The sequence below is a fragment of the Rhinichthys klamathensis genome, unplaced genomic scaffold, assembly GCF_029890125.1.
Source record: "Rhinichthys klamathensis goyatoka isolate OS25496 unplaced genomic scaffold, OSU_Roscu_1.1 h1tg000019l_1, whole genome shotgun sequence".
Taxonomy (NCBI): domain Eukaryota; kingdom Metazoa; phylum Chordata; class Actinopteri; order Cypriniformes; family Leuciscidae; genus Rhinichthys; species Rhinichthys klamathensis.
Window position 1 is genome coordinate 5,637,762 of NW_026606570.1, and position 60,948 is coordinate 5,698,709.

Sequence of the window (60,948 nt, forward strand, 5' to 3'; positions counted from 1 at the left end):
GGCCTGATGTAAGAAGCGCCTGGGGAGTCGGGGAAGAGAGGAAAGGGCAAAGATATAATCACGCCCTCAGGGAAGATGATCCAAGACCAACGCAACGTGCGTTTGTGCCGGATCACCTCCCTCAGATCCCTCTTCTTGCGGGAGTCGCGCCTCCTCTGCGACCTACTACTCCACGGAGGAGGCGCACGAGAGGTGACACTGGCTCTCTGGCCTCATCTAAGGTCCTCGGACCATGATAGGCCAGGCCCTCCCATCTGTCTGGGCATGGACACGGATCTCAGTGGTATGTATGTCCTGGATACAGCTGAGCGCGCCTTCGCCTCTCCGAACTTTCCAACCACCGCCAACACGGAGGTGCCGAAAAGCTCAGAGGGCGAAACCAGCGAATCGAGGAGAAAGCCTTTCTCTTTCTTCCCGAAATCACCAGGTTCAACCACAAACGTCTCTCCGTGGCCAGTATCATCGCCATCCCGGAGAGCTATATATATATATACATAAATTTTTTCATTTGCGGCGCAGCTCAGTAACCGCCTCAGGGGCCCCACCCCCTGGTCGAGATCCCCCAGCAGATCGGCCTGGTGTACCTGCAACACCGCCATGATGTGCAGGCTAGCACCGGCCTGACCCGCTGACGTGTATTCTCTGCCATTCAACTGGCAGGGTTTTGAGCTCTCAGTGTCGATTGTTTTCCCATCGACGCATACCCACGCTCTCCTATCCTCTCAACATCAGCGAGACTAGCCCGCTGATGTTGGTGGATACAGGCAGAGTATGGGTTCTTCCATGTCCTCTCGATCTCAGTATGAGATCGGGAAGAAATGAAAGGCTCACCTGAGCTGGTGGTTCTATGACCGGGGAAAAACCGCTCTCATCGCGAGCGATTTCTCCCCCAACGAGCAGCCACGGCAGCTGCAGCCTGCCCGCGGCGCGTTCTATAATACCAACCAGCTCAGCATACACGGGGCAGGGTGGCTGAGAAGATACAGGAAAATATTTTATTATTACCACCCTCATCAGCCATCTCCTGTTTGTCCGGGAGAGCGCTTGCTGCCGGACTAAGTTTTCCCTTTTTTTTTTTTTTGAAAAACTTCATCCAATTGCAGCTTCTCGTCAGCCGCCGCATCGTCTGAGAGGATTACACCCCTCTCAAGGCGATCGGCGAGCTTCATCTGTGACATCCGGACGCTGAACCCTCTTCTCTCGAGAAGAGGGACAGGCGCGATCACAATTTGTACAGGCAGTTCCCTCGAGAACTGCCTGTGCGCGTCTTCCTTCCCAGACGAAAAATGCACAGTTCACGTGTGTCACCCGGCTTCAAATATCTTGAGCACGGGTCTGCACACTTCTGAAAGCATTTCATAATTACCTGATTTTCAAAGCAGTTACAGACAAAACAGTCCCTGAAGACGAAAAGATGATTTGTCATGTTTGCAAGGCGCCCTTATATACTTCCAGGTCGCACGTTAATCATTCACGTTAATGATTCACGGGCTGTCGCCGGTCAATGTGATTGACGTGATTTGATAGTGATTTCAGACACCTGTCACGCCTGAGGCGTTCCCCCATAGCGTCGATGACGTATTGTTGAGTTCCCTTCGAAAGGGAACTAGAACCAGAATTTCAAACTTGATCCTATTGGACACTGGCAACCAATGCAGTTCTTTTAAAATAGGGGATATATGAGTCCTCCTATTTGTACGGGTCAGAATTCTGGCTGCAGAGTTTTGCACTAATTGCAGTCGAGAGAGCTCCTTCTTGTTTAGACATGAGAATAAACTGTTACAGTAGTCTAAACGCGAAGACAGAAAAGCATGAATGATGAGCTCCAAATCATTTCGTGAGACCATACTTGGTAAAATGGTAAACGGACTGCATTTATATAGCGCTTTCACAGACCCAATGGCCACCAAAGCGCTTTACAATTTGCCTCACATTCACCCATTCACTCACTCATTCATACACCGACGGGCGACGGCAGCCATGCAAGGCGCCATCCAGCTCGTCGGGAGCAGCTGGGGTTAGGTGTCTTGCTCATGGACACCTCGATACTTGGTCAGGTGGAACCGAGGATTGAACCACCAACCTTCTGGTTTGTAGACAACCCACATGAACCACTGAGCCACTGCCGCCCCGCTACTTCTAAGTTTAGATATTTTCCTTCATTGAAAAAAGCAGTTCCTCGTCAGCTGCTTACTGCATTAAGTGCATCAGCTGCTTACTGCATTAATGACATGTCTTTGTCAAAGTTAACTCCCAAGTTTCTAAGACTTGGCTTAGCAGACTGGCCTAAGTCACCCAAGTACTGTTTAATCCCTAGAACTGAAACATCAGGGGCAATAACGAGTGTTTCTGTTTTGTCTGCATTAACCCTCTGGGGACCAAGGTGTTTTTGGGGTCCTTGAGATGTTTTGACATGCCCTGACATTTGCGCTTTTTTCAGTTGCTTATAAACATATTATTGGCACAGGTGAAATTACACTCTATTTAGCACAAACAGGGCTACCATAATATGTGAGCAACATGTATGTACATGTTTATATTTTTGAGAGAATATTGTTTATGCATGTTTATTGATAAAACTAAAAATTAAAGTTTCTGAAATAAGGCCACAAAACACATACTAAATATGTGTCCACAAGACTTTTGACTAATGGAACTTGTGGCCTAGAGTATTTGCTTCAAAATGATCTGAAAATCGTCCTTTCTAATCATTCACATAACACCATAGATTGCTTTAAATTGAGAAAAAAACATTTTTTTGTTTGAAAGGCAATATGCGAATGGGCGTGAACGGCCCAACCCCCTCATGTAAAATTAGGTGATTCTCACCTGAGAAGACAAAGATGCGTGGAATATATATATATATATATATATATATATATATATATATATATATATATATATATATATATAAATAATCAAAATATAAATGAAAGTTAAAAGCACATTTTTAGTCATGCCTGGAAACAAATCCTGTTCAAATAGGTTATATGGGCCATTCAATAGAATTGGTTCAAAGTTAGAGTGGGAAACATCTTGAAAAGAAAATTGTCTTTTTCCATAATCTCTTATGAAGTATTATTTTTTAAAGTATGCCAATACATTTATTATACATATTTCAAAGTTAAGGATTCATTATTTTGATATAGCCTAGCTGGAACAAACACTATAACAGTTGATAAGTTTATTTTTGACAAAACATACTATATATTTAACATATGAGCAGAAACTGCTAACAAAAGCTTATTTGATGTCTATTTTAGAGTTAAAACTTTATAATCTATCCTAAACTAGTCACACACACACACACACACACACACACACACACACACACACACACACACACACACACACACACACACACAGAAACATGATTCAAATTTAAACAGTACGTTATTATATATCGCGATTAGAACAAAGCACAAGAATAAAAACACTTACAGCGCAGCTCGCTCCTCGAAGTGAAAATAAACCAGCACTTGTTCTGAGGTAGGTAAATGTCCCAGGATTATTCCTCACAGCCGCGCAAGACGACAGTACAATAATCTGACTAAAAATAGTGTGTTTACAGAGTTTATATGCGCGTTTACCCGTCTCAATGTGTTGCTTCAGATCATAAGCGTTTGAATAGCGCGCGCTCTCCGTGGGCGTGTCACATTGGCAAAATAATGAGATGCGAGAACGATAATGAGAACGGCTGACACATCTCTCTTTTTATATAGATTACATAAACAGGGAATCTTTATTTTAGTTTTAAATTAGATAATTTAAAAGTACAAACTTAAATGATCATAAACATATATTGCTCATGTCTGGGTGAATAGTATTAGCTGAGTTTTTTTTAAGTTTAGAGACGTGCTCCAGAAAAAAAGTTCACGGACATGGAGAGGCAGAACGCACACCCTGTTTACTTTCTTTATTTTACAAAAGCACAATATTTTATTTCGATTGCAGGGCACATTAAAAAGTAGACATATAACAGTTTTTTTTTTTATATGTTTCATAACTCTGTATGACCAGAAATGATGCAGTAGGTTAAGTCTATTTTTCTGCTATGTGAAAAAAATCTGCCAAAACGCACGGGTGCGTTCTTGGTCCCCAGAGGGTTAAGCTGCAGAGAGTTATCACTTAGCCATTTTTTTAGTTCGACGAGACACAGTAGCAAGGAGTTTAGCTTCCAGATCTCAGACGGCTTAAAGTAGCAGTAAAGTTGAATATCATCAGGAAATAGGTGGAAAGAAACATCACTGAACCTTTGTATGATCTTTCCCAAAGGGATCAAATACAACAAAAATAAAACAGGACCCAAAACGGAACCTTGAAGCACTCCACACACCAAATCCGCAGACTCAGACCTTATTTGGTTAGCTGTAACACTGAAGTTACGCCCAGATAAATATGAGGAGAACCACTGTAGAACTGACCCTGACAGACCAACTTGGTCCCTCAGTCTTCTCAGCAAGACCTGATGGTCAATGGCGTCAAAGGCTGAGGACAGATCCAAAAGGACTAGAACAGTATGTTTTCCAGAATCAGCAGACATCATAATGTCATTTGACACTTTCAGTAAGCCCGTTTCAGTCGAGTGATGTTTACGGAAACTGGACTGAAATGACTCATGGATGTTACTTTTGTCCAGAAAAGATGTCAACTGTTCACAGACCACCTTCTCAAGGATCTTGGACAGGAACGGGAGCTTAGAAATTAGCCTAAAACTATTGAAGTAAGGGCTCCACTATGGCATGCTTGAAAGCATTGGGAAACACACCAGTAGACAAAGAAAGGTTAACCATTTTGGTAACACAAGGGCCAATTACCTCAAACACTTTTTGGAAGAGCCTGTAAAGGAAGGACATCAGATGAACAGGAAGATGGCTTCATCTTGGTCACCAGTTCCGAAATATCAGCAAATGTCACAGTCCTAAATGAGGACCACATGCTGGAGACAGGCTCAAAAACAGCAGGGGTACCACACGGAAGGGGCAGAATTTTATCCCTAATCATCTTAATTTTATTGGTGAAAAATCCCAAGAAGGCGTTGCTGTCAACTGGAGCAGCAGGACAGACAATAGCATTGATCGTGTCAAACAACACTTTAGGATTTTTTTTTTTATTCAATGTTACCAGTTGACGGATATAGTCAGATCTGGCATTTTCAAACATCACATTGTATGACGACACAAGATCCCTGAGATAGAGCCTCTGCACCTCAAGACTAGTGGATTTCAACAGACGCTCAGTCTTTCGACACAGTCTCTTAAGACTTAGGATATCTTCATTTATCCAAGGGCATACTTTTTTCTGAGTAGACAAGTTAGATTTAACAGGAGCAACCTGATCCAATATTGTTACACAGTGAATATTAAAACAGTTAATAAAATCATCCACGTCGAGACAATCCATGACTAAAACAGGATCAAACATATCAAAATATTTATCTGCAGTATTAGCAGTAATAACACGCGTCTGAGACCTAACTGCTGGAGGCTTTGGCTCAGGACTGAATTGCAGATCAAACAGAACAATGCTATGATCACTCATATGGACATAATTTACAGATAAATTTAAAATGTCAAGGCCAAGCGTAAAAACTAAGTCTAAAATATGGCCTTTTTGGTGAGTGGGCTCAGAAACATTCTGCTCAAAATTAAAAGCTTCAGTCAATGTTAACAATTCCGTTGCGGGGCAAGAGCCGTCATCAACATGAAGGTTAAAATCCCCAAGTGTTTAAACAGATTACAACTTTATTATAGAGGACAGGAAGTCACTAAAATCCTTTAGAAAGACAGCAGCAGGGCCAGGAGGACGATAGACCAACATGCAGTAGAAAGGGGATGAGAAACCCACCTTGACAATCTGCAATTCAAAAGAAGAGAATTCTTGGGACTGGATCACATTACATTTGAAGACATCCCTATGCACAATAGCCAGACCACCACCAGAGCGATAAGCGCGGGGCTTCCCAACAACAGAGCAGCCAGCTGGGCAGAGCTCATTTAAATGAATAAAATCTCCCTCTCTTTGCCATGTCTCCGAAAAACACATGATATCCAGGCTTTCTCTTGAGAAAAGATCGTTCAATGAATGAGATTTATTTGCAATTGAACAAGCATTCAACAGGCCAACGTGGAGTTTAGATGATGTCACAAGGGCAGTGTCCATATTACGCAACGGGATTGGTCGAAGGCGGTCCATGACGGAAAAGCCGACACGAACACGGAAGTAGATGGTGGCGACGAAAACCCCGGACCACAACTCCAGCACTGTGAAGGGTCCAGGACACCCGTTGTAGTCCAAGCAGGCGGCGTCGCGGACACGCTGTCGCACACATCGAGGAGAGGAGTCCGGCACAGGCACCGAGCGCGGTCCCGGCGGCCGAAGACAACGGAGCCCCCACACGCTGCGGCACGCCTTCGCCTGACCTGGACACCGGACCGTAAGCCTCTTTTCCTGGATCTCCTACGGACCCTGCCCAGTGCCCGACACAGCAGCAAGTAGTCAGGTGAGTCGGGATCGATTGCAAAAGGAGAAGGAAACACCTGTTTGTACCTGTCGTGTTTATCAAGGCCCTCCATCGATTCTTTGATGCGCAACATCCCGTTTATAAATCCATAAAGCCAAGACGCATCCATTTCACGAGTTCACACTTACGAATGATCAGAGAGTAAATGGTTATGCGTATTTGGCGTGCTGTCCGGGGGGAGGGCTCGGAGCTCGGAAATTGGGCCCGAACCCAGAGTACTCCCCCCGTATCTCTGTTTAGGAAGATAGCCAGGCAAGTGTGAGGAGATGGGGTGGTGGAGGGATGCTGAAAACTGTCGAGAACTATGGGTGATTCGACTGCGTATATTTATGAGCTTTACTCATGCTGATTGAGTGGACCTGTTGATTACTGATTGCTGACAGCTGGTTGGAATGACTTGATTGTTGATCATTAGAATGTGTTCCTCCCAAACCTTGTTAAAGTCCCCATGAATTCAAAATTGACCATACTTACTTTGTTTGCCTAAATTGATCGTTTTGTGGTGAACAATTCATCCATGCAAGTCAATCCACACAAAAAAATTTTTTGGCTTCGTAATCTTTCATCAAAATCTGAAATTTCCCCTACCCTCTGCGTTGGAGGACCTTGCCTGATGACGTAGGTTTCACGGTTTGGGCGTCTTCTTAACATCCGTAACCACGCCCCTCCAACTGACAGTAGACAGACTGATTGAAAACACCTACTTTTCTAGATCCAATCAGGTGCTAGTTGGGGAAAAAGCCACGCCCACCATTTTGCCTCATTTAGTATTCCGTTTCTCTCGGAAATACGTCACAACACTGGAGAAAAGTCGTTTGCAACTTCCGGTTCACGGGGACTTTAATAAAACATCAATTGTTATCTGGGCTGAAATTATCACATAATTTATGTTGAAAAAATTACCATTAATGTATGAGTGTTTCCTAAGCCTGACTCTTGTGTTGTAATGTTTTAAATGTGACATTGTTGAAGTTGTTTTCTTTGTTTTGAAAACTTGTTTTAAGAGTTAATTTGACATGTTTTCTTTGTTTTGTAAACTTGTTTTAAGAGTTCATTTGACATTGTAGTAGATTAATTGTTTTACTGTACTGAACCACAAAGATAAATACTGCCTCTTATTTACCTGTTGAAACACCAAATGGGTTTTAAGAAGTTAACACTGAGTGAGATCATTTTTCACTATTAAAAATTTAAATAAACTCTACATTAGTGAAATATTAAGATAGTTAATTTCCCCCTAGTGTTAAACTGTGGTAAACCAATTCCGTGTTGAGCAGTGTTACATTTTTCCTCAAAATAGAGTTAATTTTACTCTGAAAATTTAACACCATGACAAGAGTCGATCTATCACCAATTCTAAATGTTGGACCAAATACACCTGGACCAAGTGTTAAATTGAACTCTTATAGAGCTCATTTAACACTGTAAAATGTACTGTGTACTGCCAAGAACTGCTGGGCGAAGTCCTCGACAGTGTCACCAAAGAGGCCGGCCTGGGAGATGGGGGCATCGAGAAAGCGAACTTTGTCCGTGTCCTTCATCTCAGCCAGGTACAACCAGAGATGGCATTCCTGGACAAACAAGGTGGACCTCATCACCCAGAGGGCAAGGTCAGTTGCCTTGCACAGTTCTTGCATCAACCCCAGCTCAGAAATACCCTTGTGCATCTTTGAAAGCTTTTGCCTGATGGACCTGCAGGATGGCCATGGGATTCAGGGTGGAGGCTGCCTGTCCAGCGGCACTTTAAAGGTGCTATATGTAAGAATGCAGATTCTTACATAAAGCAGAAAATAGGTACTATATCAGGGACCGCTGTTTCCCCCGCCCCCTCCTCCTCAGACTCGACGCTCACGCGGGTTGCCAGTTTGAGGACACACAACAGGAGCGAGCGCAATTGATGAACGAAAACTTAGGAGACTTACATACTGTAAGTTAATGAGTTGATTTATCCACGTTTTAATATGCTCTCGTTCATAGAGATTTTTAGTTGGATACCGGGGCTTTTTAGGTTGTGTGGAATCTGCAATCTCTGATCAGTTTGTTTGCTCGTTTCCAAGGCTGCGATACGCTATGTTTCCTGCCAATTGGCATCCCGGGGTGTCGAAATACTATTGGGTGAACAGGCAGTGGGCGAGATCACACAGACCAAAACAAAACCAGACTGACAAAACGGAACGTGTAAAATAATAAGTAAAATAACTGGCTGTAGAAGTGTTTTTCAGAGTATGTGAACTTGGTATGTTTCCTAAATATCTGCAAACATATTATGGTATTTTTATGCTTTAGTAGAGTAAAAAAGTTACATACAGCACCTTTAACCCTCTGGGGTCTAAGGTGTTTTTGGGGTCCTTGAGGTGTTCTGACATGCCCTGACATTTGTGATTTTTTTAGTTGCTTATAAACATATTAATGGCAAAGGGGTCATTACACTCTATTTAGCACAAACAGGGCTACCATAATATGTGAGCAACATGTATGTACAAGTTTCTATTTTTGAGAGAATAATGTTTATGCATGGTTATTGAAAAAAACGAAAAATGCAAGTTTCTGAAATAAGGCCACAAAACACATACTAAATCTGTGTCCACAAGACTTTTGACTAATGGATGTTGTCGCCTAGAGTTTTTGCTCCAAAATGATCTGAAAATCATCCTGCCTAATCATTCACATAAAACAATACATTGATTTAAATTTTGTAAGACACCTTTTTGTTTGGAAAGGCAATATGCGTGGGGGCGTGAATGATCCTGAATAATGATGTGATTCACACCTGAGAAGACAATGACCCGCATAATGAGCCGCATAATGAGCCTTTCAGTCAGGTATGTCACTGAGAGGGTACCACAAGAAATAATGCGAGGACAAACGAAAAAAAAATATATATATATATATATAAATATATATGACCATGAATGACGGAGTATTTTAAGTCTATTTTGCTGCTATGTGAAAAAAATCAAGCAAAACGCGCCGACCCCAGAGGGTCAAGCCTTAGCAGCCAGGGCGGCTGTTGTCTTACAGGCCTTGGACGGGAGGCGTAAATGCACCGCAACTGCACGTTGTACGGTGGAATGTCCACGTAACCCTTGGCGGCTGAGTGTGTAGTGAGAGTGGAGGAGAGAACAGAGCGGCTTCGGGCAGTAAAAGGTGCCTTCCACAGCTTCTGAAACTTCTCATGCACTTACGGGAAGATATGCACTGGGATGGATCGCGGCTGTGAACCGCGCACCACACCCAGGAACCAATCATCCAACCGCGAGTGCTCAGGCCAAGGAGGAGGGTTCCACTCGAGCCTGATGCCGCCGGCAGCCCGGGCAAGCATGGCTGTCATCTCTGAATCCAATTCAGCTTGAGCGACCATCCCGGAGAGGGGAAGCTCAGCTTCATCATCCTCTCCAGGGGACAATAGCCCTCTCTCCGATGCAATGATTGACATCTGGTCCTCATCCAGAGCACCGAGCCCCATGAGAGGGTCCCGCACCATCACTCGGCAACCCGATGGTACATGGCATGATAGAGGAGTGGGAGGTCAGTGGGAGCTGGCTCGGCGGAAGAGCTCCCCCTTTAACACTCAGGTCTTCCAAAGTGTTTACCAGACCCACAGCTCTGCTATGAGATCAGCGGTGGCCTGGGTAACAGCAGAGGGGACGGCAATGCCAACATGGCTCTCACAGTGAGAGCATGCTGAGAGAGCTTTTGTGGATGGTGCATGCTCTCACTGTGAGACCGTCCACGTTGGCATTGCCGTCCCAAATCCCGGCCCAGGCATGTGAGAGCGATCGTGGCCGTCAGATGAAGCCAGGAAATGACCGCATCCAGAAACAAACGGATGGAAAGACATCTTTAAAAAGATGCAAACAAACTGAATTATTAATGCAGGACTGAATGTAGGCTAATTGTTAAATTATAATGTGTCATTACTGCTTAGCTAAAAATGGAAAGTTCGGTATTAAACAAAAAAAATCTTTATTTTTGGGCTAAATGACGATGTATGGTATCTCAGTGTTTAAATTTATTTTTCTATTTGAATTTAAAAAAATCTGTATATACTTACAATTTTTTTATTTAAAATCCTGATCAATATTGTCCTACAAACAATGTTCATATTGAAGGCAATGAAAACAAACATATATGCAATATGCAACAGGACAATATTGATCTATATTCAGAGGCAGAACAACAGTGACGGCTAGCGTAACTCTGTGGTTGAATGCAAATGTGATTGAAAAAGTCCCTTTCGCACTTTGGTGGCACATCGCCCTTATAAAGAAACTGCCCCTGCTTATAACCAACCTTAATCTAATATTTGGGAAATCATGTAAAAAGGTAGAAGAATATTATTGATGTAAAATTGTAAATGTCTTTGTAATTTCTTGTAGAAAACTAATTTCCTTTTTCACTAATGTGAGAATAACATGTTTCAGACAGACAGGTCTAGCATTGAGTAAACTCAGAGGAAGCAAACAGAGACTCTGCTGTCTGACCCACAATTTAGCAAACATAAACACTTGCCAGCCGAAACTGCACAAACACACCCTCCACACCAAGTCTCTGCTGTCTGTTACTGTCAAAGAAGTGCATTTATACTTGCCTTTCAGACAACTGTCCATTGAAAAGGGATTGATCCACTTCCATGTACACCATGGAGAGGAAAGATTCAAACAAACAGTTTGTTTTAAAATAACAACATATTTTCTCTATCCTATACAGTACTCATAAGGCGTTTACTATATATATTGATCCATGAGGAAAAAACAATATCTCAGTGCTGCTCTTCACCTTTTTGGTTTCTAGGATTTTGTTTAACAAATGCACATTTTGTTTCTCATTTTGTTTTTGAGTCTCATGCCAGTAAACTAGCAAAAACTAGTAGCAAAACCTTTTCGTAAGCTGCATACCCATGAAGGCCATGGATGAGCAGAGTGTACTGTCTCTTGGCACAGAAGTAGAAAAGGATTTTCTCTTCAAAGCAGATTAATTGTTTAAGGCATTAGGATCAGAATCCAGGAATGCCTCAGAAGTTGGGATCTTTTGAAGTTGAGTGTTTTTTTTAAAAACAATTTCTGTAGTTGGTGAATACAATCTTTTTGACTTGACATGATTAGTTGACCTATCGGTAAGCCCTTCCCCTCGAACGCAGATGAGCCAATGGCAGTTGAGTATCAGTTGCACAGGGACCGGAACTCGGACAACTTTAGGTTTCCGCGCCATAGAGAAACATGGGAAGATTGGATGCTCTCATCGTTTTGATGATGTTTATACAAACACGGTAAAACAATATACTGTACCTGGGGTACTTGTAACATTAATTCCAGGTATCCTGAGAGGATGGGCATGGGTATTCATGTTTTGAATCACCGTACTGTGCGTCGCGTTCACCAGCTCGTTTCAAAAGTGTGATAAGATTTGCGCCAACGGACCAATTATCTGCGCAATACGACTGAAGCCTGGTTAATTTATCATTGATGTGGGCGCAGTAACCTGGTTCCCTAAGGATTCAACCAAAATCCCAATGAAGATGAAAACGTTCATTTTCTGGTTGTCATACTCTCATTAAGTTACAGTTTAAGTTAGTGAGTCCATGCTAACGTAACAAACTTAAATAGCTAACTATTCTCATGTCATGCACAGTGTAGGTCAAAACACAAAAACGAATGTCTACATTCCAGTGCCTCTCCATATTTAACTGGTTAAATGTAAATTACTTTAATTTTACCCTGCGGTACATGAACAGTGTTGATCCTCGATGTTGTCACCTGCGATCGTAACGACCGTAACATGAGGCTTCTCCCACTTGCATTGTGATTGCATTGCATTGTAAACCCTCAGTTCCAAATTAATCTTGTTACCCACCATATTTATTTTAAAATCTTTTATATATCCCTCGATGGCATTTAAGTCCTTCTTGAATGCTCCTTGACAAGAGGTGGTCGTCCTGTGTCCAAAATTTATCAAAAACATCTTGGGACAAGGTTTTCACTTTGACAGCTGTCATTGTAAGACAGTTAGCAATTCTGTTTGTTTTTCTGATATACAGTAGCAACATTAACTAAGGGGGGTGGGGCTTACCGATGGGTCAATTGGATTATTTATACTTTAGCAGTACATTGGATTTTATTTCCATATCACATCTATAAGTTCCTTTTGCAAATCATTAGCAGTCACTTGATATGAATGAACATTCATACCTTGACCACAATTTCTATTAATCCTTTATTTGCACAAATCAGGGCTGCAATGACACAAACCATGTGTCACGGTGTGGGTTTGTCTTGTCATGTTTAGTGGTTCCCTGTCTGTCTATTAGTCTTCCCAGGTGTTTCCCGTTAACCACGCCCCCTTGTTATCCTGTTTAGATCGTTTGCCCTTGTATTTTAGCCCTGTGTTTCAGTCCAGTCCTTGTGAGTTCTTGTTGTTGTAACGTTGATGCTGGTTGTTCTGTTCCTGAGTCCTGTTCCCTGTCTGAGTCCTTGTCCAGTTTGGAGTTTGTTTAATAAATTGTGCTGCAAGTGGATCCTGCTTCTTTCTTGTCTCAACCACATCGTAACAGAAGAACTCACCAAACAATGGATCCAGCAGCAGTCAGCAACCAGGCGCTAAGAAGATTTCTTGCCTCAATGTTTCAAGATGGCCAGCCGATCGAGAGGTACGTGAGGGACTTTTTGAATTGCTGCCATCTGGGATCTTTTGAAGACGCTGAGCTCATGGACCTGTTCTGGAGCGGGCTGGATGTGGATATCGCCAGGCTGATGCCAGATGACTATACCAGCTGGACCCTAGAGGGCTATATTGACCTGGCCCTTTACTTGAGCGGTTCAGCTTTTACTGTGGGCTTGGCCGATGAAACACCCCGCAAGCTCACAGTACCCCCTGAGTCAGTTCACGTCAGCCCCGTCCAGCCTGAGTTCCTTCACGTCCAGCCAGAGCTTCACGTCAGCCACGTCCAGCCAGAGCTTCACGTCAGCCACGTCCAGCCAGAGCTTCACGTCAGCCACGTCCAGCCAGAGCTTCACGTCAGCCACGTCCAGCCAGAGCTTCACGTCAGCCACGTCCAGCCAGAGCTTCACGTCAGCCACGTCCAGCCCTGAACTTCCTTCGCCGCTGGTCCCGTCCAGCCCTGAGCTTCCTTCGCCGCTGGTCCCGTCCAGCCCTGAGCTTCCTTCGCCGCTGGTCCCGTCCAGCCCTGAGCTTCCTTCGCCGCTGGTCCCGTCCAGCCCAGAGACCCCTTCGCCGCTGGTCCCGTCCAGCCCTGAGCTTCCTTCGCCGCTGATCCCGTCCAGCCCTGAGCTTCCTTCGCCGCTGGTCCTGTCCAGCCCAGAGACCCCTTCGCCGCTGGTCCCGTCCAGCCCAGAGACCCCTTCGCCGCTGGTCCCGTCCAGCCCAGAGACCCCTTCGCCGCTGGTCCTGTCCAGCCCAGAGACTGGTAATGACTCTGTCACTCTCCCCATTAACTTTTTGGAACATAGAACATAGTGAGTTCTTGTTATTGTAACGTTGATGCTGGTTGTTCTGTTCCTGAGTCCTGTTCCCTGTCTGAGTCCTTGTCCAGTTTGGAGTTTGTTTAATAAATTGTGCTGCAAGTGGATCCTGCTTCTTTCTGGTCTCAACCACATCGTAACACCATGAGTCTTATTATGGGAATGTTCAGACATACACTACCGTTCAAAAGTTTGGGGTCAGTGAGAATTTTATTTTTTGGAGGAAAGAAATCAATACATTTATTTATCAAGGACAGTAAAGACATTTATAATGTTACAAAAGATTCTATTTCAAACAAATGCTGTTCTTTTGAACTTCCTATTCATCAAAGAATCCAAAAAAAAAAAAACAATGTTTCAACATTGATAATAATAATAATAAATGTTTCTTGAGCATCAAATCCTCATATTATACTGATTTGTGAAGGATCATTTGACACTGAAGACACTGACACTGGTGATGCTGAAAATTCAGCTTTGATCACAGGAATAAATTACACTTTACTATATATTCACACAGAAAACAGCTGATTTACACTGGAATAATATTTAACACTATAACTGATTTTTGTTGTATTTTTTATCAAATAAGCGCAGCCATGGTTAGCAGAAGAGAATTCTTTTAAAAGTATTTAAAATCGTACCGACCCCAAACTTTTGAACGGTAGTGTATATGGATGCTTTTTCTTTTTCTATCATGCTTTTAGAGGGAAATGCCTTTTATCAATTATTCGAGCTTCTCCATCTCTCAGCTGAAGCTTTGAAGGAGACCTGACATGATACTTATCAGCAGATAAAAAGAAAATGAACTACCAGACAGAACACAAAGGGTACACTAATATTTCTTGCTGGCACAGCTACAACCTCCAGAAGATATTTCTATTGTGAAAAGCTTTGATCTAGGTTTATCCAAACGTCCTTGTTGATGGAACAATGTCATTCCACTGTAACGTGAATGTCTGAGACTCATTTAGTTGTCTATGAATCAAGGCATTGTACTCTAGGTTTCACCAAAAGGCCTTGCTCATAAATTATATACTCATGAACAATTTTCATTCCCATGAATTTTGTTTCAGTTAACAGTGAAATTTCACAGAATAGTGATAATCGGAAAAAAGGTACCAAATTGTTCCGCCATGAATTCTCAGTACTTACATTGTGAATATTTGTCCCAAATAATAACACTTTTATACTGTTTTACCGTTACTATCAGTTTTAGTGGATGTGGGTCAGGGGGTGAAACGTTCATAGATTTTAAAAAAATAATATCTCTTTTAAGTATTACAAGCAAGTAAAAAAATGTTTACATCCAAAAGAGGTAATCAATTTTAATTGTTCGGTTTTCTTTGTTCATAATATCATCAGGCATTAATACAGTACAACATTTACAATCAGGTCTATATGATGACAAACGTTTTTGAGATTGTGGTCAGGCACTAAATTCCCAAAATTGACTTTTATTCTTTCCTTTGGTAGGATAGAAGCACAAAATGTGTGAAAATAACATTTTGATATAGAAGTCTGTTCTTATCTTTTGAACCAGAGACAACAGAAAAGTCAGCTTTTTATGATGTTAATCTAATAGATATAAGAGACTTGAAGTCCACTGCAACACTTTTCAATAATGCCTGGATTATTAAGGCAGATTCTTATCAAGAACTATATTTCTCCTCTCCAGGTACAGATCATTTTACTTGTCATCCAATAAATTGTGTCTCTTATATTACCCAGAACCAAATTGAACATATCATCTTCCATTAGATGCACGGACAATTCACAAACTTCAAAGACGTGAGTGGGAGAATCTGTTGGCTTGTGGCGTAAAGACCGGGTCAAGAGCCCAAGCAAATATTTCTCTGAAGTTGTGCCTCCACTGTTTAAACTCCCAAGTAGATGGATCACTGAATAAAGCAATTTTTAAAATTATTGGAAGCCACCCACATACTGGCCACAAAGTTGCTCCCCTCTGTCCTGTGCTAAAAATGTCAGTCTTATTTACATCCCACCTGCGGTTTGAGTTGTAAAGCAGAAATTAATTGATGATGCATCTCCATTTACAGAGCAGCTGGTCTGTTAGATTTGAGCTCCTGCTGTATGTTGGCCAGAAGTGCGGTGCTAATGTAGTTCCCCTCCAGGCTGAGGTGCTCGAGGGAACATTTTCCCCCAAAGCGCAGAGCCTCCAGGAGATAATGTCCTCCAACCTCACCAAAACCATTGTTATCTAAGTCCACCTTCCTTAGGGTCTCATTTGATCTCAGCGCCTCAGAAAACAGTTTGATACCATTTTCCCCAAGGCTGCTTTCATCTAAGATGATGTGTGTCAGTGAAGTGTTCACTTTTAGGCTTTCAAACAAGACTGTCCAAGCCTCCATGTCTGAACATGATGTTTGTGCCAGGCCCAGATACTGAAGGTGGGAATGATACCTCATGAATGTGGCCAGCACCCTCAGGCCATCACTGCCAAAGCCATTTCCACCTATGTCTAACTCTTTGATCACAATGCTAACTGTAGAGAAGTAGATCTGGTCAGAGTTTCCATGCAGCGCTGCAGTTTTATTTTGAAGTTCAGCCAATCCACTGAGCAGGGTCTGCACTCCAAGATCGCCAAGTTGGTTTCCAAACAATCTAAAGAAGAAAGAAAAAGACATTCATCATTCATAATGATTTATAACAACCTTCAAGAGTTTCTTTATCAGAGCAGTCCTGTAAAGATAGCTTTTTTTAGACCAATTTAGAATGTCTGCATGAAACGTACAGTAGTTCTTTGATCTGTGGTTTGGCTTGAAGAAGGTCTAGTAAAACAGTGATTCCAGGGGGTCCGATTTGGTTCAGATTAAGGTTAATCACCGTGACTTCGGATGGGCTTCTCTTGAGCGCTGTTGCCAAACTCTTGAGCAGTTCATCAGTCAGACCTGTGTTTCTCAGTATTAGCTGCTCCACTTCATCAGAATTGTTCAGCACCTCTGTCATGGCATCCATCTAAAGCAAAGAGCAGATTTTTCTAATAATATATCCTCAGTTTACAGAATATCTAAATTGTTCTCTTGCTTATAAAAGTAATGCCAGTCTTGTATTATTTCATGAAGTGTGTCAAGAATTAAATGTAAAAAAATTATTCAATATTGTGGTTTTCTGCTCAATAAATTTCGCATCTAGATTTCTAAGATATAATTATTTGAATATTAAAGGTCCCATGACATGAAATTTTCACTTTCTGGGTTTTTTTAACATTAATATGAGTTCCCCTAGCCTGTATATGGTCCCCCAGTGGCTACAAATTTCAATCGGTGTAAACCGAGCTTTGGCTATCTTTCTCTGCCTATGAGAAAATTAAAGCTGAATCTCCTCCGTATGACGTCATACGGAGGAAAGGTAACCTCCCCTTTCTCTGCTTTGCCTGCCCAGAGAATTTGGCTCGCTCATGAGAAAGTGAGCTAGGAAGTACGAATGCGCGAGCGCGATTTGAGTTTGTCCTCGAGAGATATCATGGCTTGCAAACGAGCGAAGCATGGCAGTTGATCAGTGTTCGGATGTAAATGAACACAAAAGTATTTTTTAGTTCCTTCATCCGAGCCTCTGAAGAAACAATGGGTTAATTTTATTTTCTCTGGAAATGCGCCGACACAACTTCCCAAAGTTTTGAATGGTCCAAACATTTCACCGACGACTGTTTCCTCAACTTGGGCCAATACAGAGCTGGCCTCGATAAACGTCTGAAAATAAATCGATCAAGCTACCAAGCAACAATTTCTGATGTGTAGCCTAATTGTTCAAGTTCAGACAGGTAATCTTTCTCTCAAAATATCAACTTCAAAATATCAACTTCACATCGTTTCTTTTAGTAGGATGAATTTAATCTTATTTAAAGACCCACTCCGATGAAAATAATGTTTTTCTAGGTGTTAACATGTTCTTGTGGCATTTTTCTGATGTTAGAGGACATATCTTGAGAAAAATAAGCTCAAAGTTGTATTTCTGAGTATTTCTACATTCAAATGGCTGTGAATCAGTAGCAGACGCTAAAATGCTGGCTAAAATCGACTGGAGTTGTGACGTAGTAACTCCACTGGGCGTCTCCACACGCGACGTCTTGGAGTGAAATAATGATCGGTGATCGGTGATAACTTTGATTAACTTCGGATAATAATAATTTACGTGTATATAATACTGTTGCCCCACCGGTATTGGGGATGTAAGCTAGCGGGAGAGACAGAGCTCTCAGCAACGGGCAGGGGGAGGGTCGTCTCCGTGCCAACGGCTCCGCCCACAACGCAGAGGCGAATTGCTAATGAGCTACTGCCGCTCTGCTGAAGCGAAGTCCCAGAAAACGGCACAGGTTTTGTGATTTTGGCTAAAAATGGCATAATCATAATTTAAAGACCACTGGGAATGTTTAAAAATAGCTCAAAATATGATCGGAGTGACTTTAAATTGTGAACAAATTATATACAGAAAGCGATCAAAGAACAATCCACACAGCGCGAGTTTATCTGGACAACTCGTTATGAAATCAATGACGCACGTTACACTGCACAACGAAGCTCTTACTGTATACATCATCGTGTTTGCATTGGTGAAAGCATTAGAGAGATTGCAGAAACTGCGTTGCAATCTTCATTCTCGCGATCAACAGACTGTCATTTGCTTGCTAATGCTCATCACGGTAACATTTTATGTGATGGGAATAGATCTAAAAACTTCTCACGATTTGTAAATCTTGATAGCTGTAATAGTAAAACCGTATAATAAAATTATTCGAGAGAGTTTCACATGTAATACGTAGCTATTTCATATGTAAGCATGTTAGCCAATCACAGCAGTGGCTGGTTACACTGAATCCCACAGCAGACACGCCCCTTCAAACAGAGCGTTCAAATCAGGCTAGGAAAAATGCCTTTTATTTCTAAATTATGAGTATTTTTTATCTAAAAAACATACTAACATTATAAGGGCAACCCAGGAGACATTATAAAATAATAAAATAACCCCATGTCATGGGATCTTTAACATTGTAACAAAATTTATTACATTATCTAGGAATTTACTGATTGTGAAGATGGTATGTTTTATAGGAAGGCTATAAGATAATGTTCAGATACACTGTAGGAATGTTTGAGTGAAGCCAGATTGGTGTAGTGTAGACATTTTTTCTCTTGGTAGGAAATCATGGGTTCCCTATCTGTTAGTCACTTCGACCTTGTGTCGATTTGATGACACTGGTGCAGTTTGGGCCATGCCCATGCTGGAGCAGCTTTTGTGGATGGTACATGCACTCACTGGGAGAGCCTGGCCATGGGAATTTATCCGGCCATTTACAGCATCTGCTTTTCAACGTAGAAAGTCACCTCTGACATTCCTAGGTTGAGCGGGCGATTGCGGTGCTCCTGTCTCCATGAGACGCCGCCACCTGGAGGAAATGTCTGAGATTCCCATCCAAAGCATGCAAGTTCACATCATCCATGATGTCAAGAGCTTACAGCGCTGCTGGACAGGCCACTTCCGCACTGCCTTCTGCAGAAAATGCTCTCGTGACTAATTTTGCAACCCCGTTGTGCAAGCTCATTAGAACAATCCGACTCGACTACGTGATTCAGTTCACCAGGTGCCTGCCCAGGTTCAACGGCGTCCTTTTTCCATTGATGTGAAGGTTGCAAATCTTAGGCCTATATTGAATCGGGCCCTACATTAGCTCCCGTTAAAAGTTAATGCAAAAACACATTTTCACGTGTGTTCACTTTCAAGTTTGGGTCGCTGTGATAGACCAGAAAAGACGCATACTCTCATGTTTCATTTCTCCCTCGATACAGACCGTCCCTATGGCTTGGCCTCAGGGGACGAGCATATGTCTCTGGTTTGGACTGATTACTTAAAAATTATAATATAGAGAAATAAATAATGTTATTTATTATTACTTTATTGCTGGTCTTAAGGTTTATACACCACTATTTGTGTGATAACAGTGGTCTTTTCAGATGTGTGACGACCGTTTACATGGTCTACATGTTTTGCTCTAATGTATGGATTGTTTAGGCGAGATACATCATGTGATTGATTTATTCTGTGACATTTAAAATTTATTTATAAATTCTTATCTATTTTTATTTCTTTTTAATGTCTTATTATTATTCTGGAAATGCAGCATACACTGTGCCCAAGACAAATTTCCCTAAGGGGGACAATAAAGTATATTATTATTATTATTATTATTATATCAGTACAAGGTCCTCCCATATGGGCTGTCCCTGTTACCTCGCGTCTTCACAAAAGGCGCAGAGGCACAACACTGATCTACTGAACTGGCCGGGACACTATCTCAGCTCCTCAGCAAAAACCTGAATCCTTTTACCCATATGTCTGGGGGAGTGGCATGCAAATTCCACTCGCCAATTCTCATTGACCCTTTCTGAAGTATCAGAGGTGTTTGGGGCTCCCCATCAAATCGACACATCTCGTTCCCTCCATCAGGGAAAGGAGGTTACAATAGTAACCAAGACAACTTCCTTTGCTAAACTGTGCATAACAGAAACAGGGCCTAGTAAATCAGGGTTAATATTATAGCTGTATTTGGTTATCTGTAGAAACATCTGATGTATTATTTGGTTTGTAGACACATTATTTTAGCAATTAATTTTTATAGTTAGGATTACCTGTTTTTGTAAGTCTTGCTGCTTCTCATCCTCTGGACCTTCAAAAGAATTTGAGAGTGTTATAACAGTCATATCTGTTAAAGAACTTTTACACACTGTGTATACCAGTGGCATGCAGTGATGTTCCCTTTAAAGGGAACTCGCGCTGCGTTGAAACGCTGTGAGAATGCCTCTGTGTAATTGCGCTGTGAAGCACGTATGAAATCAGTCTAATGGCATGACGGACCATCATGAGTAGGGATGGGACGAAATATCGTTTGACAAAATATCGCGATACAAAACGTGACGAAACGCATCGAGGTCGAAAAAAATGGATCGCGAAATAAAGATAGATGGCACTGCTGCATGATTTGCGTAGTATATAAATAATTTAGTGTATTATATGTGTGTGTGTATGTATATGGGGCAGACATACAGTCTATGGTGGCAGGCTGGCAGCACCATCTGCTGATCAAGCAGGGTAAAACTAAATGAAAAAAAAAAATTATATCCGGGGAATGGTACGGTACGTCATCACCAGGGTTCTAAATTAACTTTTTTGATCACCAGCCAATGTGGCTGGTAACTTTCTAAAGAATTTCCATTTAGAATTTCCACTAGCCAAAAATTTTCCGGTGAAAATAAGAGAAATTATGAGTGCCACTGAATGCATTTGATAATTTTATTAACATTGTTGGCATGAAAAACACATATAAAGTACAATACAAGACAGAAAGTGCAAACATTTCATTTCAAGTTTGGGATCTATCTCTATGGATGTGCACGAATATTCGAATGTTCGCTCTGTAATTATTATTAAAAAAATAAAATACTAATACTAATACTTTTTTTTCTTCAATTTTTTTTCGCAGTTATAATTAAATGCACTGGGTGGAGCATTTAACAAGTGGATTGTGTTTTTGATCACATAATGTCGTTGTCTGCCTCGCAAAGTTTGGAATTACTTAGATGAAAATGATAGCCTATTACAAAATGGAATTACGTTTAATCAATTATTAATTATTATTATTATCATAATATCACCACCACAATGAGAAATCACATGAAATCCAAAGAAACAGCAGTCGACTGAGGAAGCAGCTGTCCATCACTGCATTAACGACTGCAGCTCAGCAGCTGTACCCCGAAATCTTCTGGTAGCAAAATGATTTTGACATATGCTTCCTTTAAGTTTCGTTGAGGGATACAGGTTTAAGAACAGAAAACGCAAAGTGCTGTTACTTCACTTTGCACACACACATGCGCGCGCGTCTACGCGCAACGCCTGTGTGTCAGCGCAGCACGTTTTCTCACTCGAGTATGTGGATATTATTGTTTTTCTCAACATGAACGTGAAACAATATAAACACGATAATCATATGCTGACTCGAGTATGCTGACTACGTTCTGTACGATAACTGCGCAGTCTGCTTCTTTTTTTTTCTTCTTTTTTTTCCGTTTTTTCCCCGTTTGCGCTGCCTGAGCTTAAATGCTTTTGTTGTTATATTTTGTTTACACATATTGTTTAATGTTTTCAACTAAAAGAAAACCTTAAGATATATAGTAAGCTTGTTGTGTATAGGCTATTGCCTAATGTATAAGCTTGTAAGAAATAATGACAAAAACCTTAAACTTAAAAAAAAAATTTAACCCGCATTTGGCGGGTTGGCGGGTGTTAATTTAGAACCCTGGTCATCACGTCAAGACAGCGCATGTTGCAACAACAACACTGCAGTCTACAGCGAGCTAACAAATATTAGCATTAGCAGCAACTGCCTTGCCCCCAAACAGCCGACCATGGAGTCAAATGTATATATATACCGTAAAACTTCAAATAATAGCCCGGGCTTTTATTTTCCCAAATCGTCGAACTGCACCGGCTTGTATTTGAGACAGGCGTCTATATGAGACCGGCCTTTATAATTTAGTGTTGAGATGTTGTTCATTGAGTGTAGGCCTAGAGAGTCTCAAATCTCTAAAAATCTCCAAATGCTCCACGTGAAACTGCGGTCTTCCGACCTTTTACTATCGTGTCAATTGAATTTGATTAATATGCGCGAGGGAGAGAGAGCAAGACAGCGCTCGTTTTGTTTGAAGACGTGAGAGTGCGCGCGCGCGCGGCTCTCTCTCTCTCTCTCTCTCTCTCTCTCTCTCTGCTCGTTATGCGCCCTGTCAAGCGCAGCAGTCAATTCTACATCACTCGCCGATCAAAAAGGCTTTGGCGGGACACACATTTGCTTTGGCGGCCGCCAAAAAGCGGACGATCTGACGGGTTTTAGAACGTTAAATACAACCCGAAACTAAAAAACAGGCCTGGCCTCTATTTGAGACCGGCCTTTATTTACCCAAACCTGCAGCCACACCAGGCGTGTAAAAGAGACAGGCGTCTATTTGGGACTCGGCTATTATTTGAAGTTTTACGGTATGCTACATCAGTGCCCAGTGAGCGTGTCTTTTCCACAGCAGGACACATTGTGTCTGCTCAAAGATCACTGATTACACCAGAACATGTTGATATGTTAGTTTTTTTGAAGAAGAACCAGTCCTGAGATAACTTAACCTAGGATTAGAGCAGCACTAAGGGAGTGTTCTTGTTTGTGTTTGGCCAGTTAGGCCTTGTGTTTCCCTGTGTGCAGCTGAAACAAAAATAAATAAGTTGTTGTTATACAGTAATATTTTTTTCTTTTTTTTCCTTTTTTGATATCGTATATAGTGTTTCATCTCAGGGTCAGGAAGCACGCTCTGCAATTACTTTCGCCCTGAGTGAAGCACCGGTACTACAACTATTCAGTTCTGAGGAGCTGGATGTTGTTAGCATCGAGACAGGAGATACTAGTAGATTTTATGGCAGAGTGGGTACGTCTGCCAAACATATCTCATTGGGTCCTGCAGACAGTCGTAAATGGCTACACTATTCAGTTCAGGTCTCGCCCACCCCGGTTCTGCGGGGTCCTACAGTTGTGCGCCCTGAGCAGGCTCTGGTTATGGAACAGGAAGTAAAAGCTGTTCTATGCAAGGAGGCTATAGAACAGGTTCCTCCTTCCAGCAGGGGGTCCGGGTTTTTACAGCTGGTACTTTATTGTTCCGAATAAGGATGGGGAGTTGCGTCCGATTCTATATCTGTGCCAACTAAATCACTCCGTGTGTAAGCTCAAATTCAAGATGCTTACTCTGAAGCAAATCGTGTCACAAATCAGGTCCGAGGACTGGTTTTGTCACAAATGATCTCAAGGACTCATACTTCCACGTATCCATCCTCTTACAACGCAGAAAGTTTCTGAGGTTCACTTTCGGGGGCGAAGCGTACCAATACAGGGTTCTTCCTTCCCGCCTAGCTTTGTCACCTCGCACTTTCACAAAGTGTGTGGATGCAGCTCTAGCTCCCTTGTGACTCCAGGGCATCCGCATACTAAATTGCATCGCCAATTGGTTGATTCTAGCTCAATCGGAGCAGCTGGCAGTTCGACATGAGATGTCGTTCTCGCCCACATGAGAAAGTTGGGTTTGAGGCTGAATGCCAAGAAGAGTGTGCTTTCCCCAGCCCAGAGGACCACTTTTTTAGGCGTGATATGAGATTTGACGACGATGCGGGCGCGTCTGTCTCCTGCTCGTTTAGCTTCGATCCTCTCAGCAGTGAACGAGCTAAAGCTAAGCCAGTCACTTACTGTCAAACAGTTTCAGAGACTGTTAGGTCTGATGGCAGCTGTGTCCAACGTGATACCTTTTGGCCTGCTGTACATGAGACCTTTGTAGTGGTGGCTCAGAACCAAGGGATTCTCCCCAAAGGAGGAATCCGCTCAGTATGATCAAGGTCACGCAGTGGTGCCTTTGTGCCTTAGTCATGTGGAAAAAACCTTGGACCTTGTCGTCACGTCATGCTAACGACGGATGTATCCCTTACGGGTTGGTGGGCACTTCCTCCCAGACCTAAGAGGCCATCATGTCCTTGTCCGCATAGCCAGATAGCACATTGGTGGTCTCTTTCATAAACCATCAGGGGGGGCTGCGTTCACGCCCCTTATACAAACTAGCTCACCAGATCCTCATGTGGGCCCAAGGGAAACGGCTCTCTCTGAAGGCAGTTTACATCCCGGTGTATGTAAATCAGGGAACAGATATCCCGTCAAGGCAGGAGATGGTAGAGCTCTTGTGGGAGAATGTCGGCCTAGCAAAAGTATATGTATTTGCATCTCTAGAGATGACACATTGTCCACTGTGGTTCTCCCTCACTCATCCAGCTCCTCTTGGACTGGACGCTATGGTACAGAGTATGGTACCATGTATGGTACATGGCCAAGGCTACATCTGTACATCTGCCTTTCCCCTAATCGTTCTGCTCCTAGGAGTTCTGGAGAGAGTTTGCCGGGACTGAGTCCGTATTCTATTAGTAGCCCCGTTCTGGCCGGCCTGATTGTGGTTCTCGGACCAGGTGTCTCTCCTTGACGGCTCTCCGCTGGAGATTCTGCCCGGGGGGACCTTCTTTCTCAGGCGAATGGGTTGATACTTCACCCCTGTCCAGAGTTGTGGAAGCTGTGGGCTTGGCCTCTGAGGAGGCCCAGCTCATCAGTTCAGGTAGCTCAACCAATGTTGTTGAGACAAGAGCTACGTCTATGAGGAAATGATATGCCTTGAAGTTGAGATTATTCACTTCATGGTGTAGAAGTCACCAGTTGGACCCAATTAACTGCCCAGTGAGTGCAGTGCTGGAGTTCCTGCTGGAGCGATTCTCCGCAGGGTTATCCCCCTCCACAATAAAGGTGTATGTGGCAGCCTTAGCTGCTTACCACACTCCTTTGGGTGATGTGTCTTTGGGGAGACACCCTCTAGTTACCCGTTTCCTTCGTGGCACCTTGAGGCTTAGACCTGCAGTCCGCACGGCCTGGCCATAGTATTGGAAGCCCTTTCTTTTGCTCCCTTCGAGCAAATTGAGGAAGTTTCTGAGAAGTTTCTCACGTTGAAAACTATTTTTCTCCTTGCCATCTCGTCTCTCAAAAGAATTGGAGACTTACAAGCCCTCTTGGTTTCGCCCTCGTGCCTGGAATTTGCGTCTGGTATTGCTTTTCTTCACCCTAGACCAGGTTATGTTCCGAAGGTTCCTACTTATACACTGTAAAAAAAAAAAGTTTTTTCACAGAAATATACTGTATTATTTTACAGATATTTTCTGTTTTTTTTAACATTACGTGTAAATGTCATTAAAATACAGAAAAAAACTTTTATTAAAAACATTAACCATAAAATAAAAGTAATAATCTGTAAATTCATATAAGGAGAAATTATATTTTTTTTACAGGATTATTCTTTTGTTTAATTGGCTTGAATGTTAAATTACATTAAATTCTATGTAAAAAGACAAAAAAATCGCTTATTTAAAATTAAGACAACTATGTGTTTTTTTACTGTGAAACCTTAAATTTAAGGTAAATACATGTAAAAAAACAATCGTAAAAAAACGGTAAAAAGTCTGGCAGCAAAGTTGCCAAACACTTACCGTCAAATTACAGTAAAAAACCTTAAGTTATTCTACGGAATAATTCTGTTTTTTAAAATACAGATATTTACTGTAAACATTTTCTGTATTTTTACAGTTCCACTGCTGTAGAATGAAAAGAAAATCTCATTAAAAAAATGTCTGTAGAACATTAAACAAATGAATAAATCTGCATATAAACTGGAAATTATTGCAGGAATACCTTACAATTATACAATTAAAGAAGTCTTCTGTTTTTACACAGTATTCTTTGGTAAATTCATAACATTATCAATTACATCCACAAGAACTCCCCGTCAAAGTACAGATTTTTAGATGTAAAACACGTACTTTTCACATTAATGTATAGGTTTACTTTGAATAAACTTACTTTTAATTAAACGCAACTATCCAATATATCTACATACTTTTAATTCAAGGAGTTCACTTTATATAAACATTGTTTTATAGTAAATAAAAGCAACTATCCAATATATCTACATTACTTTACCATTAATGTATAGGGTTAGGGTTAGGTTAGCACCTCACACCTATCAAATACAGGGTAAATGTAAAACTTCCAAGTCCCCTGCCACCAATGCAGATATTTTTCAGAAGCAAAGATAAACTTTGCTGGCCACATCAGCTTAAGATTCAACAAGTGCAGATACAAGAGTGATAGATAAAAAATATATACATAAAATAAAAATAAAAAACAGCTATGTAGGCTATACCTTTCATGCAGATATGCTGTAAATAAAAATTGACCATACTAATTACTGTGTGTTATACTACAGAAACAGATCTAAAAATATTGCCTTGAAAGATGGATGAATACAGTAGGAGATATTGTTGCACAGTGTAACTAAATATACAGTTATTGTACATGAAATAATTGAGCTTAAGTTTAATATAAAATTAAATCAAGAATAGTCAGTGATTGTTTATGCCTCCTATATCCAGTGTTTCTACTGTCAGGTACCACTGACTCAGTGTTTACAATTAGCAACAATTTCATAAGTGGCAGAGAAAATATTGAGTGGCAACATTTTCAGACCCCACCCCGTGCACTGTAGCTGCCTGCTGCTGTCTGGTGCTGCAGCCTCAAGTCTCGGATCATCATGCTTTGGGACAGTTTTTCCGCAAGACAACCAGGCTCAAGAATGCTGGACACTAACCGCCTATCTGCCTGTTGGTGTGAAAGGACTCTTGAATCTTGTGTGCTGATATGTCCTCTTTTGGCTTGGCTTTTAAGGGTGACATTGTCCTTTTTGTCTGTTTGAAATGCTGCCCTGACAGTGATTTTCTGACCATATACTATATTGACACGTATCTCATATGCTTATTTGAGAAGAAAATATGTGATTCAATTTAAAAGTAAAGGCTGTAAATCCACTTTAAAAACGTTGAAGCATTAAGACACAAAGTCAATCTTTATTCAACAAAATTCAAGGCCCTCGCTGCAGTGAAATCATTAGGCCACTCCACAATTTTCTCGGTTGATGGGAACAAACCGCCACACTATGAATAAAGCTTTACAATGGGGTGCTATATATTTTTAATTTACAATAGGTGAGCAATGTGTGAAAGACAAGGAATTTATTCTGGGGCTCGAGTTCAACCAAGGCTCTTGTAGCATAAACTTGAGCTTTGGTAAACTGGGGGTGAAGGAATTGAAGACATTAAAATGGTTGAAACATTACACAACGTGTAAACAAACATCCTAATTGTTTTTCTAGTCTCTGTGCTTTAGATATCAAGAAAGTGCGCGCAGATTCAAATAATTGAATGTTGTACAATCATTGGACGAATCATACGCCAGAGGCAATCTCGACCAATGATATTGTTTGACTTTGGGAGGGGGATACGTCATAACTTAGAGAGCCTGGATAAAGTATGGAACATTTTCACGATATCGGCATTCAGCTTTCACTAAAGGTAGATTAATATACCCAGCCGGCACTTGACCGACCTTCAACGTTGAAATATGATTGAAATAATGCCAGTCGTTGAAACAACGTTTAATGCTAAATGGTTGAAAAAGGTTAACAAAAACACTTTCTAAATCAACGTTTAATTTTTTACAAGATCTGTACGTTGAAACAACGTAATGTTTACAACAACATACATAAATATCTGCCTTTTAACATATTATTATGATAATTCATTAGCATTTAATGATTTTTCTGATTTTCATAACAGTTCTTCGATGCATATGTTAAAATATAAGTATTATCATTAACAATAATAGTTTCACCCTCAACAGAGCAGTGCAGCAGAAACCTTTTGCTTTATGTGATTTTGTGTGAATTTACAATTTTGTATGCTTGCCAATTTTGTCTGCTTGCCTAACAGTTTACATTGCATTATTACATATTCATACACTGTCATGCCATTTGACCAATTAATTAAATAATAATACAGACTGCAACTCGCGCAAACTATTGCTATTGTTATTGGTTGTTTCTCCGTTTTACTTTGACATGATTGGTTAAAGGTGGTCTAAGCGATGTCATGTGTTTTTTAGGCCAAAACATTTTTTGTCACATACAGCAAACATCTCCTCACTATCCGCTGGCTGCCTGTCCCCTGAACACACTGTAAAGAAACGCGATCTCTGTAGACAGCCCATGCTTCACAAACAGCACCAAAAACAAACTGCAGCGACCCGCTCCCCAAAACATAACAAACTGTTCCAGCCAATGACCGACAAGAAGGGTTTGGGGGTGTGGTTTGGGGGGTTAGTGTGCGGATGAGGAGGAGGGAGGGTCTAGCTAGCCTCCGTTTTGTTTGACAATAGTTCGAACGTCAACAAGAAGTGACGTCACCCAGGATCGCTTAGAGAACCTTGGCTGCGTCCCAATACCTCCCCTTACCCTAGATTTCTGCCCTAACCCTTGTTTTTGCGCGTTCTCGTGTAGGGGTAGGGTGTCCCAATACTCCAAAGAGCAAGGGGGAGTGCTATTCTCCCCTTAAAATCAACCCTCAAAACATAGTGCGGTCCGATGCAGGCTTAAAACGAAGTGGAAGATGAAATTACCCAGGATACCTTGCGAACTCAGCGAGCCGGTCAAATTTTTCAACTAAGATGGCGGACACCGCTGGAAAGGAACAATTTTATTTTAAGTATATTTTCGCAAATACGCATGTTAAAATGTCGAAATATGTTGGAATATGTTAGTTTGATGCACATCCAATGGACTGTTGAGTTTTCAACACTAATGTTAGAAAATATTTCACGAAGCTATCTGACGATGTTCATATGATATCTGCCGAGTGCTTCAAAAGCAAATCAAATATACATCTGATCTGGGTAAGTTAGTTAATCTAATTTTATTTTCGATTTTGGCTTCCAAGGATTATAAAAAGAAGATATGTGAGGTAAAATTATTCAAAACTAGCCGCGTTCGTCTAGCGCATCATCTTCCCTTCACAGCGCGCTGTCATTTCTCTCTAAACCCAAACCTAACGTCAGAATCAGCACTGAGCACAATCGGTGATTGTTGTAAAGTGCAGTGTCTGCGGTTTCTTAATTGCGGGACGTTGGTGGTAAAAACAGCTACTAAAAGCACAATGATCCGCGCAAGAGACGTTGCCCCGGTTCCCATGGCGGCGCGCGCGCGTTCGGAAACGGATTGCAACTAACGTTAGACAAGCAAACTTTGGGTTTTGTGTGCGCTTCTAAACGATCAGATACAAACAAATATATGGCAAAATTACCGGAAATGCGTCTTCTATATTCCACATGTCTTCTCTGTTGATTCATCAGATGTAGATAAACGAAACAAACAGCCCACACAACAGGCAACACAACAACTGGAACCGGCAATTTTATGAATGAAAATAGTAGTAGAAGTAGTAGACACTTTGACGCTGCGCGTGACGTATTGAGGATTGCCGCGCTAATTTGCATATAGTGGTGTCCCATTTCATAGGGAAAGATCTTCAACCCCACTTCCCTCGTTGAGGGAACTTTACTTTCGAGGGCACTCAAAACCAAGTGGAAGTTTTAAGGGGGGAGAAATGGGACAGGGCCTTAATCTGTCTGTCTTCCAGGAAACTGTCCAATGAGAATGTGCGCGGCTCTGCGCGCCTATTTTAAGTTTGAAAATACGTCCGTTACTCTCGGTTGGTGTGAGCAGCTGCTGTTTGCGGTGATTACTCGGTCAGACCTGGATTATTTTTTATCTGCCTGTTGAATTCTTAAATTCTGAGCGAATTTTAGTTGCTATGTCAATGAAGAACAAAAGCTGGAATATGAACAGAGGAAGGGGTCGTTGGCGATTTCAGGTAAGAAAACATTTTTCAGTCCTTAACAGTCTAACGTTTAGGGACACGGGTAATTTAACTGTCATAGGCTTACTGCAACCTCATAAGATAAATAAGTTATCTCTGTGTGTGTTTTTGTACTGCTTCACTATTAACGTAGCGATATTAGCACGTATTTCAATGTGTTAGTACCATCTAACATTGCTGTGTTTTGTTGTTGGTAAGTTAACATGAGAGGTAAAAAAGCGTGGGAATGAGTAAAGTGATAAAACCGTCATTTATTCGTTAGAAGTATGTTTACATAACCTCTTCAAACACTGATAACATATTGAAAAGATATTTGTTTACTTTATTTTTTAGATCAAGCATTGGAATAAGATGTTTATCGGGGGAGCTAGAACACCCAACAGAAAGACCCATTCACCAACTAACGTTACAGTAAGTCAATTTTACCCACGTACTGTTCGAAAACCTACACTGGGATCGTATTAAGTGTGATTTTCATACTGTTACTGATGGAAAGTCTGAGTAACTTTCTGTCCTTTTGTCTTTCTTCTGCTGAAGTGGCGCCCTGAAAGGGGAGATTCGTGTCACCTTCATCAGTCCTTTCTTTAATCACTGGAAACCATTAAGGGAAAGACCCTCAGATGCAGGTAAAATTATTTGATGGGGTTAGGGTTATTTGATTTTGGTGTACCAACTGGCATTTTGTGTGTGTGTGCTTCCCTTTCTATGATACACATTTCTGACGGGATTGCCATGCTTTATGTGCATGTTTACATTTTTAATCATGTAACAACTAACAGTCTCAAAGATGACTCAAAGATAACATTTTTACAATTTAAATAAATTTCATATATATATATATATATATTTATGTTTCCTCACAATGTCAAATGTGCTTGTTAAGTGCGGCAGCTTTTATACATTTTACAATTTTAATATGCAAGTTAACATTATGTCGAGTCAGCAGGGCTAACGTTAAAACTCGCCGTTTGTTACATTATGTATTAACCTTATAAAAGTCTGTCTAGCTTTAGCAAATGTAACATTATGCTGGTCCTAATAAAGTTAAACCGTTATTAACGTTAGCCCTGAATGTGAAACATGCATCAGCCATCATAACATTAACGTTAAATACCTTTGGTTGACTAACATAACGTTAGCTGTTAACTTAACGTTACATCTTACAAGTTACTGTTGCCTCTTGCAAACACGTACCAGTAGGGGTGTGAAGGTTATTATATAACCGTGAGACCGACGGTTATAGTTGAACACCGTCATTAGAACTCTATAACCGCCAAAACCGTTATTCAAATATTTTTTTACAAACATTTTTTATCATAGAGAATGTTTAAATACTATTATCAGCTTACGAGGGAAACAGAGGTGGAGAGTTAGTGGTGCTTCGGGGGCTGAGTGCTGGAGATGATTCGGGAGAGGTCTGTGCACCTTTACCGATCAGAGCGCGCTGACACGGAGTAAAGCCTTGTTTATACTCGACGCGTCCGTTTCTTTTACTGTCTATGGTCCGCGCGCACCTTGCAAAAATGACGCGTTGGGTGCGCAAGACCCCATTTTCCTTGGCTGTGTGCACAGGGTTTTTTGTAACAGTGCGCACGGCGCCGCATCCGAGGATGAACGACTTCATTGCAAAGTTTTTTTTTTGTTAAGGTTTTGTTTACTGTGTAAACAAAATTTGTAATCAGTGTCTGCTCGTTTATTCAAACTAAGTTGTCCTATAACAGACGAACGTCGCAACGCATACAGTTAAATTTTCATTCAAGCTCCAAACTGCAATTATTGTTAAGGGGCAACCTAATGGCTCTGCTCTGGCGATTTTTACAAGCATGATACATCTTATCTATTTTTCAGGACAATGCCTGGTGAGAGCCACTACAGAGTATCATAGCCATCGTTGGAATTTTGAAAGGAATTTTGAAAGGACGTGGGTGAATATCAATCTGCCAAATGAACTTTTTTAGCATGCACATTCACATCTGTATATTAATACTGATTATTAACTTTGTTTGTTACTGGAAAGAACTTAGCTTCTGAACTAAGAACAAATAACTTTTTGACTGAAGGACTTGACCGTATTTTATGTGCATTTTAGCCTATGTGCATTTTAAAGTAAACCCCATGCCGTAATGGAAAAAGTATGTACATATATTGGACAGTTGCTTGTAATTGCTATCAAATATTGTTTACATAAAATAAACATGTGTATTTTTACATATATTGGAGAAATGCTTGTAATTACTGTCTATTAATGTGTATATAAAGTGAATCCATACATTGAGTAAATGTCATGTTGATATATTGGAAAGTTGATTTTAATTAGTATAAAGCAATGTTTATATAAAGTATACCTCATACATTGATGTTAAAAGTATATAGAAGGTAAAGCCCCATACATTAAAGGTACAAATATGTAGAAATATTGGAGAGTTGCCTGTAATTATTGTCAAATAATGTTTATATAAAGTGAACCCCCTTATTTAAATGGTACAAATATGTAGAAATATTGGAGAGTTGCTTGTTATTACTGTCAAATAATGTTTATATAAAGTAAACCTGCATACATTAATGGTAAAAGCTTGTAAATTTATTGGAGATGTGTCTAATTACTGTCAAATAATGTTTTAATAAAGCAATAACTGTTAAAAATATGTTTCTGAAACTTAATATCACAAGATCTTGTTTTTTTGTACAGGATAAAACCAATATTTAACAGGAATTTACTGTAAATGGATTGAATAATGACATAAAATAAAAGTTTAAATCGATCAATATACTGGTATTAGGCTTTAAATTAGGGTATCTGAAGGTAATTATACAACATTTTCTGTGTGTTTTACATAGAAAAGTCTTTACTTTGACAAGGAGTTCTTGTAGATGGATTGGATTATCCTAAAAATATACCAAATAATACTGTATTAAAACAGAAGTCTTTGTTTTAGTTATGTAATTTTAAGGTATTTCTGCAATATTTGTAAGTTTTTATACAGATTTATACATTCGTTTAACATTCAACAGACATTTTTTTATGAGATTTTTCTTTTCTTTCTACAGCAGTTTGACTGTAAAAATACAGAAAATGTTTACGGTAAATATCCGTTTTCAAAAAACAAAATTTTTCTGTAAAATAATTTAAGTTTTTTTACTGTAATTTGACGGTAAGTGGTTGGCAACTTTGCTGCCAGACTTTTTACCGTTATTTTACGAAAAATTTTTTTACAGTAAAGACCTACTGTTCTGCAGGCCTTCTGTCCTCCTCCGTTTCGGATGTCTGACCAAGAGAAACTAAATCTTCTCTGCCCGGTTAGGGGACTAGATGCTTATGTCCACAGAGCTGCCCTGTGAAGGAAGTCCAAACAACTGTTCGTTTGTTTTGGGTCACCCAGGAAAGGGTTCCCATCGTCTAAGTAGAGGATTCACAAGTGGGTGGTTGAGGCTATCTCACTTGCTTATGCATTGGCCAGCCAGCCTTCACCTTTGGCTGTCCGGGCCCACTCCACCAGGAGTATGGCCGCTTCCACAATGTTACGGTCAGGAGTCTCCCTCCAGGATGTATGTGATGCGGCAGGCTGGTCCTCACCACACACATTCGTGAGGTTTTATGACCTTGACTTTGGCTCAACTCCAGGGGTGTGGGTGCTTTTGTCTTAGTGTGTGCATACGATTTCACACGGACAAGCACTTGCTCATATAGCGGCATGGGTATAGTGTTCCCACAGCGTTTCGACAAAAAGCACAAAATAAAATCATTTGCGCGTAACGCGCCAGATGCTCAATTTGCGCCATTAATATTTGTTATTAAGATGAAAGTGCACAGCACATATTTACATATTCATGTAGACGGCGCTCTCAGCAGATTGGGTAGCGTTGGATGTTCGCTAACAGTAAGTATATCGCTGGTCATGTATTTCGAAAAAAATGTTTCCCTAAGCAAAGAACGTAAAAGAACGTAACCGTGCGTTTATCGGGGCCTTAACTTTACCTGCTGTTGTCTTTGTTAAACAGTGTTACTTTAGAAAAAAGTAGAAAAAATAGTTATTTATACACAATTTGAATGTCACGTTTTGTAATATTTTCATTGTTTTACTTTTTGTAATATGGATTATTTTTTTGTTAACAACTGTTTATTAAGTTTTCTTATTTAAAGTCAAGAAACACAAGAATACAAAGCAAAAAGCTACTATACAAGTTGAGAACCCACCCCTGGTAGACTTCAAGAAAATAACAATAAAATACAAACATAGAATGTAGACCCAAAAACATATATATAAATAAAAAAAATAATAATAATAAAATAAATAAGTAAATAGATCAATTACATGGATGTTAAAAGGGTTGACACACTATCAAAAGCAGCTTGCCATAAATTCACAGTCTTGTAATATGGATTATTAATTACAATGGAGGCACTGCCTCCCTTGCCTCCTCCTGCTAAAAATTCTGCTTTGCCATCACAGAAATAAATTACATTTTAAAATATATTAAAATAGAAAACAGTTATTATAAATTGTAATGCTATTTTACAATATTACTGATTTACTGTGTTTTTAATCAAATAGATGCAGCCTTGTTGAGCATAAGAGAATTCTTTCAGAAACATTAAAAATTCTGCAAACTTTTGAAGATAATGTAGAAGACGTTTGTCATAAAACAATTGTAAAGTGTGATCTTCTTAGTTGTACCAACCTTGTTTGCTATTGATTTTAGGTTCCCTTGCTTCTGTGACACTGCTGTCACTTTCCTCACTAAGCTCCACCTCTGATGCCGAGCCATTGGCAGGGAGTCCTGAAGTGAGCTGATCTTTGATTTTATTCCTCTCAAACTCTAGCAGATAAAACAAAATACACACAACTATTTCACTTTTCATCATACGTTTCATCATGACAGGTTTTGAGAATTGTTTAGCCTATCCTGTCTTGACCGTGTCTGATTGGAAAAAGAAGTGTGTCTATATATTTTTGCCAATATGTCATCTATGTTATCTGGTACTCTATGAATAAAAATGTTGTGGGTCTTTTTAATGTGAAGCAGTTGTTTTTGTACTGATACCAGACTTATTCGGTTGTTATGAACTTATTTGTTATGATCTTATCTTTTGGTTTGTGTCCATCAAGATCCAAATAAAAAAGAAAATAGCGAAATAAGATAAATCATCTTTTAGTGGTAAAGTATGAGATTCACTGGATTATTAAGAAAATATGCATTACTATATGCTTTTGCAATATATCTAAAACATTTTTGGGGAAATAATGTAATACTCTTCTCTTCTTTTTTTTTTTACCTTAACCATAATATGAATTTATTCATTACTCTAATATAAGATCTTAGCCATACTGCATAGCGCACATAATACTCAACTCATTAATATAAGTAACCACTATAAAAAAGTCTAAAGTGGTCTTTCTTTTTGGTCCTTGTCCTAAATTGAGTAGCCCGTCAGTAGAGTAATGGGACCAGTGGTCGTGGCCTTAAAATTTTACACTATCCTATCTTAGTATATGTTTGAATTAGAAATCACTTTTGTCATAACCTTTATGGTAAAATGATTGACTCTCTCTAAATCAGGCTAAAAGTCTCAGGGGAAACCCTGTCTATGAGCAATGAGCCACAGTTCTTGACTCACTGTTTACTTTGAACCACCTCTGTTGGTCTAGGCCTGATTCCAGACCAGTGCTCATTTCAACACATTCTTCATAGAAGTCCCTCAGTCTTCCCCTGTTCCTGCTTTTTCCATTCAACTTCGAAGGATCCATAGTTTTCTCCCCATCACGCTTAGTCAGAGTTTTTCCTTCCTGCAATGAATCTTGAGAAATGCAACTGTCCTGAATCTTGATAGTGCTGTCTTTAAAATAAAATACAACCTAGTGATTTACAGCAAAAGCCTTTCACGAGACAACTTCAAAGTTTTACATTGTGCTGGCAAGCAACTCTATCCAATGGCCTTGTCCTCTCACAGGCACAATAAAGAATGGAGAACCAAATTGCTGGAAAAGATTTGCACTCACCTGGCACTTTAATTTTATTTTCGGTCACTTTCACATTTTCTTTTGCTGATGTTTGCAGTTGTTCTTTGGTGTTGGAAAGTGGTTTGTCTTCAAGTTCATTTCCATCTTTATGTGGTTGCGATTCTTCCAAACCTTGGCCCTCTCCCCACTGACTACGTGGTTTTTTAGGGCGTTTGTGATGTCTTCTTTCTTTCACGCTGCCATTCATGTCTTCACTATCAGTTGACAAAGCACCTCCTTCTTTTGAGTACTTTCTGGCCTTATGCACAGATCTTTCCATTCCAAGAGGGATGAACAAAGGGGAAGAAGGGGGCAAATCCATAACACCTGCACAGAAGGCATGATTACAGTGAGGCATTCAGTAAATAATGCGCCCTGGATCATTACTTTTAAGAATGCCAGTGGGAAAATGTAACAGTAGCAGCATTAAGACCAACCATCATTAGAATTGATGGCTCTTGTTAAGGTTGGAGCTGGACTATCGACCGCTGGGGTGCCAATACCGTGCCTTGAATTCACACATCTGTAAAAGGAGAAAATGTTTACAATGACAACCTATTTGGTCTTGCCAAAAAGTCCTGCATTAAATAGTTTCTTGATCTTGCACGCAATACTATCTCACTTGTAGCAGGGTTTCCCTCCATTTAGACGGGTCAGTCTGAAGCAGCTCCTGCGGCCTTGCTGAAAGCCAGGGGCGTATCTGTATTCACAGCAGGAACTGATCCTGGCTGCCATGATTCCATTCACAAAGATAGTAGCACTGAAGGGGAAGCCCAGATGTCTCTGAGATGTGAACTGAATCTGCTCTAGAGGTAAAAAGTAATTCATAATACGTTTTTAACTTTGTAAATATTCATTTATTTAAACATTTTAATTTAATATTTATTTAAACGTGTAATTTATTTTAGTAGAATAAATAAATAAATAAATATTTCAGATCTATCGGGTAAAGTAAAAAAATATGAATACTTATCTTGTTTTTAGCTTACAGTACAAGTAATTGTACTGTTAATATTTTGTATTAGTTAGTTCAGCATAATACATAGTGCTGATATGCATAATGCTTTCTTTGTATTTCTTTTGTTCCCTTTAGGTGGGTAGAACAAGTAAAACAATTGCTTACTGTATATGTGGTCAGAATTTAGATTTGAGAAATAGCTTCTTAGATTATATAACTGTTTTTTTTTTTTCTTGGCATAAGATCTCAAGCAGTGTATTCAGTGTGGTAACAGGATAATGAGCTTTACCTCCCGGTTGGACAAATCCTTTAAACACACAGATGTTCTCCCCTCCACAGATCTGCTGAAGCACTTTCATCTCATCCTGAGTGTTTCCAGGAAGCCCCTGCCCCAGGTACGTCATCGTCACAATCACATTTGACTTCTTGGACTCCTTCTGTGCTTTGAGGTAACTCTGGAAGACAGAATCCAAATATTCTACTCATCATGTAACTATTTCAGAAGCCAGTAAAGTGACAGGCATGTTTAAAAAATACTGTGGTGAAGATGCCCTGAAACATTTTAGGAAAAAAAATTCCCAAAGCAAAGAGACTGTCATACTGACAGGCCAACTGTAAGTTATAACTCATCACTTATAACAAAGCTGCTGTGTCAAATCTCTCAAAAAAGTCAGAGCCGGCTCACCTGCTTGAAGTCAGGAGCTCTTTGCGAGTTGATGGAGGAGGTGGAGCCGCGGCGTCTGCTAGTGCTGAGATAAGGACATGAGTGACTGAGTTTGGCCCTTGCTGCCTGCAGGTTTGACATCGTTCCTGTGATAGCAGGAAGGTACAAGTCACTCAACCGTCCTCTGATTCCTGGCTGGCTTGACTTGTTGGTCTGCACAGATTAAAGCAGAGAATTTCATCATGGGAGACAAAAAAATACTTATTTTGTTCACTTGGTACTTGTCAAATGAACTTCACTGCTGGTATGAATCAACATGCAGGTCCTGTATCTGTTGAGTTACTTTGTAAATTTCCACAGCATTGTTTCCATCCAACAGAATGAGGCTGCCTTTACGTGTGAAAACGCTATCCAGAGAATTACGCCATGTGGGAGTCAGAGGTCTCTCGCCCCTACGACCTCGAGAACGAGTCTGCTGTCAAATACAAGAACAGTTTTGAAAGGTTAGTTATGCCCAAGTTTGGTTATTATTTATAATGATAAACAGAATAAAAACCATTTGGTTTCTGGCCAAAATATATTTAAAATATTTTGCCCTTTTAATCCCTTTAACCAAACCTAGAGAAAAGTTTTATTTCTCATGTGTTGTAGTTCCCTTTCAAGGGAACTCGAGCTGCATTCGAGACGCGGTGGGAACGCTCTGCGTGATTGCGTCGTGAAGCTTCTGTACAATCAGTCCAATGAGAGAGCAGGACGTCATGTGACGTCATAGACCAGGAAACTATAAAGCACCCCTGAAAGCAGACCGTGACAGCTTCTGTTGCCTTCAGCAAGCGATCTCTGTACTCTGTCTTTGTCTATTTATTGTTGTCTGTCAAGCACACTATATCAGTGTTAATTTTGTCAGCAAATTTTGATTTAGTTTTAGTCTTAGTCTTTTGACTAAAATGGCATTTAGTTTTAGTCATATTTTAGTCATCTGAATTGTTTTAGTTTTAGTCTAGTTTTAGTCGACGAAATACAATAACATTTTAGTCGACTAAATCTACAGTAGATTTAGTCGACTAAAATATAATGGGTTTAGTTCAATTGTAATGCGTTAATTTAGAATTTCTCTAAAATTTCCAAACCCATTTACTCCCGGAGAAAACATCTATTAACCTATTAATATGAATGATTTTTAAGTTTGAACATGCAATACAGATACATATTTAACTGCTGTTACTTAAAAAATATCTTAAAATTAAATAAAACCACTTTTCCTAAAGTACAACACAGTCTTCTTTACAATGAATGATATATGCATTCCTTATAACTACTTGCATACATCATTCTTTATTCTTTCAAGCAGACATATTTATTTGTATGAATTCAATATAATTAATCCTTATTAAAGCTATTAACAAACAGTGAATGCTTTTCTCTTTTTCTTTTGTTGCTTGATCAAAATTAAGGACACGGACCGCATTATGTTTATTGCCACTGTCACTTTAAGACGTCGGATCATGTCCAATGACATGCGGATACAATTGCACTGATGCACATCCGATACACTCACAGTTTAAGACATAACCAGCATAGTTTACATGAATACTCTCTAAAACGGACATTTAGACAGACTGTTGTGTGTATTTGTCCATTCAGACACGAAAGACAGCTCAATTCAGTAGCCTACTCGCGCGCTGTAGGTGTATTGTGCATGACTGCACGCTTCGGGTTAGGTGTGTGCGCACAGAAAACCGCACCGAATAGAACTCTTTTTTGCATCGTCACTCTTATTCAGATCTATATTACTGCTCTACTCATTCTCCCAGACGTTCACATTTTTTAACGTTTTATGACCGCGGGGTAGATCACGTTACAGTAGCCTACAAATGTGCGCATCTATCACACACGCTCAGGACATCAGTTCTGACGGATCGCTTCCCAAATCGTCACTATCTAACATTTTCGTCTAGTTTTTATTCGTTGACGAAAATGTCATTAGATTTTCGTCATAGTCTTTGTCATTCAAAACTAGGTTTTATTTAGTTATCGTCTCGTTTTCGTCTGTGAAAAAATGTCGTTGACGAATAATTTTCGTCGTTATTTTCGTCAACGAAATTAACACTGCACTATATATCATTATTATGGTGAAACAAGAGTTTAAGCGTTGTGTTGTTCCTTGCCCTCGTTTTCTCACGGGTGGGGACACACATCAGCTTTGTGTGGCTTGTTTGGGAGTGGAGCATGCCCAGTCAGTTCTCGAGGGAGCTGACTGTGAGCGTTGTGAGAAGCTATCCATGAGAACGCTCCGCTCCCGCCGGGCGTTCTTTGAGGAGGACGGTTCGGTTCGCGTTCCCCGAGGTGCGGGTCCCGCTGTCGCCGAGGCACAGCGGCGGCTTTCATATTGGGGTTCGCATATGGATCTAGTAGCGGGGCTTGAGACGGGCCCAGCCCTTTCTCAGCCCTTACCTATTGGATCCAGTGCCTCTGCCCAGGAAGGAGCCCGCGCTGCGGCTTCTCCTTCCCAGGTCGTGGCACCAATGGTGAGACTATCCAGTTCTGAGGAACTGGATGTCGCCAGTGTTGACATGGGGGATTATGAGTCTTCGCCAGCTCATACCTCCGGTGATGAGGAGCTTTTGGAGGTATTATCTCGTGCTGTAGCTAGATTAAAGATCGATTGGCCAGCCGATGAATCTGAGAGTGTTACTAAAAAGAGTTTGTTAGATGAAAGATTTCTACAATCTAGAACACTACCTCCACGTCGGGGACTATCGTTCTTTCCTGATCTCCACACTGAGGTGTCGAGATCGTGGAATAGACCGGCTTCATTCAGAGTATTTAATCCCCAGACATCTAACTATAGCAATGTGTTAAGCCTTGTTTATACTCGACGCGTCCGCAAGAGCGCGAAGGTGCGCGCGGCAAAAATGACGTCATTGCGGTGTGGGCGGTCGTGCGCGTTGGGTGCGCAAGACCCCATTTCGCCTGGCGGTGTGCACGGCACTTTTTGTAACATCGCGCGCTGCACCGCATCCGAAGATGAACGACTTCGAGCCGAATCTGGCCGGGCTGGTACGTCTGTACCAGCATGTTTATGATCCTTCTATACACAGAGACATTTGCATTGATGGGCGACCATAAAAGCCTCTCATTTTGTGAATAGGAACACATTTGCATCAAGCACCCAGTTTGCACTTGTCTAAAGTAACTGCTTATATTTATAAAATAAGCCTACAATAGCAGAAGTAAGCCCTGCGGATGAAGTTAAGGTTTAAACACTCTTCAATAAGGCTTCAGTTGTTTAAAGCTCCAGTCCGTAACTTTTTTAAGTTAAAAATAATCCAAAATAATTATATTAAAAAAAACTTATTCTGCCAGTGGTCAAAACTATCTGCTTGCCATAGCTAGATTCAAAACGGTTAGCTTGTAATAATGATTTTAATTCCAGTGGTACTGGTGGGTTTCCGCGGGAAATTCGAGCATGTCTTTGCGTCATGACGTCACACCCGTACACATAAAGAAGGAGTTTCGGCTTCTTCGGCTATACTGCGCGTGACGAGATGTTTAGATGTATAGGCTTTTCTCGCAGCACTTTACATTATTAAACTTATGGCATCCAGGAAGATCCAAACAACAATCATCAGTGTCAACTGGAGATTCAGCAGTTATAAAACCCAAAAGACTTCGTACTTCGGATTTAAGGTGGCTAGAGAAAGAGAAAGAAACCGTCTCATGCGAACACAAGGATTTAACATCGGCGGGGCTTTTGAAAAGTGCGTGAACTCCGTGTTTTGAAGGGGTTCAAAACGGAAGAAGAGACAGCTTTTTTCTGCTGAACAAGTAAGACATTTCAATAGTTCAATCGTGTAACAGTACGTTTTCTTAATTCACACAGTTATGGAGTTTCCTTTGTTGTGCCTTTCTCGTTTTGCTATTATGGAGAATATGAATTCTGAACTACACAGGTAACCATAAAACACATTAAATTTAACATTAGTCACGCAAGGCTGATGTTGTTAACATGAATTTGAGAACAAAGTAGGCTATAATTTGCACGGTTGCTGTAAATCGCGTTGATTAAATCTAACGAAGCTTATCGTGTCGAATGCTTTTTCCCCCTTAGTTGGTCAGAACAAAAATGGATGTTACTTACTTGTTCAGAAGACATTTTCTTATGAAAATTCTTATGTTGGTCAAACTTTCAAAAAGTGAATCTGTGATTCTGTATGACAGTAGGCTATCCACACAGCGCGGTGACTGACAGCAGCACTCGCCTCAAAGCACTTTGTTCATCCGCGCTGTTTCATGCCGATTTACAACCCACGTAAAGATGATAATTCCGCGAATCACTGCAGTTACAGATTTCGAACAGAGAGATGGCGACAAAGAGGAAAAGTTACGGACTGGAGCTTTAACTAGTTTACATGCAGTGAAAGTACAATAAACCTACTGCATTTATTACTCTTTTTATATGAATCAGCAATTAATAAACTACTAATAAACGGCAAACAAGGGGGTAATCCACCAGCCGGAAACTGAAGTCTCCCCGGGGGCCGCCATTGGCTAGCAAGCCTTCACCTGCTGTTAGCATCCCATTGACTCCCATTCATTTTTGCGTCACTTTGACAGCAAATAACTTTACATCTGAGGCGTTTAAAGACTCCATTTGTCCATTATTTATTTCTAAAGAAACACGACAATGTATAAAAGGCTCCATTACTTTGTATCTTACGTTATGGCCCCGTAGAAGCCGTTTTTGTAAAAATAGGCTAACGATTGCGTCATAACACGCGACTCTCTGTCGCACAGAAGAGAAATTACCGTATAGACAGAAGTAGAAGCTCGCGCGCAATCGGGGGGACGTGGAGGCATGAAGTCAAGGGAGAAGCCCATAGAGTGTCATAAAGTTGATCCTGCTGCTAGCTCATGGACAGCTAATACTCACGATCTCCGGCTCTGCAAGATTCGGAAGGGAATGATTCAGATTCCTCTTGGCACAGCTACTAGAAGACGTACAAGTTGCTCACGTCACATCTACGTCGTCCAGCTCAGTTTGAGCCTGCGCAGTGCGCTTGGCAATCAGGAAGTGAGTGCTTCTAATTGACTTCACTTTTCTCCGTTGAAGTCTATGGGGTCGCTGTGTCCATTTCTTTTACTGTCTATGACGGCAAACTACTTCTTCACTGCTGATTCCTGGTGTTTTAGAGAAGAATTACTCGGAGTCGCCCCCTGTCGTTTCACAGAATAGCACAACGGCGAGCGCGTCAAGTATAAACGCCTCGTCCGTTTGGAGAGGTGCGCGCGCAGTCAGCGGAGACTCGCGCTCGTGCGGACGCGTCGAGTATAAACAAGGCTTTAGGTGCTGCTGATTATGGTTATGTGACGGTGTCTCGGGCTGAAGAGACGCTCGCGAGCTATCTCTCTCCCGAGTCAGCGTCATCATTAAAAGCCCCGACGTTACCCACCAGACCTCTAAAGTCTACGTCTTCTCTGGTGGGTAAAGCATACTCGGCAGCAGGTCAGGCTGCGTCATTCCTGCACACTATGTCTATCCTGCAGGCGTACCAGGCTGATCTGCTGAAAGATATTGATGATCGTGAGGAAGGGAGTGCAGATGTAATTCAAGAATTACGTTGTGCAACAGACCTATCGCTCCGGGCCACTAAGGAGACGGCCAAGTCAGTGGGCCGTTCTATGGCAGCCCTGGTGGCCACGGAGCGCCACCTATGGTTAAATCTGTCAGATATCAAAGATAAGGATAGGTCTGTTCTGTTGGACGCTCCGCTTTCGCCTTCCAGTTTATTCGGCGACGCTATCAACTGTGTCGTCATTAGGTTTCAAGATGCAAAGAAGCAGTCGGTCCAAAGGTTCCTCCCTCGACGATTTGAAAACGTTTCTGAGACTGCCGAACGTAGAACTTTTATTAAGTCCGAGCAGCCTCAGCCGAGTACCAGGTCCTCACAGCTCAGAGTGCGCCAAAAACAAAGCGTCGCCGCCCGGGCTCCTCCACAATCTGGGGAACCTGGGTGGCGGTCGCAGTCCAGGCCAGCTAGGGGTAGGCAAGATCTGAGGACTGTCATCTCTAAAAAAGTCTGGACTAAGAAGAAGTCCTGACTCGCAAGGGGTCAGACTTCTGAGGGTGGTCCCCTCCGGGGAGGGACGGCTTCGAGAAATTGTTCCTCCTCGGCGCCCTCTGGGGGGCGATACTCTGAGGGGGATCGCAGCGCTGCCACATCGGTTGTTCCCTGCCGGTTCGCCGTTTCAGGGCACGAGGTAGGGTTGGGTATCGGTTGGGTTTTATCCGATACCAGTACCTACTCGGTATTTTTAAAAAGGTTCCGGTGCTTAAACGGTTCTTGAAACGGTACTTAAGAAAACGAAACCGCACACACTTTATCAAAAAATAATACCCTTTTATTTACAGGGCCAAACTGGACACAATATTAACTTAAATCTTTAAACAATATAAATACAAGTAACATATGGTAATAATAAAACCAATATAAAATAAAAAAAATGTACATTACATTTTACACATTTACATAATATCAAATAAAACAATATTGTATCAAAGAATGTAATAATACTGGAGATTAATAGAGATTACTAGCAGCCTCACGCAGTGACCGTGAGACTCACGCAATTGACCCTTTTCACACGCTCTCACGCCACACATCCATTTTCTCACGCAGAGAAAAAATCGCGGACAAAGAGGACACCGACAGACAAGACAGAGAAGGTTACTTTTAATATGGAACAAATCCACAGCTGTCAGATTCTGTCAATATTTTTACGAGATTCACACAATAAATAACGTTTTGGCTCTTTGAAATGTGACAGATCGCTGTAGCGCGTCAGTTCAAACGGCATGTGATACAGCAGCCTACAAATCCACTGCTTCTTAGCTACGCAGCGTTGAGTGATCCTATGAAAGAGAACATCTCTGGTTACTGGTGTAACCTATGTTCTCTCAATAGGGAACGAGACGCTGCCAAGCTCCTCGCGCTGCCGACCAGCTTCCTTTTTCGGCAGAGAAATCTGAGGAGCAGATGGCGCGCGCACGCCAACATAATATGACGACGTAAGTGCGTCGAGGCGGCGCCCGCGCCATTAGCCAATGAATTGGCTTGATTCTATATGGAATTCAGACTATCGGCACACCCAGAGGGCGTTCTGACGCGTAATTTTACACGTGAAATGCAGCCAAACCTTGCGAGCAAGAGCGCGCATGCGAGACAGAAGAGACTGTGCGTGTGTGTGTGCGTGTGTGCCTAATTAAGTCAGGCACCGAAATCAGGCACCGAAATTGTCGTTCTTATTCGGTCTGGTTACTACCGTTTACGTCGGAACCGGTTCCCTATTGGCACCGAGTTTCGGTACCCAACCCTAGCACGAGGTGTCATCGTCCCCGTACAACGGTCAGTTCGGTTGTTCCCTGCCGGTTCGCCGCTTCAGGGCGCCGAAGTGTCAACCAAATCCCGAGGCCAGTCTCGAGAGACTGGTTCCCTTAATGGAATTCATGGCAGCGTGGAAACTACTGCCAGATATTTCTCAGTGGGTCCTGCATGTGATAGAAAAGGGTTACAGAATTCAGTTCGGTTCTCGTCCGCCCATATTTCTGGGGGTCCTCCCCACGGTGGTGGTCCCCGAGCAGGCTCGGGTTATGGAGCAGGAAGTGCTGACACTTCTGCAAAAAGGGGCTATAGAAAGGGTTCCTCCTACCAGCAGAGAGTCAGGGTTTTACAGCCGATACTTCATTGTTCCCAAGAAGGATGGGGAGTTACGTCCTATTCTAGATCTGCGTCAGCTAAACGGCAGAGTCCAGAAACTCAAGTTCAAAATGCTTACACTCAAACAGATCGTATCACAGATTCAGTCCGAGGACTGGTTTGTCACAATAGACTTGAAGGACGCTTATTTTCATATATCCATCCATCCTCATCACAGGAGGTTCCTGAGGTTCGCTTTCGGGGGCGAAGCGTACCAATATCGGGTTCTTCCATTTGGCCTAGGTCTATCACCCCACACTTTTACGAAATGCGTGGATGCAGCACTGGCTCCTCTCAGACTCCAGGGCATCCGCGTATTAAATTATATAGACGATTGGTTGATTCTAGCTCAGTCCGAGCAGTTGGCGGTTCGGCATCGAGATGTCGTTCTGTCACACATAAAGAAGTTGGGGTTACGGCTAAACACCAAGAAGAGTGTGCTCCTCCCAGCACAGAGGAGCACTTTTCTAGGGGTAGTGTGGGATTCGACAACTATGCAAGCACGATTGTCTCCAGCATGTATTTCTGCAATTCTCACAGCCGTAAAGAATGTGAAACTAGGCTAGTCACTCACTGTGAAACAGTTTCAGAGACTGTTGGGGCTCATGACAGCTGCGTCCAACGTTATCACTCTTGGCCTTCTGTACATAAGACCCCTGCAGTGGTGGCTCGGGGAAATCCGTTTCGCACGATCAAGGTCACGCGGCAATGCCTACGTGCCTTGGTCATGTGGAAGAAACCTTGGTTCCTCGCCCAGGGCCCAGTTTTGGGAGTTCTTTGTCGACGCGTCACGCTATCGACGGATGCTTCCCTTACAGGCTGGGGGGCAGTCATGAGTGGCCGCTCGGCGACAGGTCTATGGCAGGACCATCAGCAGTCTTGGCATATAAACCGACTAGAAATGATGGCAGTATTTCGGGCTCTCAAGTACTTCCTGCCAGACCTGAGAGGCCGTCATGTGCTTGTCCGCATGGACAAGACATCGGTGGTCTTTTACATCAACCATCAGGGGGGACTGAGGTCCCGATTATTGTGCAAGTTGGCTCAACAGATCCTCCTATGGGCCCAGGGGAAGTTGCTGTCGCTCAGGGCAGTATACATCCCAGGGTGTCTGAATGTAGGGGCAGATATCCTGTCAAGACAGGGGCTGAGGCCCGGGGAGTGGAGACTTCACCCAGAGGTGGTGGAGCTCCTATGGGAGAACTTCGGTCGAGCCCAGGTCGACCTTTTTGCATCTTACGATACAACCCATTGTCCACTTTGGTTCTCCCTCACGCAGCCAGCTCCTCTCGGACTGGACGCTATGGTGCAGGTGTGGCCGAGGCTACAACTGTACGCCTTTGCCCCGATATCAATGCTCCCGGGAGCTCTGGAAAGGGTTTGCCAGGAAGGGGCTCATCTGTTATTAGTAGCCCCGCACTGGCCGACCAGAGTGTGGTTCGCGGACCTAGTGTCCCTCCTGGACGGCTCTCCGATGGAGATTCCGGTCAGGAGGGATCTGCTTTCCCATGCGGGGGGCATGATATTTCACCCTCGCCCGGAGTTGTGGAAGCTGTGGGCTTGGCCTCTGAGGGTGCCCAGCTCATAAGTTCCGGTCTCTCGACTGAGGTCATGGAGACCATCCTTCAATCCAGAGCTCCCTCCACGAGAAAACTATACTCTTTGAAATGGAAACTGTTCTCTACATGGTGTGGAGAATGTTCTTTGAATCCTGTTGACTGCCCGGTTGGTTTAGTTCTCGATTTCCTACAAGGCAAGGCAAGGCAAGGCAAGTTTATTTATATAGCACATTTCATACACAATGGTAATTCAAGGTGCTTTACATAGAAAAATCAAAAGAAATAGGAATAATTAAAACAGTTAAAAATAAAGAGATTAAAATAATCAAAAGAAATAAGAATAATTAAAACAGTTTAGAATAAAAAATTAAATAAAATACAGTACAAACAGTCGGACACAGTGGCACAGTGCTCATTCAGTAAATGCATAGCTAAACAGATGTGTTTTGAGTCTGGATTTGAATGTGACTACTGTAGGAGCACATCTGATCTCCTCTGGAAGCTGGTTCCAGCTGCGGCTGGCATAATAGCTAAAAGCAGAGTCTCCGTGCTTAGAGTGAACCCTTGGTATTTCTAGCTGATGTGATCCTAATGATCTGAGTGATCTGTTGGGTTTATATTCAGTGAGCATATCTGCAATGTATTTAGGTCCTAGGCCATTAAATGATTTATATACCAGTAATAATACTTTAAAATCAATCCTAAATGTAACTGGGAGCCAGTGTAGAGACCTGAGGACTGGTGTGATATGTTCATATTTTCTGGTTCTGCTCAGGATCCTGGCAGCAGCGTTCTGTATGAGCTGCAACTGTCTTATGGTCTTTTTAGGAAGCCCAGTGAGGAGTCCATTACAGTAATCCACCCTGCTGGTGATGAAAGCATGCACAAGTTTCTCTAAGTCTTGACTGGAAACAAAGCATCTAATTCTTGCAATATTTTTCAGATGATAGTATGCTGATTTAGTTATTGATTTGACATGACTACTGAAACTAAGGTCTGACTCTAGAGACACACCAAGATTCCTGACTTGATTTTTAGTTGTTAGACCCCTAGCGTCAAGGTATGCATTCACCTTGAGAACTTCATCTTTGTTTCCAAACGCAATGACTTCAGTTTTGTCTTTGTTTAACTGAAGAAAGTTTTGGCACATCCAACCGTTGACTTCATCAATGCATTGGCACAGGGAGTCAATGGGGCTGTAGTCGTTAGGCGATAGGGCTAAGTAGAGCTGTGTGTCGTCTGCATAGCTGTGGTAAGAGATTCGGTTCTTTCTCATTATTTGGCTCATTGGGAGCATATACAGGTTGAATAGGAGTGGTGCAAGAATTGAGCCTTGAGGGACTCCACATGTCATGGATGTCCACTCAGACTTATGGTCTCCTATACTCACATAATAACCTCTCCCTTCTAAGTATGACCTGAACCATTTTAGGACTATCCCAGAAAGCCCCACCCAGTTTTCCAGCCTGTCAAGAAGTATGTCGTGATCGACAGTGTCAAATGCAGCACTGAGGTCGAGTAGTACCAGCACTGATAATTTCCCTGTATCAGTATTTAAGCGAATATCATTTATTATCTTTATGAGCGCTGTCTCTGTGCTGTGATGCGATCTGAAACCAGATTGAAAATTGTCAAAGTATCCATTCAAGCTTAAGAATTTGTTCAGCTGATTGAAGACAACTTTTTCAATGATCTTGCCTATGAAAGGAAGATTTGAGATCGGTCTATAGTTGCTTAATATGGTCTTATCCAGATTGCTCTTTTTCAGGAGGGGCTTGACAACTGCAGTTTTCAGGGAGTTTGGAAAATTCCCAGAGAGAAGTGAGGCATTTACCACTTCTAGGAGATCTGCTTCTAAACAGTTTAACACACTTTTGAAGAAAGATGTGGGAAGTGCGTCAAGGGCGCAGGTTGATGTTTTAAGGTGCTGTACGGTTTCTTCTAAAATTTTGCCATCAATTTCTTCAAAATCAGACATAGTAGCTACTTTCTGCGGTTGTGGTCTGATCTGTCTGACCCCAGTGCGGCTCAATGATGTGCTGATCACCTTTCTGATATTATTGATTTTCTCAGAGAAGAAAGAAGCAAACTCCCTGCACTTGCTGTCTGAAAGCAATTCATTGGGAATCTGGCTTGGGGGGTTTGTCAGTCTCTCTACAGTAGCAAAAAGAGTGCGTGTGTTGTTTAAGTTGCTGTTTATAATATTTGAGAAGAAAGTCTGTCTAGCTTTGCCTAGTTCCATATTAAAAGCATGGATGCTGTCTTTGTAGATGTTATAATGGACTACAAGTTTTGTCTTCCGCCACATGCGCTCTGTTTTTCTGCATTGTCTTTTCATATTTTGCACAGCTGTTGAGTTTCTCCAAGGTGCTTTTTGTCTACCACTATTCTTCCTGACTTTCACAGGAGCAATATCATCAATTACACTTTTAACTTTTGAGTTAAAACAATCAAGGAGAAAATCAACAGAGTCAGCAGATATGCTTGGTGTTGAAGATATAGCCTTCATAAATAGTACACTAGTGTTCTCATTTATGCATCTCTTCTTGACAGACACAGATCTAGCTTCAATGGCAGGAGAGATCAATATATCAAAGAAAATACAGAAATGATCAGACAGTGTTACATCCTTAATAACAATCGATGAAATGTTTAGACCCTTACTGATAAGTAAATCTAGAGTGTGTCCACGAGTGTGTGTCGGTCCATGTACATGCTGAATCAGGTCAAAAGTTTTTAAAACAGTTTTGATTTCTTTTGCCATATTTGTATCATTATCTATGTGAATGTTAAAATCTCCAGCAATAGCAAAACAGTCGAACTCTGAGGAAATTGTTGATAACAGTTCTGTAAAGTCCTCAGCAAAGGCTGGAGAGTATTTTGGAGGCCTGTAAATAATGATAAGTAAAATGCGTGGGGCACCTTTTAAAACAATACCGAGATATTCAAAAGACGGGTAGTTACCAAATGATGTTTGCTTACATTGATAGACATCCTTAAAAAGAGCAGCTACTCCTCCACCTCTCCTTACAGCTCTGCAGACACTCATAAAAGTAAAGTTAGGAGGGGCTGTTTCATTGAGGACTGTTGCACTGCAGCTGTCTTCTAGCCAGGTTTCATTTAGAAGCATAAAATCCAGGTTGTATGTGGTTATTAAGTCATTGACTAGAAGTGATTTATTTTTAAGTGAGCGGATGTTTAAAAGTGCTAACTTAACAGTCTTACTTTTTGTCCCCACAGCAGTCTTAGTTTGGCGTGTAATAGGCACCAGATTAGATGGGTTTGCTGTACGGCTTTTGAAGGCCTTAGACCTTCTATCATGTAATCGAACAGCAATAGAGAAAGATACAGGCACACTGGGTTCCCGCTTGTTATGTAAACATTTAAGAAAGTTACTGTTGTCATAGCGGAGACCCGACACATATCACTGAGAGCTGGTATCAGTTGTTTTTGGTTGACCTCGGGCCGATGGAGGAGGGTGTGGGCCCTGGCGCTGTGGCAGAGGCCGAAGAGCTCTCACAGGAGGAGGGGGAGGGCGAGCTGGGCCTGCAGGCTTTGGTGGTTGTGGGGCCTGCCGCTTTTTGGTTGACATCTGGGGGCTTGCAGCAAAAGAGTGGGATAGTTTGGTTCCAGCAAACACCAGTTCTTCCATTTTCTCTGAGAAGCACAGAAGTGGAGATGCTGGAGATAGAGAAAATGTGTCTGGTGAGACGGGCTGTTGCTCTGGTGTTATCGGCTGTAATATGCTGTCCTGGTTTCCCTGGCTGTTTTCCAGAAAGTCGTCCTTGGGTGCTGAATCTTGGAGCAGTTCTAGTATGTCACAGTCTGTCTGTGGTGAGCTCTGTGGGCGGGGCTCAGCTGAGATTGTGTCCGTGAGCAGAAGTTGTTGTGGCTGCATGGTGTTATCATTGTCCTTGTGTGACGTGTCAACCGCATGTCCATTCAGGTGCTGAAGTGAAGTCCTGTGGTCATTCATACTGTGTCCAGGTATGTGTGTGCCATTCAGGTTGAGTGGATTGGCACACACTGCAGAAGGATGATGGAGGGAGAAGCAGATATTGTCCTTTAGCACTCTTGAGCCAAGTTTGTTTGGGTGGTGGCCATCCTGTTGAAACAGTTGCCTCTGACTCCAGAAAAGATTGAAGTTGTCAATTAAGTTTACTCCTTTTAAATAGCAGGTTTTTTGGAGCCATGTATTAAGCCCAAGCAACCGTGAAAACCTGTTTGTTCCTCTTGCTGGGAGTGGTCCACTGATGAATGTTTGAACTTTCAGTCTTTTAAGTGTTTCAAAAAGTTCATTGAAATCCTTCTTAAGGAGTTCTGACTGCTCTTTATGAATATCATTTTTCCCCACATGAATGATGAGTCGATTTGCAGTTTTATGTTTCATCAGAATGTTCTGAAGTTCCCTGTTTACATCAGAAGTTGTTGCTTGTGGAAGGCAGCATGTAGTTGTATCCCTGCTACTAATGTTTTTGATTATGGAGTCACCCACTATCAGAGTCCTGGGCTCGGCTGCGCTCTGAGCTGAGTGCCGCTGTCTGCTCGACCTTGAGTGCCAGTTAGCAGTGTTAGCTACTGGCTGATTCAGTCTGTGTTCGATCACATTCATCACATTCAGGGATTCCTCATTCATTAATACTTCAAATCTGTTCTCAAGATGTATAGGCGGTGGTAGGAGACCAGTGTTTGCAATCCTTGTCAGAGCCGTATCTGGGGTAGAGGATGCTACTGCAGCAATATGTGATACTCGTGACAATCTGATGTCTCGAGTGCCTTTGGGTCTCGCTCCCTGTTTGTGCCATCGATTTGTAAGTCGATCGGCTTGTTTCTCTACACTCAGTATGGCCTGTCGAGGAGTACTAGATGCATGGGACTCACCGGCTGTATGCTGAGGGCGTCCATGGCTGATCTCTGTTGTGTGTTCCGTCTGGTTTGGTGGTCCCACAAATAACTTTGTTTCAAGAACTACAATCCTTTGTAAAAGTCTGTGGCAGTTAATGCAGCAAGTAGATTCCAGAGGAGGCATTTTCTCTTATCCTTTGTGAGTGTAGACAGTTGTGATTTTCTCTTCCCCGGAATTTAAGCTTTCAGTGGGAGGCTGGTCAAGTAAAAAGAATTCTGCTTTTTTGTAGTAATCCAAGCGTTTGAGCACTGTGCTGATTAGCTGAAGTTAAAATTAGGTGATAAAAGGAGATAAAATATAAAAATATAAAAGCGATAGAGCAAAGCGCGGAGCAGTAAGCAAGAGCGTCCGAACAGTGGCAGAGCAGGAAGTAATCCTACAAGACCGTTTCTCTGCTGGATTATCTCCTTCCACCTTAAAGGTGTATGTAGCGGCCATATCTGCCTATCGGTCCCCTGTGGGGGCTTCTTCTCTCAGGAGAGATCCTCTTATCACTCGTTTTCTCCGTGGAACATTGAGGCTGAGGCCTGCTTTGCACTCCAGAGCACCGGCTTGGGACCTGGCCATTGTACTCGAGGGTCTGGCCTTGGCTCCCTTCGAGCCTATAGAAGAGGTTTCAGAAAAGTTCCTCACTTTAAAGACTTTATTTCTTCTCGCTATTTCTTCCATCAAGAGAATTGGAGATTTACAAGCTCTGTCGGTTGCTCCTTCATGTCTGGAATTTGCACCTGGTATGGTTAAGGCATTTCTACACCCTAGGTCGGGTTACATTCCTAAGGTCCCTACTAATGTGATGGGTCCTATTGTGCTGCAGGCCTTCTGTCCTCCACCTTTTTGTACCCCAGATCAGGAAAGTCTCAATCTGCTATGTCCAGTTCGGGCATTGGATGCTTACGTGCACAGAGCTGCCCTGTGGCGTAGATCAGAGCAGTTGTTTGTCTGCTTTGGTTCAACCAAGAAAGGTTGCCCTGCATCGAGACAAGTGATGAGCAAATGGATAGTTGAGACTATCTCCATTGCTTATAAGACGGTCAGACGGTCCTCACCTATGGACGTCCGCGCCCATTCTACTAGGAGTATGGCTGCCTCTAAGGCTTTCATTTCGGGTGTTTCCCTTCAGGACGTTTGTAATGCGGCAGGTTGGTCCTCACCGCATACATTTGTCAGATTCTATGACCTAGACCTCTCCACTCCTGGGGCTAGGTTGCTTGTTTCTTAGTGTGCGCTTGGACTTCACACAGAACGGGCATTTCTCAGTATGGCGTAGTGGGTATGGGGTTCCCACCGCGTCTCGAACGCAGCTCGAGTTCCCTTGAAAGGGAACGTCTCAGGTTACGTATGTAACCCTGGTTCCCTGAGAGGGAACGAGACGCTGCGTTCGCCTGCCATACCTCCTGCATGCCCTGATCGACTTGCTTCAGGACTTTTTCAGAAGCTGTCGCGGTCTGCTTTCAGGGGTGCTTTATAGTTTCCTGGTCTATGACGTCACATGACGTTCTGCTCTCTCATTGGACTGATTGTACAGAGGCTTCACGACGCAATCACGCAAAGCGTTTCCACCGCATCTCAAACGCAGCGTCTCGTTCCCTCTCAGGGAACCAGGGTTACATACGTAACCTGAGACGTTTTCTCTTTTTTTTTGTGAAGCTAAGGAATATATACATCTTACACAACAGCCCATTTACAGGCTATATAATCATATTCTACAATACTTACATCTTTGACTTCGTCTTTGAACACTTTGAGGTGCAGGTCTTGAAGGACACTCTGACTATGTCTGCGGATACGTTTCATGGACTCTTTCTGATGTGTTTCCATCATTTCTCTCTCTTAAATGCAAATAAGCGTGATTTTATTTTAAATGATAATTTCGTTTATCCACACTTCACACTTGGTAATAAAGTAAACATTTCATTAAAAAAAACATTCAGGTTCAACTCCTGTTCTACAGTAAGATGCATGCGTCTTGAGCAATTTCATCAGGTGCTCAGTGTCAGTAGCAGATGGCAGGAAAACAGCCAAGGTGCAGACACATGCTTAAATAATGCATGAACAACTTGAATATCCTGATGAAAACTATTTTAGAGAGATAACAGTCATCTGCTTTGAAAGACTCTGAAATCTAGTTCGCAACTGTTGATCCATCTGGAATTGTACAAACATATTATGTTGATACATGTACAGGTACTTTTTTTTGTTGATTAATTTAAATTCTTGACTATTTAAAAAACACCTTCACTGTATTGAAGATTACTTTAATAAGTCATTTGCATTCGATTTGAAGGTTATTTTGGAAAGTAGGAAGCAATTATCCATTTTAAACTAATTTAAAGGTTGGATGGACATTTTTCAGACTAAAAAACACAACCAAGTACATATATTTTCAACTAGAATCACATCTATATTACGATGACATGTTTAGTTAAAAAAAAAGTTAGTCTAGTAAACTCACCAGATCTATTTTCTTCACAGCTTCATCTGGTTAAAGCAGCAATATTGTTGTCTTGTTTCTTTCTCTGTCGTCAAGGAGTCATCTGATACCTGGATAGGTTTGACGCCCAGCTCTTATACTCTACAATAGCATGTATTTTTAATAGGCTGTGACCTGCCGTCTTCAACTGGTACAAGGGTCATATGTAGGACAGAGAGGAAAGTAAGCTGCGTCTCAGGTGTTGCTTGGTTTTTGCTTATTATTTAAAGGCCCTATACTGTATGTCTTTTTCAGTTGTTTGTGATGGATAAGGATTAAGCATAAGGATATTTTTTTGTAAACAAATTCTACCTGAAAAAAAAATATTTAAGAGCTTTGTATGTTCATTCAAATGCAAAGAAAAATGTTAATATTTTATTACTGTACATTTTTTTCCAGGTCTAGAAGTCTCACTTTTAAAAATCAGGCTTCCTCATATACAGTATCCAGGTTTTTCAAGACCATGGGGGCCCAAACAGTTGATCCCCAGAGGCAATGAGTCTGTCTACAGAGAGGAGGAACAGAGGCTGATGGTGTGGTGCACAGATAATAATCTGACTAATCATCAAGAAAACAAAATCACTCATTATTTATATTAGAAAGAAGCAGGATGTTCACACACCACTGCACATCAACGGGGAGATGGTGGAGAGAGTGTCCAGCTTTACATTTCTAGGCAAACACATCTCAGAGGACCTCTAATGAACGATAAACATCACAGCGCTAGTCAAGAATTCTTAAAACCGGCTGTACTTCTTAAGAACGCTCAGGAAGGTAAAGCCTGTCACAATGGCTCTTAGTGTCATTCTACCGCTGCTCCATAGAGAGTGTCCTCACACATGGCATGCTGGTGTGGTATGGAGGCAGCTCTGCAGCTAATAGAAAGGCCCTGCAGATAGTCATAAAGACTGCACCGGACATCACAAACCAACAGCTATCTGCCCTGGATGACATATTTACCTCCCGTTGCCGGCAGAAAAACACATAACATTCTGAAGGACACGTGTCACCCTTCCCATCACCTTTTTGAAATGTTTCCATCTGGAAAACTCTACAGGTCTATCAAAACACGCACCACAAGATTCATGAACAGTTTATATTGTAAAGCACAATATGGCCTTTGTTTGTAATATGCACTTTTAACTATTCATTAATGTATACGTTGGCAAGTCCATAATTCCGTTGTTTGTCCAATGACAATAAAGAATCTAATCTAAAATGTAAGTTACATTATGAGCCTGGTCATTTAAAGCTTAATTTCTGCTTCATCAATACTCCGTTAACTGTTTTTGTCCTGTCACCCCAGGCTCTCTCATGCAGTTGCTGTGAATGGAAAGGATCAGCTCTATTAGCCTCAGAGAGCCTCTGGAGCAGGCAGCTGCTGCCTCCCCGCTGTGCTCGTTATGTCCATAAACAGGCCTAGGTTCCGTGTTGTGCTTGGCAGATTTCGTCTCACTCCCTGCCAGTCCCACTAAAGCGAGTTGTCAGTCACTTAAGGAGCTGGACTGCATTACCTTGAGTAGTTGAGCATTTTGGTTTAAAAATTTGTTTTAGAGTTTTGAGCATCTGATTTCCTCTCTTGCTTTAGGCAATGACATGTTTTGGAGCTGTCAGAGGTAGTGTCAGTAGGTTTTGCTGATATCAGAACATTCACATGTGGTAGTCATTTTGTCTGAAGTACCATCAGACAGGCAGACGTGTTGGCCGGTAGTGATGGCGATGAAGGATCCGTGCTTCTCGTTTGTTTAGAAATATAGCAATAACAAATGTAACCACTAGAGTCTGCTAGAGAATCAATTGTCTGTGCTGTTGGCCATTACTGGCTCTTTCTGCTAATTTTCCTGGCGTGACCATGCTGTATCATATTTTCATTTCTGCTAAGGGAGTGAAACAAGATCTGTTTAATGGGAACATCTTCAAAACAGAAAGATCTGAAAGGCTTAAATGATGTGCAGTCCAGTCTGCGGTCATCCAGTGTTTTTTTCCCAGTGTTTTTTTTTATTTTTTTAAATCAACAATAGGTACTGGTTTTAACACACAGACAAAATGTTTCATAATGCGAAACAGCTCTTCCAGCCGACAAATCTGACTAATCGATCTCTTTATGTTAACTGGCAGTGTACAGCTGATGGAGACCTCAGCAGAGAGCACAGTGAAAAGGGGAGGATCTGGCTGCCCTTCAGGCTTTCTTGTCTCCTGCTGCTCACAACACATGGCACATAGTTTATCTTTCTCACTTGCAGCACAAAGACAGGAGGTAATGAGTTATTCACAAGTCTTGACCTGAAATGTATTCACTCCTTTCTTTTCGATTAAGTATTGTTTAACTGATGGGTCATGTCATGACCACTGTTTCCCAAAATGTTTGTCCTACTAACTCTCTCTCACCAAGTGCAGCTAAAGTACCCCATTCACTGACTCTAAACCTGACATTCTTTGGACTGTACTGGGTATCATTAAAATGGCCATTATTACAATATATCGCTTTTAAAGGTGTGGTATAATGCCCTTTTCACAAGATGTAATTTAAGTATTTGATGTCCCCAGAGTGTGTGTGTGAAGTTTTAGCTCAAAATACCCTTCATATATTTTTATATAGCATGTTAAAATTGTCACGTTTTGAGGGTGAGCAAAAACGCAATGTTTTTGTGCCTGTCCCTTTAAATGCAAATTAGCTACTGCTCCCGTTACAGAAGGCGAAGCTACAAAAGATTTTGTTCTTTTACCTCACACAGACATGCACTGAGAATTTAAAAAACTTTTAGCCTTTTATGTTCAAACCGGAGTCAGACAACAATGGAGAGGCTCAAGAAAGAGTGACAAAATGTAGACAACATTTCTGAATGGTTGGTTGATGAATTCATGTTGCTTATGTGCAGCAATTCTTCCAAGCTAACGATGGTTAGCTCCTTGACATCCTCCTCTTCGTCATTCTTAGCTCTTTTAAAAAAGCTATTTATTTGCGGGACATTTTTAATAGCAGCCGCATCTTTCTCTTCCTTTTCCTTCTTTTTTTTCTCTTGGCAGTCCATGTAAACAGTCCATGCGGCCTGCTTCCAATCGTCACCTGTCCAGCCATCCAACTGACATATAAAACAGACAATCAAGATACTTCATTTTTTGTAAACAACTTTTTTAAAATTCTGATTGGATAATTATCAAGATCGAGGCCAAGCCTTGTGTATACCATTTTTATGTAGCGCACAAAAAAAACTCACGGAGGGCCCCTCTCTGCGTAAGGGCCCCTGGGCATGTGCCCAGATTGGCATATGGTAGATCCGGCCCTGGTTATGGGCAATATTAGCCGTTAGTGTGCATCGATCTGCACTTCGAATTCTAACCGGAAATAGTAGACCATCCGGGTATCTTTTGAATACTCATTTCAAAATACTATGATTTTGGGACACACTAATTCTATTTTTGAGTACAATTTAGGACAGATAGTATGCGAATTGGGATACACTACTGTAAAACCCAACAAGTTAAGCTAACTCATTTCATTTTAGGAAACCGATTACCTCAATTCATTTAAGTTTATAAAAAAACGTCTCAGGTTGCGACTGTAACCTATGTTCCCTGAGAACAGGGAACGAGACACTGCGTCAAATGACGCTTTGGGGAAACGCCTCAGGCGTGACAGGTGTCTGAAATCACAATCAAATCACGTCAATCACATTGACCGGCGACAGCCCGTGAATCATTAATATGAATGATTAACATGCAACCTGGAAGTTTTAAAGGGCACCTTGCAAACATGACAATATCCTTTCGCCTGAAGGGACTGTTCTGTAGGCAGGCCCAGAGGCATGGCAAGGAGACGCAGTGTCTCGTTCCCTGTTCTCAGGGAACATAGGTTACAGTTGTAACCTGAGACGTTCCCTTTCGAAAGGGAACTCGCACTGCGTCGAATGACGCTTTGGGGAACGATATACCCACGCTGCCATGCTAAGGGGAGTGCATGCCCATTGGCAGTGACAACTGTCCGAACCAGCAAATTCAAATGAAATGCTAGAACCACTCACCCTCAGGTCGCACTGGGCTGTCAGTGACAGCATTCCCTACGGTCATAGCCCAAGATATAAGCCTCACAGGAAAACCTCCATAAACATGGTTAAATGAAAGGCCTACCTGGGCCTGCTCAAAGGCCTAGGACCACAACTTCAATTAGAAAGGGTCCCTTCTAGGGAATGTGGCTAGGGAACCTGAAGGAACCCCAGCCAATCACTATTCAGGGGAACGTACTCGCCCCAAAATGCCACCAGGACGGCCTGACCTGGCGTCAGTTACATAGACACTTAGTCTGGCCACATCCTGTCTGTCCGAAGACAGAGCCTCTGGACATATGCCTTTAGGTAAGGCATCCAACCCGAGGGACAGCGAAGCTGGCTGTGAACCGCTCGGCCCGGATCTCAGAGACAGAATATCCCGGAGAGTATGACTCAGCAAGTGCTTTCCAACCCTTACCAGCAAGGGGAGTTTCTCTACTCGATCCATGGATCTACCCAGTGTTTGTGTTTCAAAACACTGAGGAGGCATGTGAAGGCCTAAGGGCTGATCTAACTGGGAGGCCTCACGAGAGGCCTACGACCGTCTGACCAGACTCAGGAGTCCGCATGCTCAAAGTGACCCTCAGTGAGGGGAGCACATGGTCCGTCTGGTAGGCAAACCTGGCTGTAGGCAGGAAAAAGGTTCCAGAAGGGAACCAGTAGCAGAGAATGAACACTTTAGTCGAGCCAGGGCGCAAGCTCGCCTTCAGCAGCTGCCTGCTAAGGGCAGCTGAAATGATAGCAAGAGGCCAATAGCTTCCAATAGCTGCCCACTACCTGATAACCACAGTATGTGGTGAACCCACCCTCAGGGAGGCCTGGTGAGGCCTACTACCTGACAGTTCCCATTCAGGGAGGCTTGGAGGGGCCTACTACCTGATAACCACAGTATGTGGGGAACTCACCTTCAGGGAGGCCTGGTGAGGCCTACTACCTGGTAACCACAGTACGTGGGAGTTCACCTTCAGGGAGGCCTGGTGAGGCCTACTACCTGGCAGTTTCCATTCAGAGAGGCCTGGTGGGGCCTACTACCTGATAATCACAGCATGAGGGAAATCACTGTCAGGGAGGCCTGGTGAGGCCTACTACCTGACAGCCACAATATATGGGAGCTCACATTCAGGGAGACCTGGAGAGGCCTAGTACCTGAGAGTCACAGCATGTGGGAACTCACCTTCAGGGAGGCCCGGTGAGGCCAACTACCCGATAGTAAGTCAGGCTAGCTGTCCAGTTGTCTGTTCTTGGGCTTGCCTCCAGAGAGGCCTGGTGAGGCCTACTACCTGATAGCCAGCGTAAGTGGGAATTCACCTTCAGGGAGGCCTGGAGGGGCCTACTACCTGACCACCACAGTATGTGGGGAACTTACTTTCAGGGAGGCCGGGTGAGGCCTACTATCATCTCACGACTTCCATGGGGGGAGGCTGTCATACAGGGATGCTTTCTAGAAACCTACATTCACAAAGTGAAGGGTCAGAGGCAGAAATGGTGAGGGCCAGCCTTCAAGCATCGATCTATATATTTCCAAAAAAGGAAATTTTGCTTTTAACTAGGGCTGTCAAATGATTAAAAATTTTAATCAAATTAATCAGAATTTTCAGTGGATTAATCATGATTAATCACTATTTGCAATTACACCTGAATCCTAACCATTTTTTTTCCTGAAATGCATACCAAAAGATAAATAACAGGACACAGATACATAATTTTCATATTATGTCTGTTTATTAACTGTTTATTAATTAATGGTGGTTTAAATCAAACTGAAACATACTACACACCATAATATTTGTCTTTGTAATGTCCAATCGCTTCCTCTTTGGCATTCCTCTTAACCAGGATGTACAATTTACAGTATTCAATTGAACACAAAGCAATAAATGTAGTCAAATCATAACAGTGGCCTACCACATTTTTGCACAATTTGAGTCATCTGTTGCGTTTTTATGTGGAAAAAAAAACATTTTCAATAAAACTTTTAAATCAAACCAAAGAACAATCTTTTACCTTTTCCTCCATTCTTTAATCCAGTTGCTCAAAAATCCAGTTGCTAACTACTATAACATGTTGCACTGAAACTGGTCTTTTTGTTTGAACATCACCTTTCAAATCTACTGAGCTTCATCATTTTTCAGCCAGTTGCTGAGGCAAACTAACTTGTTCACATTTTCTGAAAGTAAAGCTGACCTTTTCTTGTTC

General features: G+C 41.9%; 1 protein-coding gene across 2 annotated transcripts; it reads right to left on the minus strand.

The window, feature by feature from the left end:
- Positions 1–15,317: 15,317 nt before the first annotated feature.
- LOC130072093 (uncharacterized) lies at positions 15,318–54,863 on the minus strand. 2 transcript variants are annotated; one of them, XM_056237045.1, is made up of 13 exons: positions 54,689–54,863; positions 53,953–54,065; positions 38,358–38,486; positions 38,036–38,227; positions 37,640–37,805; positions 37,015–37,198; positions 36,830–36,915; positions 36,393–36,719; positions 36,011–36,190; positions 35,074–35,211; positions 20,649–20,686; positions 16,757–16,980; positions 15,318–16,626 (listed from the first exon to the last, which is right to left on the minus strand). In XM_056237045.1, the coding sequence occupies exons 2-13, from the start codon at positions 54,055–54,057 to the stop codon at positions 16,056–16,058; spliced, it is 2,340 nt and encodes a 779-aa protein (XP_056093020.1). In that variant the 5' UTR covers positions 54,058–54,065; positions 54,689–54,863; the 3' UTR covers positions 15,318–16,055. The 2 variants fall into 2 exon arrangements, with proteins under 2 accessions (XP_056093020.1, XP_056093011.1); XM_056237036.1 differs by having other exon boundaries at positions 38,358–38,489.
- Between the last annotated feature and the right edge of the window lie 6,085 nt (positions 54,864–60,948).

What these genes read in the sequence shown, in the direction of transcription:
- LOC130072093 (XM_056237036.1), bottom strand. Translation starts at nt 54,057, where the DNA reads ATGATGGAAACACATCAGAAAGAGTCCATGAAACGTATCCGCAGACAT. An exon ending in GGAGGGAAACCCTGCTACAA is followed by an intron (nt 36,916 to 37,014) that starts GTGAGATAGTAT and finishes CTCCTTTTACAG; the next exon opens with ATGTGTGAATTCAAGGCACG. An exon ending in CCACAGATCAAAGAACTACT is followed by an intron (nt 16,627 to 16,756) that starts GTACGTTTCATG and finishes TTTCTTCTTTAG; the next exon opens with ATTGTTTGGAAACCAACTTG.